Genomic DNA, 72,089 nt, shown 5'->3' on the forward strand with positions numbered 1-72,089 from the left:
CAATTCACCCTAAATTATATAAGAATAAGAAAGCATTTCTCAGTTTATTAATAATAATATATAGTTTCTTTAATTTACACAAATATATAGTTTATTAATTTATTAATAATCTGGTAACCATCTCACCCATCATCTCATACCCACTTCCGCCATATTAATATAGGATGGTTGCACAATCTCGGCAGGAATGGCAAGAAAGTGTACCATTGAATCAAGATTCTATTTTATCAATGTCATATTGGCAATATCAGATATGTGTAATGTTCAAGGATTACAAGTAAATATTGCCTCTTGTTTCACATTTTATTGATATGTTTTCTTCCCTTCTATCTGGGGACACTGTGCATGTAAAAATTAAATCTCCAAACTGTGTATAGAGAGTAGAAGGGCAAAAGATCACTTCTCTTCAGAGCTTGGATTATTATTCTCTGATTTTGTTGGTGGAAGTGGGTATGAGATGATGGGTGAGATGGTTACCAGATTATTAATAAATTAAATATGGTTCATTAATTACACAAACATAGACTAAATAGTGACCATATTAATATTTCTCAGTTTATTATTAATTGTGCATGTAGTTAACAGAGACTAGCAATTTTATTAATGCATCATGTGTTTCTTTATTATGTGCTTCAATTTGTGCATGCATTAATTATAGTAGTAGTAATACTAACTAGGATCGATGAATAATTTTTTAACCAATTCATAAATTAGATCGGTCGACGATGTTATAATTTGCTTGGCAATTGGTTAATTTGGATTGGATATTTCTTTTTTTTTTTTTTTTTTATGTTTGATGTTTGATGTTTGATAATTGATATTTCATCTTCCAACTTCCAATATATATGTTAATGCTTGGATGTAATTGTTTGGCATGTTGATATGTTTGCTTTAATTTCAGATTTCTTGTTTGGTTGAGTTAATGGATATGCCAGCAGATTCTAGTTCGAGCTCTCATTTCGATGCCTAGGGTACCCCTACCCCTACTCCTACTTCTACTCCTACCCCCACCCCTGGCCCAACACCTACTCCTATGGTACTTTGCCTCGCCCCTAAGCCCAACAAGAAACCTGCTTTATAGTTTGGGCTCATTTCACTAAACTAGAGGGTGGTGACCCCAATAACCCCTAAGCCAAGTGTAACCATTGTTGAAAAATTTATGGATGCCACTATAGGAAACATGGCACCTCACAATTAAAGGTGCACTTAAAAGACCAATGTAAAAAAAGTCTAATATTAAGATCATTACAAGAGAAAAGCCAATCTAGACTAGAAATTGGACTTCAAAAAATGGCGGATGGAACTAGTGGGGGTGCAACTTTGAGGGGATATACTAAGTATGATCATGTAAGTGTAGAAGATACTTAGCTCGATGGTCATCATGAACGAGCTACCTTTTCAAGTTGTTGATGGGAAAAAGAGAAGTTGAAGGGTGAATTGGTCGGTCAATTTGTTTAGCTTACCACTGATACTTGAACATAGTCAAAATTTTAATTATATGTCTTTAATTGTGCATTTTGTTGATTGTAATTAGACATTGCATAAGAAAATTATAAAATTTTGTCAAATCACCGATCATAAGGGTGAGACAATTGGGAAGGCCTTAGAGGCCGCAATAAAGGAGTGGGGGTTGACCCGAGTACTTACAGTCACATTTGATAATGCCTCGTCTAATGATATCGCATTGGAACATTTGAAAACCTATCTTAGAGAGGCAAATAAAACAATCTTGGGTGGTGAGTATCTGCATGTAAGATGTGGGCACATATCTTGAATCTTATAGTTACTGATGGTTTGAAAGATCTTCATGACTCGATTTCTCAAGTTAGGACTGCTCTAAGATGGGTGAGATCTTCTCATTCTAGGTTGGAGAAATTCAAGATTGCTTCAAGGTCTGCGGGCCTAACATCCAAGAAGGGCCTTTGTACTGATATGCCTATACGATGGAACTCAACATTTTTTATGTTGGAGGCGGCCCAAGAATATAGGATGGCATTTGCACTATTGGGTGATGAAGACATCTAATATGTTAAATATTTTGATGATCACGGAAGATTGGGGAAACCCGTAGATGATGATTGGAAGATTGTATTTATTTTTGTAGAGTTTTTGAGACTTTTTTATAAGGTCACCACGACGATATCTGGAACTTTGTACCCTACATCCCATCAATTATATCAGCAAATATGTAAAGTAAAAGAAGAATTAGACGACATGGTCGCTGGTAGTCACTATAGGCTGCGGGAGATGACATTGGATATGAGGTCAAAGTACAACAAGTATTGGGGAGATTTTACTAGGGCTAATATTTTGTTATATGTAGCTGTCGTCCTTGACCTGAGGTTTAAGGTGGATGGCATGGTATTTGAATTGGGCCTTGCGTACGGGCAAGCATGGGCAGAGCTTATTGCAGCAAGGGTTTGGGAAACCCTTTGTAGGTTATTTAATGAGTTTACCGTCCTGCGGGGTGGTAATATTGCGGCACCTACACCTACCCCCACACCGGTTCAAGAAGTCGATACTGGGAAAAGACGTAGAATGAACTGGGGTGAGAGGTTTGAGCAGACCCCCTTAATGTGGAGTTATGTAGAGGCTTAGTCAGAGATAGACAGATACTTAGCAGCAGAGGTAATACCATTTTCACGAGATTTCGATATATTAAGTTGGTAGAAGGTGAATGCCGTGAAGTATCTTATCCTTTGAGAGAGAGCCCACAGTCTTTTGGCCATTCCTGTTAGCACCGTAGCCTCGGAGTCGGCCTTCAGCACCGGAGGGCGTATATTGGATTCATTTCGGAATTCATTAGCTCCTACCACTGTGAAGGCTTTGATTTGCACGCAGAATTGGATCAATGGAACTCCAATTCATGTTCTGGATATTCTTGAGTATGAGGAGGCCGACGTCGAGGAGGAGGGTGGTGATCAGCTTAGATCTGATATTTATTTTAATTTCATTTTCTAATTTCTTATTGATTTATTTATTTTCATTTAATTGGTATTCATTAATTTAATTTCAAATTGTATTGTTATAGTGATACATGAGACGACGTCTACGGCTATTTCTGATGTAGTATGACTTTGTATTGGACCCACCATTGCCATGGTTTGCACAATTTGTCATTTATTTATTTATTTATTTATAATTTTATATCATATTTTGGTATCTAATTATTTTGTTTGTTTTTATTTTAGCTTTTATATTCTCAATATACAATTATACATATGCTCAATCCTAATGACCGATCTATGCTCATCTGCCTCATCTTCATCTCAAATTCTAATTCTCCAATCCCAATCTCATCTTGGTTAGTATTTTTAATATTTTGTATTTTAATTTTTTTAATTTTTGTTTCATTTTATAACTTTATAATTCTAATTTGTTTTATTTTTAACTTATTAATATTTCAGCCTTTAAGGTTTTATAACTTATTAATGTTTATGATCTTGATTTTCAATCTCACAGCAGTCGACACAACTCACCACTCAGTAAATTCACCCCTACACAGCGCCACACTGCCCTCCCAAATTGATCAAATTGAAAAGTTACGAGTTATAATTGTTAATTTACAATTAAGTGTAATGTTGCTACAATTTGTAATATTTTAATATTTTTAGAGGAGTTTGTAATAGTTTAAATTTATTAATTCTCTTAGAGTCTTAATTTGTATAATTGTAAATTATAATTTGTAATAGCTTAGTAGTTAATAGTTGAAATTTAATATATAGTTCTATCTATATATATGTATATACTATATATTTTTTCAATTTTTAAATATATTTAATTTTTTTAGTTAAATTCTAGGCCCAAAAACAAATTCTGGGCCCAAAGGGGCCCAAAAATAGATTTTGGGCTATTTAGGGCCTAGAAAAATGTACTGAGCCTTCAGCCCAATAGGGGGGCAGATGGATTGGGGTGCACCCCGCCCCCCGTCGAACGGACGGAGTACCCCGCCCCGCATGGGCGGGGGTGCGGGTAAAATAAACAAACCCCCACCCATGCGGGGGCAGGGGGCGGGGGCACCATAGGGGCGGGTAGCACCCCTAAGTTATGTGAAATTGACTTTTTTATTTTTTTTTATTTATATTTTTTTATCATTTCAAAATATTTTTAAAAAATATAAAAACATAACAATACACTAATAGCCACTTCCTTAATTATTAAATACAAACAATTAAAATACATGAAGTGTAAAAATGAAGAGACAAATTGAGTAGGCAAAGTAGCATTTTTCCTAAATCCATAGCTGTGTTCGATCAACAAATAAAAAATAAATGAGTCATACTACATGCAGTCGTGAATTACGCAAGTGTCGTGCACGGTGCAGTTATTTTCAAAACAGTTCTTCAATAGGCAGTCGGCTTATGTAACCACAGTGCAGTCGGCTGATGTGGCCGACTTCACATCACTTTTATTAAAAAAAAAGTAAAATAAAGAAATGAGAAAATAGAAAGATTGAACCTTCTCGCAGGAATGGGACTTCTGCGATATTTTTGCTCTTGCTTTTTCTTCGATTCATCACAAACAAGGGAGACGACGTCGTAGATAGATAGCTTTCAGAAGAAATTGAAGCATTTGAGATCAATAATCGATATTACCTTCAACTATATTGAACCAAAATCCATATATGATATCTATGGGTCTGTATTGATTCTATATTCTCTCAGTCCGACCACTAATTTTCACCGGGTGAAAAAGATGATGAAAAGTCTCATTTTGGATTGGGTATTGCAAACAACGATGCAGATACTAGAAACAAACGGGGCAACCAGTAATATAAGCATGGGTAGCTTAAACCAGAAGGCATTCATTCCAATATATGTATGCATAATATAAATATGAGCTTGAAGCAAAGTTATCACCTTCTAGGTAAGAGATTATGAACACTATATGCAGCAATTCCAAACAGTCGGCCCAGAGAAATGCCAGTTAAGCGAACAATAAATGGGGAAATTTTTTTTAAGGAAATAGATAATTTTGCATATAAAACCTGAATATAGAGATGAATATAAACACCAAGACCATAGAGAAAAATCAAACTCCATTTCTCCCATTTTCATTCATTAATCCATTCCTTTGTCTGAGTCAGATAGTAATATTTCTATCTTTCATAAGTCAGGAATTTAAAATACAAAAGATAAATAAAGATAAATATGAAAATGTGAAGAGGGATGTGGATTATCATGTAAAAAATTATTTTCTAAAATCCTGGAAATGTTGAATCTTTTTCTTTCTTTGCATGATGATAAAAAAAAAAATTGATCATATGCTGCTAAAAGGCTAGCTGGACCCTAAAAAACAGCAGTTAGTCCCTCTGCAGTAACAATTCCTGCATCCCTTACCTCTGTATCTCGAATCACCTTTGCTGTGTTATTTTCTCGAAAATTTTAATTAATGATTTTCATCTACTGCAGACGTAAAAGTTTTAATTTCTAAAGGAAGGGTAGTGGGCTCACGAAGGGGAGAAAGAGGTGGGGAAAACCGGGAGAACATAACTTTGGGCTGCTCGAAATGGGGCGCCGAGTTTTGTCCAATTTGAATGAAACGGTTCGTTTTATTTTTGTCTACGTGGGCACCGACTACGCAGCGGCTCCCCTACCCGACTGCAATAAGAGTTTCTCTTTTCAAAAAGAGTGAGTCTATAATAAAAAAATAATTTTTTTTAAATCGATATTTTTTCACTTTTTCAAAATGATTGCACGACGCTTACGCATTCACGAATGCAACTATCGCTTCTCAAAATAAAAATAGGTGGAGTTGGAGTGATGATGCTATATAAAATATATTAAATTTTTCGAAATGAATTATTTTTATATTTTTCTTCTTATTCTTTCAGAATTTGTGAATGTAATATTGTAGTACAGCAAAATACGAAATTAATGGATTAAGATTTAGCCGATCTTTGGATGTTGACATAATTTCATATGATTTGAGTTGATTAGTAAATAGTAATATTTTATAAGTTTCATTAAAATATAATATTTAAATATAAATAAGTTGAGATATGTATTTAACTTTATGAAGTAAGTTGGGATAGGTTTAACTTTTTATAAGAAGTTAAAAAAATAGCGAGTTCTATCAATAATTGGTTTGAAATAAATTAAAGTGAGTTTGTGTTATAAACATAGCTTTAAAAATCCAATCCTTTTGATTAAAATACGTTATCAAAATTTATTCATATATAATCTCAACTCAATTTGATATATACAAACTTGACACACATATTCTGAACTGATGATTTTATTATAAATCATTAATTGGACATGAGTTTAATTTTATCATGTTATTATTAATAGATTTAATCCATTTAATTAAATGAATTAAATTAAGTTGTTTCATAGGGGAATGAAATTCAACTAAACACCACAAACCTCATCGGTTTCTTCTTTTTCCATTTTATTGATAGGATAGGAATAAGATGGGATCGATGTGATTTCCAAGTAATTTTTAGGTCTCACCATATATTTATTTTTATTTATTGTGATTTTCTATTATTTTGAGTAGGTATTACCGTGTTTCAAAAATGTATTTAAAAAAAAAACATAATTTGGTGGGAAATACTATTATTCAAGTGAAAAACAATGAATAATTTATTAAAAATTATATTAGTATATAGCAATCAAAATATATTTAATTTAATCATTTATCTTGACTTCCATATAAGAAAATGCAAAAACTAGAACAATTTTCAAAAATATCTTTAAAGAAGAACCTTTTACAAAATTTCTCTACAAACATCTTTATAATCTCCTACAAATGGCTTTTTTCTTTTCTCTTTTTTTTTTCTTCTTTTTTTTTTTTAATAAAAATCTACTTTCTACCATTCGTTGGACAAGGCATCCCATCAAAATAAAATTTCAAAAGTATTCCTAATTGCAAATAATTTACAATTGGGACATAATTAACTCTCATGGAAAAATGTATTATTTGGTGGAAAGTGTAGAATTAGCTCAACCTATTGATCCCAATTCTCACCTCCAAATTAGAAAGAATAAAAAAAGGGTGGAGTAAATAATAACTTATTGAATAATGGGTACCAAATATGTCATATGCACGTGACTAAGTACAAAAAGTTTGTTACGTAAATACTAGATTGTTGATATGAGATAAATAAAAATTTTATAAATAGTAGTAAGATAATTTCTAAACAGTAATTACATAGTTTGAGTTAAGATATTTTATAGAATTTTGAAAAATGATAGAGAAAAAATTGAATAAAATATTATAAAGTTAAAATATTGTTAGAATATAATTTTTGCTTTAGAATTTGAAAAAGATAAATTAATTTTTATGTTTTGTTTGAAAATTTGATAAAATTGTAATGATTAGGTAATTATTAGATGAAAAAATTGAAAAGTTGAAAGTTTAATATTGAAGAATGTTTGTACTTTTATGTTGTTTAGATGTTGAAATGAGATGTGATAAGATGAGATTAAATGAAATGGGTCGAGACCATCCGTGAAACCAATAGGGGCCTAAGTGTTGAACAACCAATGATATTGAAAAGTTTACTTACTTGGAATGGAGCAATAAAGTTAGTGTCAGCCCTCGAGGTAAATGGAGTGTATAGAATAAAATTAGAGTCTAATTTTATTTGGATTTAAATGAGATCTTTTATTAAAATCATTCTGTAACACTCCGACCGAAATTACTAAGGCTAAACTGAGGATAATTTAATTGGGTTTAAATTAGGTTTAATAATAATCAATGATGGGTAAGCCCATGTTTTAGTATTTATTGAGGTTGGTTGGAATTTTAGCCATAGGCCCAAGTTTTATCTTTCGGCTGTTAAGGTTAGGGGATGATTTTGGATGGTTTTATTAGCTCATTTTTTTACAAAAGCCCAACTGAGAGGTACTGGATTATCATGAATAGGTTACGGCCGAGATATTTTATTGAATATGGATTTTATTAGTCGAAATTCAGTTATGATCCAGCAGTGAATTCGAAGACTTCTTGGATTTAATTGAGGTGTTTAGGATCATAGTTAGACAAAAAGAATTGTACCATTGGATTCGTTGAAATTTTGAAAAATTTATAGTGTAATAATAATATTTTGATATCTGGATGTCACATGGGCCAATAACAGCGTCACGTGTCACCTGATGATCCGTTACGAGATGATATTTGGTTCATGATTTATTTGAGGGACATAAGTATAATTTGGTGAAAAAAACTGTACCATTATACTTGTATGAATATTTAAGATTTTAGAGTGCAATAAAAAGTTTCAAATTTTTTGGGTGAATAGTAGACCCTTAGGAGAATGCCACACGACACCTAGTCCAAACAACCTTCACATTGCACTATTCCACCCACTCAAGTACAATGTTTGATCAGCCAACAAAGAGGGTTTCACCCCTAATGAAAATCCTAAGTTTTATGGTGTAGAAGCTGAAACCCTAAACCCCTGTAGAAGTCGAAACCCTAAATCTCCAAACCCTAATTGCTTTGGCCGGTTTTGAACATGTGATTTCCCACTTGGTTAAGTCACTTCCACAAGCAATCAATCACTCAAGTACAAGCTCTTGCACCCTTATCCACTTTCTTACATCATGGTACATTCATTTGACCAAAACAATTGCCTATAGACATGAAAACCTAACTAGGGGTATACCCACACCCCCTCGGGGCGAGGGCACCCATTTCCCACAACTCAGCCCTGCCGAATCCGGCCCCCTGCACACTCCCCCTATTCGGCTCAAAACTTATTTCTAGGCTATTTTGGGCTTAGATATTAAAAAGAATTGTCTAAAAACAAAACAAAATATAATATCACAATATATTATAAGCAAAAGCAATATTATAGCAATATCAAATGCAATAGCGATTACTGGATCTAGATTGATCACTACCTGCCTCCTCGTCGGTCTCCACAAAGTCTACCACATCTGAAATATGAGTTGGCTTCCCTTTGATCCAATTTTGAGTGCAAACCAATGCCTCCACAGTGGTAGGAGCCAATGAACTCTAGAATGAATCCAATATGTAGCCTCTGGTGCTAAATGTCGACTCTGAGGTTACTGTGGTAACAGGGGTAGCCAAACTATTGTGGGTTATATCTCAAAGGATTGGATACTTGACGACATTGACCTTCCACAAAGATAATATATCAAACCCCTACATAAATGGGTGCATCTCCGCTACCAAGTACCTATGAAACTTTGACTGTGTGTCCGTTGGGGACAAAGCGAGAGCAACTCGTCCCAACCTCTCACCCCACCCTAACCTACGCTTCTTCCTCATCCTGACTTTGGGAGGAGACAATACAATAGGTATAGGTGTCGGCATATTACTATCCCTGAATATAGAAAACTCATCAAATATCCTTTAAGAGTTCTCTAACCGTTTCCACAATATGATCCACCCATGCCTTCATGTTCACAAATCTCAGTCCATACACCATGTCATCAATTTTGTACTGAGGGTCAAGAACAATAGCCATATATTGGAAAATGTTTAGTTTACTCAAATCACGCCAATACTTGTTATACTTAGTCCGCATGCTCATTGTCATTTCCCATATCCTAGTTTGGTCACTCCCGCATATTTCATCCAATTGTTCTTTCACCTAACATACTTGCTGACAAAATTCATTAGATATTTGGATATAACGTACAAAGAACCAGAAATGGTGGTTGTGAACTTATAGAAAAGCCTAAACAATTCTACAAAAATCCCAAAAACAACCCAATTATCATCATAAGGCTTGCCAAACCCCCCCCCCCTCCATCATTAAAATGGTTGACATATTGTATGTCCTCCTCACCCAATAATTTACAAGCCTTTGTAAACTCCTATGCCATCCCCAAAATAAAAAAGGTTAATCTTGTAGGAACTTCGATACACAACCCCTTATTGCATTCAATATCCATAGCCCTTACAACAACGTTGAATTTATCAACCCTAGCTGGTGAGGATCTCACAAACCACACCACAGTTCTAACCCTTGCAATCAGATCATGCACATCTTTCAAACCGTCAATCACAATAATATTTAGAGTATGTGCAGCACATCTCACATGTAAACACTCACCACCCATGATTGTCTTATAGTTCTCTCTAAGCTTATTCTTAGGATACCCAAAAATGATATCGTTAGAAAATATATTGTCAACTTTTACTATCACAACGCGCTCCAAGCCCAACCCATCTATTGCAGCATTCAAGGTCTTCGCAATGGTCTCACCCTTGTGATTGACAATTTAGAAAAACTTGAGAATTTTTTTGTTTAATTGCCAATCACAATCTACAAAATATGTCGTCAAAGACATATAATTAAAATTTTGGATTGATGTCTATCTATCGGTCGTGAGACAAACTCTTTGACCCCTTAATTAGTTTCTAAACAGTTCTCTATGTACACCGTATAATTTCATAATATCATTTACCATCGTGTGATGAGAAGGAATGTCAAACCTAGGTTCCAAGTACTTAGAGTTTGCTTAGAACCCTTCACCCTCCACAAATCAAAAGGGTAGCTCATCTACTATGGCTATACGAGTTAGGTATCTCCTACACTTCTTCAGATCATACTTCGTATACCTCTTCAACGTTCTCCCCCACTACTCTCATCTGCCATTTTTAAGTCTAATCTCTAATCTAAATTGACTCTTTTCTTGTAAAGAACGTTTAATTGGACTCTTTTTGCATTTCTCTTCTAAGTCAACATTCAATTGGGATGTACCATGTCTTAGTAGTGACATTCATACACTTTATCACAATGGTTACACTTAGCTTATGGGTTATTAAGGTCACCGCCCTCTATTTTGGTGAAGTGAGACAACACAATTGAAATGGGTTTCATCCTTGGTGGGCCCATGGGTGTAGGTGTAAGGGTATTGGTAGGGGTTTCGGTAGGGGTAGGGGTAGGGGTAGGGGTAGGAGAGCTAGCACTAACGCTAGTAGTTGGATTTGGCTTATTATCCATTCCCATTGACTAAAAAACCTGACATGATGACATGATGCAAAAATCACACAACAATTAAAATAATGCAGTCATGAACATCAAAATAGTTTGGGGATTCAAAACTGAAATCCCTAACAGATTGGGGTTTCAATTTTGAAACCCCTAATTGTTTAGCATTTCATTCTAAAACCTTAAATTAAATTTGGGTTTCATAATTGAAACCTGAAAAACATCTAGGAGTACAATTGTGAAACCCCTAACATAATTTAACTTCAAAACCCTAAATTACTTTAGGGTGTCAATCCAAAACCCTTAGATACTCAAGCACAATCACACAAATGATCTCCATACTCCATAGTACATAAATGACAATCTCATCCTCTAAATCTAAAAATCGATCCTTATAATACTCTTGTTCCACATGGGGTTACGCCTCCCTTTTTGCCATCCGATCAGAGACATCTTGGACTATTAGGGTTTAGCCCCGGCCTAGTTGCATCCCAATGCTTGGAAGACATTGTTGGAGTGTTGTATCGTGTGGTGCCAAGTTTTGGAGCCCACGGGCGAGGAGTACCTGGCAGGTACCCCTAGAAAATTCCACTATTGTCATGGTATTTGTTGCTCTGGCGATAGTCTGTGTAGTTTTCGCTCGTTGCCCACTTGGAGGATCGAACTAGATTCCCTCACCTTCCAATGTGGAAGCAGGGGCAAACCCCAAGGATCGAGTGGAAGATCGAGGAGGTTCTTTAAGGGGTATCAAGATGACGGGCACTACCTTCATGCCTCAATCGCCTATGGTTTTCACTTCTTGCCGTTCTACCCGGTCACATGATTACAGGGCCTACTCCTACTAGTAGGATGTTTCATCTTTTAGGGCTGCTTGGCTCCTCTAGGTCTAGTTCATCTGAGTCATGCCCCTTGAGACCTACCCCGCAGCCCCGTAGTTGGATGGAAGAGTCAATTCGGGACACTACAGATCGTCTTAAGGTGTATTTATCTTCGGTAAGCCTTCCTAATCTATTAACGGGAACATATTCTTCTTACCCATTCAATTACTAACTTTCTTCACACCTCAAGGAGTCGACGATCTTGCCAAGTGGATCGTGGGTCATAAGCTTTATCTGGAGGATGAGGCTTACTCCCTTCGAGCTTACACACAGAGGCTGATTGAGTCATTTTTTACTTGCGTGCGGAAAGGGATGTCCTAACAGCTTCGTGTTCAGATTGGGCCATGCATTCCCACATGTTGTAAGAAGATGCCTTTGGTATTTGGGATGAGGTGGCCAATTTGCGCCACAAACTTCAATAGTTTGAGGAAGCACTTCGAAGTCAACCTCCTGGAGGTGGAGCGTAATGACAGTCAAAACAGGCTCTAGCGCCTAGAGCAAGAGCTGGAGGGTGGCAACAAGCGTGCCTCAGAGTATGCCCAGATGGCATCTGATGAGATAAATGACTGCCGAGAGCTCCCGTTGCAGCAAGACAACCTTCAAGGCGAGATGACCCTGCTTGAGGCCCGGTACGATGAGGCAAATAAGGACCTCATGAAGAATTCCTTAAGTTTGGCAAGACGATGGTGGTGCACATGCAAAATTATATTGACTATAAGAACAAAGCCACTCAGTTGGAGGCTAAGTTGACCACCTCTAGGGGTGTTCGTGACGAAGCATGGGGGCTAGGTTACTCTTATTTGTTAATCGTCACTTGCACTTTGGCTTCTTCTCGCCTTTCCTGTAGAAAGTATAGGTGTTCTTCCAACTTCTTGTTGTTGGAGTCCTGGTCGAAGTGTTGGAACCTATAGTTGGTCATCCCAACTTCCACAAGTACTACCGCCTCGCTCTCATATGTTAATGCGAAGGGTTTCCTCCGTTGGCATTCGCACAATTGTCTGGTATGCCCACAAGACCCTTGGGAATTCTTTCATCCAATTCCCTTTTCTAGTGGGTTATCTTCTTTTCCAAGATTCTTAGCAAGGTTTTGTTGGTCACTTCCACCTTCTCGTTGGCCTTGGTTGCCCTAGGAAAGAGTATCTGATTTTGATTTCCAGTCCTACATACCATTCGCAATAGTGACCGAAGTCGAATTGTCAACCGTGGTCTAAAATTATGATTCTGTGAATGTTGAATGACATACAATAGATTTCCACAAGAACCTAATGATGTTGCTCATCGTGATCATGGCCAAAGCTTTTGCTTCCACCCACTTGGTAAGGTAGTCCATAGAAACTACCACAAACCTTACAACTCCTTTGCCTGGGGGCAGCGGCATGAATAAGTCATCCCCCCATTGTGCGAACGAATAAGGTGACATGATTAACGCCAACATTTCTCACTGCCAGTGTGGAATGGGTGCAAATAGTTGATACTTCACGCATCTCTTGACTAATTCCTTCGCATCTTTACGGGCACGTGGCCAATAATAGCCAGCTCTTACAACTTTCCCTACTAGGGCTCTCTCGTTGAAGTGATTTCTACACACTTTTTCGTGTATTTCCGCCAGTATGTATTGCGACTCTTCCAGCAAGATGCATCTTAAAAAAGGGACGGAGAAACCCTACTTATATAACACCCCATTTATCAAGGTAAAGCATGTCGCTCTGTTCTTAACCTTCATCGCCTTTACTTTTTCAACGGGAAGCTATTCGACATCCAAGTATTTTGCTATGTCCAGCACCCAGTCTGGTGTTTCTGAACCCACCTCTGAGACACCAATCCTGATGGCGGGAGTTTCCATTGTCCTAACCGTCACTTCCCATGGTAGGGCGAGATCCTCCATGCCTAAGGCGACTCTTGCCAATTTGTTCGCTATCCAATTTTCCTCTTGCGGTACCTGCTTGATATTGAAGTACTGGAAGAGATCATGCTTCTCCCACACCAGCTGTAGGTATCTCTTTAGCTTTTCGCTCTTGACCTAATTGACAGCCACTTTCGAGTCTGCTTTTATATCAACTTCCTTAGCTCCCAACACCTCAACCATAGCGAGTCCTGCCAACTATGCCTCATACTTTGCCTCGTTATTGGTGGTTTTGAAAGCGAGCTTTACCGTGTAATGGTGTTCTTCTCTAGAGTCGGTCATGATGTACACTCCTACCCTCCCGATCAACAAAGACATACCAGGGCTTCCCGGTTAGTGCAACCAGGGTTTCTTTTGGGATGTTGATAAACTCGGTTATGAAGTCAACCAAGATATGTCCTTTTATGGTGTTTCAGGGAAGGTACTTGATGCCAAACTCCCTTAACTCGATTGACCAGTTCACGAGGCGCCCGACGACATCTAGCTTATGTAACATCTTCTTCAAGGGAGCTTCTGTTAGGATCTGAATCGGGTGAGCTTGGAAGTATGTCTTTAGTCATCGAGCTGTTGTTACCAGTGCAAACGTCAACATGTCCATCCTTGGGTAACAAGATTCGACTCCTCTAAATGCCCAGCTTGTGTAGCACACCAGTTTTGGGTGCCTTTCTCTTCTCTTACTAAGGCTACCAAGATCGCTACTCGGGAGACTAGAGGTATAGGTATAGTGTCTCTCCTAGTTTTTCCTGACTCAGAAGAGCCGGGATAGAGAGGTACTCCTTTAATATTTTAAATGCCCGGCCACATTCGTCATCCAAGGACTGAGCTGTCAACAATACCTTAAAGAAGGATAGGCATTTGTCCGTGGACCTGGTGACAAACCTATCGAGTGCTACCACCCACCTAGTCAACCTTTGTACTTCAGTTATGTTCCGAGGCAGCTTCATGTCCATTATTGCTCCAATCTGTTATGAACTACGTCTTCTCCTCATCGCCTGGGCTCATATGGATCTGATTTTATCCTGAGTAGGCATCTATGAAGCTCAGCATGTGATGCTCCATAGAGGAATCTACTATTAGGTCTATATGAGGTCTAGCAGATGGTCAACCTCCTTTGCTATAACCGTGTACTTCTTAGTGCTGAAGTCCCTTTTCTTTTTTCGGACTGCCTTGACTTTGGGATTCATACATAGGTAGTGTTTGATGGTCTGGTTATCTATTCCAGGCATTTGTTTGTGACTCAAGTGAACACATCCTTGTGTTCGATTAGGAACTGCTTCAGTTGTTGTTTGGTTTCGAGCCCCATCCTGGTCCCAATTCTTGTGGTAACCTCTGGATGATCTGGGTCTAAGGTCACCTAGCTCAAAAGGCTCATTCGTTTCAGCCTGCTTCAGATGCTTCTCATCCCTTGTTTCCACCTCATGTTCGATGAGCTCCGGTGGTGGTGGGGGTGCTTTCTTAGAAGCTGAAGCCTTAACCATCCGGACCTCGTTTCATTTTTGAGCTCTTGTACATAACATTCTCTCACCAACACTTGCTTGCCCTGAACTTCCCTTACTCTTGCTCCTGACGAAAACTTCATCTTCAAATGGTAAGTAGAAGCTACAACTTTCAAGCTATTCAGGTCAGACACCCGAGGATAGCGTGTCGGCTGAACTTCCGTTGTTGATCAAAACTCTCCTGTGGTATAGTTGACAACTAACAATGTTACTACTATTGCATCATCATGGGAGTATAAGATCCCTTCACAGTCTTCGTCAACGAAAGATATGGCGACCTTTATATGGTGCTTTGCTTGCTTCAGGGGCTTTTCCAACGAGAACACTTCTTTGTACCAAGCCTTTCATGCATGGGCCTTTTTACAAGAGGAAAAGGGGCCACCCGCGACGAGTCCTCCCGCTATGGTCCAGATCTTGCCCAATGGTGCGTTTTTCCTTCCAAGGCTTTGGCGAGGAGGCTCTTGGGCATCTTCTCACGTCGCCCTCCATTGCTCTGGGCTTGCACTCTTGTATGACCTTCAGGATTAGCTCGCACTCCGACGTGTGGTTCATCTTCTAGGCGTGGGCTTGAGTGTTCGGCAACCAGACGCTCTAACTCCCCATTCTTGCTCATCTCCTATATTTTCTTCTTTAAAGTGTAGTAGTCTTCCGTCCTGTGACCCTCCAGCTGGTGGTAGGCGCATAAACTACGACTTTGTCCACCTCAACCTTTACTACCTCGTGTGCTCTCCTCGCTTTTCATCTACAAGTTTAGGTTCGTATGAGCAAATTTGGAGCTCTACCTCTTGGAAGGAACTTCTCCATCTTGCCTCTCACCATGTTGACCCCTCTTGGCCTTTTCCGAGGCTTTCCCGTCGTTTGGTATCTTGGTGCTCTTTTTTGCCTCCTCCAATTCAATCTTCCTTTGGGCTGTCAAAGCCCTAAGCGTATCTTCGGCATTGATGAAATCGTCCACTCTATCCATGAACTCCCATAATGTAGTCAGGGTTCTCCTGGCCAACTTCGTCATGAACGAGTTCTTGGGCCATATGCCTCCCAAGAGCACGATCAGTGTGACCTTCTCGTCCTAATCGTTGGTAGTCATGTGCTTTTTATTGAGTTGGGATAGGTATGCCTTCGAACTTTCATCCTCCTGCTGCTTGACAGTTAGGAGGTATGCCGTTGTCGCCTACTTTTCCTACTTGCCATAAGTTGCATTAAGAATAAACTGGCAAGCTCTTAAAAAGTTTCAATTAAACCTAAGTGTATGGCCCCAAACCATCCTCTTGCCATCCCCCTCAAGGTCAAGGAGAAGGCTTGGCAGATGATCTCTCCGAGGAACCCATAGAGAGTTATGTGAGCCTTTAACTTTTCAAGGTGTTTGACAAGGTCTCCGGACCCATTGTACAACTCTATCTGCCATTATCTTGGCGTTGTATGGCAGATCGGTGCCACTGAGAAGGGTATTTATCGAGAAAGGTGCGCCTATCTTTCTGACCATCTCCTTGTATTCGTCCATGAGGTGATGTAGGTCTCGGTACATTTTCCATTTCTCCTCATCACCGAGGCTTGGCCTGAACGTATTTTGTGATTCTGCATTATTTCTTTTAGCTCGGCTCGGCGTAGTAGCCCCTACGTCCTTCTGCTTGAGAGCTTCGTTTTCCCACTAAAGATTCTCCATTTCCAAAGTCATGTAGTTCATTCTCTCCTCCATTCTTGTGAATCTTCCTCATGCCTTCCGCTTGAGCACTTGTTGTCGCGGTTTCCCGATTGTAGATTACCTGAGAACGTGTTGCCACATGCATATGAAAAGTATACCAAGATATAGGAGATGAACGATCAGATGACACCAAATGTTAGGGATGTTTTTCATAATGCTAGCCACGTCTCCTTGTAACCTGCAATCAAAGATTAGAGAGGGTTGGGAGTAATTGAAATGAAAAGAATGGGAAGGAAATGAATGAAAAGAAATGAAAGAATGCTTTAATGTATAAAATATATAAGGACTATGACTGAATGAAATAAATGATGATGCTAATGAATGGGCAGATTGCAATGCCGAGTAGGTTGTATGGGCAGAGTCTGAGTCACAAGAACTGCTAACCTTAATACACAGGAGTGTAACACTATGCATCGGCCAATGGAAAGTGATAACAATTAACTAGATGTTGCTAGAATTGTTAGCTCCTTTTCAAAGAAATGTACAAGGGGAAAAAAGATGCTTTGTTTTTGAAAGGAAAAGAAATGTTTCTTTATTTAGAAAGAAATTGTTATCTTGTAATATCTTTCAAAAAAACATTTTTTTATTTAAGGTATATGTAGATGAATAACGAATGTATGAATGAAAACATATATTAATAAATGCTTACAATTTGAAATAATGCTTATTGAGTATTCGACTCATTTTGTCTTAATGTGTGCCTCACTCAAGAATGAAATAAGAGCAAAGCTTCAAGATGGATGTTGGCTCGAGGGAAATGTGACAGAAGCCTGGTATATTTTCATATAATTTATGAACTTAAGTTTTTGACTTTGTGATTTAATTCATTGCAAACACTTTTAATTTTTAGAGCATGCTTCATTTTTAAGTACAGAAACTTTTACCCTAGGAAGGAAAACAAAAGATTTTAAAAATGTTAGTAATTTCCTTCTATTTTTTAAAACTATTTTAGTAATTTCCTTCTATTTTTTAAAACTATCTTTAAAATTCTACCACATGGACGAGCTTTTTTTAAAAAGTGTTTTGGCGTTACCAACATTGAGCTGGTGCCTAATCGAATGACTTGTTTAGCCAAATTTCAGAAAGATGGTAGACCTCCTTGCCAATTGAAAAGGGTTATATGATAGATAGATAGTAGACCTCCGCCAAATTTACTAATACTCACTTTTTTAATTATCAAGTAAAATAAAAAATTAAAAAAAAAAATCAAATACAAAATGATTAGTAGATAGATAGTAGTTGGGTAGTAATCCTGTCATTATTCTATATGATATACCTCAAACTGCACGCTAAGGAAAGGGGTCTTTGTCTGTTTAGTATAACAATGGAAGAGCTTGAGGTCTTTTTCTTCAAGACTTTTGCTCCTCGTGGACAACATCCATTGATTTTTCTGGTATACTTGGACCGCCTTTTGATTTTATCAAATAAAATCTTACATTACTTATCAGAAAAGAGTAAGACAAATTGTCATGGAGAGTGTTGGGCTGCACATCATTATAAAATTTGGAATCTTAGATTGATGAGAAGGCAATAGTGCCCAAGTTACGAGAGTATTTATAAGGAGCACATTATATAATAGACACCTATTGGAGTAATTGAGACATAAATACCTCTACAAAATCACATGGTAAAGTTCATAATTTTATACTACAACGCTACAGGTACCCTTCTGTGCAATATCATCACAAGTTTCGAGAGATGACGGTGGAATAACATCTAATTCTTCTTTAGCAGTATGTGGATCACTCTCACTACTATCATGCAAAAGCTGTGAATCATTTACCTCATTCGTTGCAACTGGAAGCCCTGGTTCTATAACCTCCTTGGTCGCATCACCAACCTCATTAGTTGCAAAAGAATGCTGTGATTGAATAACCTCATCTGTTGCATCACCTACCTCATTGGTCGCAACAGAATACTGTTCTTCAATAACCTGGTTAGTTATATCAGGAAGTTGTGAATCAACAATCTCTTTAATAGCATCTGAAAGCTGAGAGCCATTTACCCCATACTGTGAGTCATCGACCTCCTTGGGTGTTTTGGGAAGCTGTTTGTCATCAACCTTATCAGCTGCATGGTTTATCTCTGCTTTCTCTTCCTTACCAGCTCCATGGCTTAGCTCTGTATTTTCTTCCTCTCCCACTGCATGTCCCATCTCTGCATTTTCTTCCTTGCCAGCTGTATGACTTACCTCTAAATGTTGAACCTCAGTATCTGCATTGCAAAGCTGTGCATTCTCACCCTCATCTGCAGCATGAATTATCTGCAAAGGCATCTCTTCGCTATGTATAGGACATATCTGCAAATGATCCACCTCTCTACCGGCATGGTGAAATTGTAGTTGATCACCCACAATGCCAGCACCACCAAATTGAGATTGATCATCATCGCTAGCTTCATTGTACTGCACTTGATCGTCCTTCCGGAAACGTTTTCCACTAGCCTTCCTTCTCACCCTCTCCTTTCCTCTTACCCTTTTCCCAAGTTCAGTTTCCGGGCTTACTGAAACCATGACTGGACCTCCAACTTGGTCCCTAAGACACTCATGTGCAATACACCTAATCCTCGAAATTGATTCAATTTGTTGGGGATCCAAACCTTTTGTCGAGAATGTATCTGCTATGTGTGCAATATCCCTCAAACCAGCATTCTGCAAAAATGTTTCCAAACAATAATTTAAAAATACAAAATTTATTTACAATTGCTACCAAACATAAAGTAAACAAGGCAGCAGAGACTTACTGTTCTTTGGAACTCGGATGAAAGAGAAATAGGCCTCCCTACAAATTTACGAGTAATTCTCAGATACCACTGCATGTACATGCTCTCGTCTGCGACATCATCACCTTCCACAATATGGAGTCTTCGGTCCAACCATTCGTTAAGCTCTGATTCCATTTTCCCTGACAAGTCAACCCCACCATCAACGCCACGACTCTTTCTCTCCCATCGCTGCACATCCTCCGGGATTGATTGAAGCATGCCATATTGCCTTAGACATCGATTTGGGAGATGTCTTTCTGCCTTGTCAAAGCATATCAACATTGTCTTGGACCTCCCAAGAATTAGAGTACTTTTAATATCTTCTGGAATTACCATACTATCCATATTTCTGTAAGGAAGCCACTCCACCTACACACCAACCATTCCAATTGCATGGCATTTCTTTGATTTGCAATAAGAGCATAAAACTGAAAAACATGTGTGAAAAGTAAAAGAAACTTACATCACAAGGTTTTAGGGAATCCAAGGCCTTACGGTAAAATACTACATCACGGTTTGCGGTTGGGCCAGTCTGTTTTCCTTTCCACCTAAGTACAAATGGAAAACAATCATGCATTGGATCGTGATTGAGCTTTGGTCGCCCAACATTCAGGTGGAAGTAGCTCCAACACTGTACATTAAGAAAAGGTAGAATATTGACAAAAAGTCGAAAGACACCAATGAAGAAGGTTCAAAAGAATAAAGAATATGCACATGAATAACCTGTAGTAGTGTCAAACAGCCACTGATGGTACTTTGAGATCTAAGAGAGGCATTCCCAAGGGCCCTGTACAGGAATCCCAATGCTGCTGCTCCCCACGCATAATTTCCACAGTGATCAAAATTCTCAAACAATTGAAGATACATGACGGGGACTTTATTCCCAGTGGTGGTGGAAAATATTGTGCTGCCTACAAGATATAGAAGGTAAGCACGTGTATGCTGTTCAATCACTTCAATTGGCGCATCTTCAGGACATCGAGAAAAGAACTCTTTCAACCAACTTAGTTTCACCATTCCACCACTCGTGTAAATGGACTCTGGAGCTCTCCCAAGGTACTTCTCACAAACTGAGCTGCATGTGGTATATGTTATGCCTATTACAGGTTCTCCATCAATTGCAAGGCCAAGCAAGAGCGCAACATCTTTAAGGGTTACAGTCATTTCTCCGACATTCAAGTGAAAGGTATTGGTTTCTCTCCTCCACCTCTCAACTAGTGCAGAGATAAGTGGGTTGTCTAGACTAACTGCTGGAATCAATCTCAAGAAGCCAAATCCAGCCTTCTCTACCAACTCGATCTGTTTTACTGTAAGTGTCCACTGATCAAGTTTTGAAGTGTGTTCGTGACACCGAAGTGCACCACGCTCCTGTTGATGCAATAATGAAGCATCATTACACACAAGTATTACTGCTGAAAATATTTCTCTGACGAAAACACAGGTAAGATAAAAGTTCATTGAGGCATATGTGATGGTAATATGTACCTGCCCTTCCCAAACTGCTGATGAAACATGTTTCTCCTGATCATAGAGTACTGAACTATCAATTGGTCCAGCACTGGCCGCATAGGGGTCCATCACTGCCAGTTCCATCAGTACCAGAGACAGAAACTGTTGATAAACGAGGCAAAAATGGAAACATTGGATTCGCGAATTAAATCAAGTGCAACATCCTGAAACTCATTTCAATGTATGTTATCTGAAAATGCAATGATAAAAATTACAATGCATATAACTGGGCACCTGTTTTAAAGGCAGACCTTATCACTCCAAAACAGAAAAGTAATTACCAGGGACAGAAAATGGAAAAAAAAAAAAAATCTTCCTTACTTTTCCCGTATATATTGCAAGACCCAAGGAAAGGGTCATAGTTTTCTAAATTTTAAATTGCAAAATTTTCCACCAAATGCTATCTTGAAACTGTTTATAGTTTATCAACTGGAAAATGAAGGAAAGAGTTTCTAATTGTAACACCCAGTACCCGGAGGGTTAGGGAGTTAATTCCTGCCTCTAAAAATCGCAACACATCATCCATACTGTACTCTAAAGACAATCTTAATCAATAAAAGAAACTCCACAAGTCTCAAATAATGCACTATTAACTCATAATACTAACATAGAGAATAATTAAATAATTCACTAATTAATCCAATGGTCACTTGTACCCTTTTGCACTTATTCAAAACGGGTAACCACTTGTGCACCTCAAGCACTTATTCCGCTACACTCAACTAGTCCCACACATACTTCCTATTCCTGGTCTTCAACTGGCACCTCAGAGGCATCTGAAAAATATTAGAGATAAGGGGTGAGTTTATCAACAACTCAGTAAGCAGCGATCCTATACTAGTATGTAAACATAAGCCATTTATAAAATGCATAAGATCGACATTTATCAAAATGGTTGAAATATTACTAGAAACATATCGTTTCAGTGATCATTATATGCATATGTAATACTACCTTCAGCGCAAGGATACTGAACAACATCATAGCTAGAACATAGGCCATGTTTACCCCAGTGGTAGGGTTGTGCATTTTGTGGATAACCAAGCAAAACATAAATCACTAAGTGAGCAAAGCGATTGCACTTAGAAATCATAGGCCACAATTTTTACACCCGTGGCAAGGTCAGACATTGGAGGTCACCATTTACACTCGTGGCAAGGTCAGACATCAGATAAAATCAAATGCAATGCAATAATAGAAATAGTATACTGATCAAATAATATCATATAATCGGACAAGTATTTTAGAATTTCATATTCACAGTTTATGCTGGAGAAAATCATCGTGCAAAAATCTACTCATGTCTAATATACCAGTCATGATAAAATGTTAGATTTTAAAGTTCAGAAATAGAGACTAGTGCGAAAAATCACTGAGGCCGTTTTTATAACAAAACATGTAGGGTTTCTACAAAGTTAACCTTAGTCAATTTATAGCAAAATCAGAAACACCACGTACCTGGCTTTTGCAAAGTACTATCTAAGACTAGAACCCGAGCCGGAGCAAAAACGCAACCTAATCCAAAAAGGTATTGCTAACATATTAATAACTTGTACAAAACCAACCAACTAACAACATTGTAAAACTCGAAACTAAAAGTCCAAGTGCGCCTGTAAACAACCCATAACAAAATAGTCCATCTTGATGCTTTGGATTATAAAAGCCCAAGTACACTTCTACACACCACACAGATAGATTAATCCAACCTCCTTGGGTTCCCTTAACCCTTCATCGCACCCACGTCAAATCAACATTCCAAACTTTGAAGTCAAACAAACTTACCTCCGACATGTCAATCATACAATCAACCCACACTTCCTCCCAATATGTCTACCAAACAGCCCCCCCCCCCCCCCCTCTCTCCAAATCAAAACAGTCACACATGGTGCCTTGGGTTTATAATGAACCGAGCTAAAAGCCCAAAACTTCGCCCCTATTCCATCCAACTTCTTTAACATTCGTTTTAACTCTGTTACAAATTCAGTATTACAAACATGCTCACCAATCCTTGCATATTTAGAACACCCATCTTCCCATATGCACAAATCGCACAATTCACATAAATTAAAGAGTGATTACAAGGCTAACATTCGAGGTTACCGTATACGAACTTGTTGCAGTAAATTTGTTAAATCTGAGACTGAGGTGGTGCTGCCTAGGAGCATTCGGCAAGAGTGGTATTGCCGCTCTTGCATCTCGAGCCAATTGACACTGCCGCGCCACCAAGAGCAACTGTTGCTCACCGAGAGGGTTCGGCATTGAGGAGTGGCGACCGGCGTGGGTGGCGGCTGAAGGATGGAATGAACGGAGATTGGAGAGGGAGAGGGAGAGGCTTTGGGTAGTGTTCGAAGGTGACACCCACGTGCGTGTGATCGAGGCAACTGTTGCTCACAGGCAGGGGGCTTGGGGATGTCTACGCAGGAAGGGGGGGGGGGGGAGGGGAAATTAGGGTACGGGCTGGGGAAAGGGGAAAAAAAATAATTCTAATCAAAACAATGCGCTTTGCACTACTTGTTTTTTTCTTTTTTGGGTTTTACACTAATTGTCTTCCTTAAAGCTTCACAATCATTACAAGCTATCTCAATACTCTTCTTCTATGCTTAAAAAATGGTTTATTATCATTTAGCTTACAAATGGTGACTACACTTAAAAACTTCCTTAAAGCTTCACAATCATTATAAGCTATCTCAATACTCTTCTTCTACACTTAAAAAATGGTTTATTATCATTTAGCTTACAAATGGTGACTACACTTAAAACTTTGATCCAGGGAGGGGTAGCTTAGCTATGATCCATTGTTTCACCATTTGAAAACTTCAAGCCGTGCATGTGATGAAATATCAGTTCATAGCATGACTACTTTGCCAACCTTTAATTGAATAACCATTGTTTTGTTAATGAGTATCGAGAAACCTTTGTTTCAAGCATAATGCTTTGTAGATTTATCGTATACTTATTTCAATTTAAGAAGACATTTCAAGCTTCATTCACTGTGCAACTTGAGGAGAGCTCATTTTACTGTTTTAGAATCTAAGCACCTTTTAATTTGTTTCGAGAGATAATTACTTAAATATAGTATCTTTTGGAAAGAGACAATGCTTGTGAAAATCTTTCTGTCAAATTTCCTATGACCAGAATATAGAAATATAAACAACCTTGGGAAAATCCTTTTTTTTTTTTAAATGGTAAATAAGAATTTTAGTGATGAGAGAAATAGTGTAACAACCCGCTACAAATTCAATGGTGGAATTTCTATAGGCTTTAGGAATCTCGTAAAAATTTCATAAGTTTTCATGAATCGACCAATCGCGTATGTTTTAGTCTATCAGCACAGTCAGTGTTACCACTCATTATGGTGTTAGGTGTACGATTTTATTCATTTGAGATAGTTAGGTGTTAGAATGCAATATGGTCTGCGCCTTTAAACTCAGTTGATTATTTAGGATTTTATAGTGCAATAATCTGATTTTCAATATTTGAACAAAACGCTTCTTCGAAAATGCGTTTTGTTTATTTTGAAGCACTTCGGGGTTGAGTCTCGATAAACGAATTGCACATTTAATTTAATGTGTATGTTTAGGATTTTTCAATGTAAAGTTTATTTTTCACTTTTCCGGAGTGAATAGTAACCTCAATAGTAGCACTAAGTGCAATGTTTTCAAAATCATAATGTGGAATGTCCAAATTAGGTTAGAGAAATTTTGTTTGGACACTTGACAAGATCTTAGTCACACTTGGCGAATAGTATTGGACTCTTGGCACCAAGAGGAACCATGAGATAAATTGTGAAGGAAATCAAGGTATGAGATTATGCCACCTAAACAACACCCTATTCCATCCAACCATCCAAATTGTACCAACCCAAAAAGGGTTTCAACCCTAGTGAAACCCTAAATGGTTGGAATCCAATTAAAATCCCAAAAGCTTGGTTGAAACCAAAATCCTAAACGATTTCCCCAAACCCTAATGTTGGCCTCCAAATCCTATTTGATCTGATGTCTAGCATTGTGTTTAAATCACTTCCATATGCTATTGATTATGCATTCATGCCTTTACTTCCATGCATGCATCATTAAGCTGTGTGGAAGTTCTCTATTAACTTGGTGAGATTTGTAATTAGTCCCAACTACCATTTCCCCTGAATGGTAGGAGATGTGTCAGGTTGAGGAGAGAGAACAAAGCTTGGCAGATTAAAGGAGCTTGATTAGGTGATGCCAAAGCGACGCGGAGCTTGTGGTCCCCTTAGTTAGATTTTTGGACAGTATTATAGTATCGTTGGTTGAGTTACGTGAGTTGTTCGACGAGCTAGCCCAATAATTATATTTTTGGTGATGTAATTATGGAGCTCAGTCTCCCATGCTTTTGAGATTAGTCTTCTGAGACCCGTACTATAATCATAGATGTTTATCCTTTCAATATGTATGGATCATGTTTTAAGTATTTGGAATATTATTAGTTTGGTACATAGTTTTGCTAAAAAAAAAAAAATTATCCGTTGCGAATATTGCATACTGCTAGATGCATGTTAGGAACATTACATCTTTATCTGTCATGAACGGAGACAAGTAACCTTGTGTTGCATATGCCGACGTTTCAGATGTCCGTCCGATCCCAAGCGAAATCTGGAGGCATCACAAATAAGCATAACCCAAGTACATGGGACATATACAAGAACAACACCTATATATGATTGTCTAGTGATACAAGAAAGTCATGAATATTCAAGCCATTTTATTATAATCCACCAATTGAACGAAATATTATAGAAAAAAATTCTAAGCTCGCCTATTGACTACTCATGATCTTCAAAACATCTGTCATTCTTCTCTCAAAGGCACCACTATAGAAAAATCGGAACCATTTTCCAAATTTTTGCAATTTAGAATTCCCATGTAGGCCTCTCCAATTTGCTAAAAATTCAATCACCCTTCATAGCATCACCAAAGCTAACCCCCATTCTAGCAAAGAAACGATTAACAGTGGCTTAGTGTTTCCTTATATTGTCTAGAGTGAGGATCTTCCCCAATGGGTTAGTGTGTTCCTTATTTAGGTGTGATGATAATTTTTGTATTAAATGGAGATCTATGGTGTTAAGTTTAAGTCTTTAATATGATGATATGGTGATTAGAAATTGAAGTAAAGTTACATCCTATTTTTATAGGTAATTGATTATGCACCTGAATCATTAGATCAATGATATGAGGTACGTAGCACGATCATACCTTTATGTATACCGTATGTATATCGTACGGTAAACGAGAACATTCTTTTAGAGTATTATGTATGTATGGCCCTTTGTTATGATAAGTCATGATGACAGTGATTTTGAGTGTCATGATAAATCGTAAATGCCATGATTTTTATGCATACGATTTATGTTATTTTGCATTTGTACATGCATCACGATATGTTTTGACGCGCCATAATTTTTATGTGGTTTTCATGCATCATGATAAGGTATGATAAGTCCAATTATGACAATAAAGTATGCAAGTGTGATCATGAACGAATGTATGCATACGCTATATGACAACAACCATATAGCTGTCGAGCAACCATATGGCAAGAAGGAAACTAGCGGTTTGCCGTTGGTGCCTCGTGTGGGGGAAGGCTTAGAATCAGGAGTGCAGTTGGATACTGTGGCTGGGGATAATGTTGTTCCCCTGGTTTCTCTTCCTCCGTTAAACGATATAGCGGTTCACCATCAGATTGGGTTCTGAATAAAGTTAACAGGCTTCAGCAAATCTTGGGGCTTTCATATGGAGAACAAGGAGAATATGAAGACCAATTTAAAACTCTACTCACTACAATTGAGGTAGCAAATCCTGGGCTTTCATATGGAGAACAAGGAGAATATGAAGACCAATTTAAAGCTCTACTCACTGCAATTGAGGTGAGTCGCGCTTGAAACCAAATCACATTTTAAGAAAAGTAGGGAGTTAAAACGTCTTTCATGGGCAATCAACTAAGATGCTAAGGGAGGTAGCTCAAGTCAAGGGAAGACTAAAGGGAGGGCATTGTGAAGACAATCTCGTAGTGGGATGTTTGGGTAGAGGATTAGTTTTATGGAAAAAAATGGACTGGGGTTGGGGAGGTGTGTAACATTCCAATTTGGGCTTGGTGTATTTTGGGTAGGTTTCATGGGCTTTTTGGGTCATTAGGGCATCTCTTTTATGGGCTAGGTGTTTTCTTGTACGTCCAGTGTACTTGGTAACTCCTATTGATATATATATATATAATATTATTACTTATAAAAAAAAAGATATGTAAGGCCTATGTTATGATAAGTATGATGGTGATAAGTATGATGGTACCATAAGGTAAGGGTATATTGCATTGCTAGGATAGACACTGGTAGTGCACCTAAGGGTGTCATCCTCGTATGGATTCCTAACCCATGGCTACGGTTGGAATCAAAATTATCAAGACCCCTAACCCTAACTCACGAGAGACAATAGTGGATACCGGCAAATAAGTAAAGTGTACGGCAAGTTAAGACATTATGCACAATGGGTATCGGCCAATAAGAAAAGTGAAAGACAAGTTAAGGCATTATGCACAATTCATGTACACGTTTAGTTCTATATGTAAGAGTATGCATGCTTTTCAAAGAAAACTGATGTTTATATTATGTTTGCAATATGATATGTTGCTTATTGAGGTCTCTCATTGTAACATATGGGTTCAAATTTAGGGCTTGAAACTAGAATTTTATATTTTTATTTATTTATTTATTATTTATTTCTATTGTCTTTATTATTTTTATTATCATTTTAGGAAATATGCTAACAAATAGATTAAATTAGTGATTCCTTCCCTATCAGAACCTTCGTATGGTTTATCCATTAGGTTCCCATATTAGATTTGGTTCCTAGTTCAAGACTAACTCCAACTCAAACTTTTCAAAATCCTCTCAGAATCTGACTCCTCGTAGGAAAATGTTCCTAAAGTTTAGGCAATTTCAAATTATAGACAATCTCCTAAAGATTCACGTTGCTTCCCTCCCGTCGCCTATAAGAAACCCACAAGGCCTCTGAATTATACACAAAAAAATCCCTGGAGAAAAGACTTTCACGTAGAGAAAGAAACCCACTCCCGCAAGCACCATGCAGCCTCCCTCCCGGCAACCAACATCCATCTCGAAGGACCACCACCACAGAAAACGCCGGCCAACCTATTCTCGTCTCATCCACTCCCTCAGGTAAGCCCATGTCGTCGCACGCCACCTTCCTCCCTCTCGGTTATTTGAGTTTTCAATTCCACCTCTCTAAAACTCTCTTCCTTTTTCCCTCTCTCGGTGTCGTACCACCATAGGGACCTTCCAGTTGCACCGACGTCACGATCAGCCACCCTAAACCGCCGTCGCACTCAGTCCCTCTCTCGGTGAGTCCCTCGTTTTCGCACAACCATCCCTCTATTGTCCAGCATGTTTTAATTTCCGTGGAATCAATTTGTGTCCCGCCCTTCGGCCCTAAGGCCATATGGCTAAGTCTATTCGTAAAACAAACAGAGTGTTGGGCTTACTTTAAATAGTCTTGTATTTTTAATTGGGCTTAATTTTATTATACTGTTTTAGTAATTTTATTGGACTGGTTATATTTTCAGAAAAACATTGCTCTTCCATGGGCTTTATCTATTTGAATAATTATGAGCCCATAGACGCAAATTTTATAAAAAGTATTTGAGGGATTTTAAAGTATGTTTTTTAGAGTTTGCTATGAAGCCTATTATTTTAGTTAAGTTCCATTATACATATTTAATTACTTGGAGTATTACGACACGCTTTTCTAGGACATTAGTAACGTATAGTACCTCATATAGGTAACGCGCTATAAGTTGAAAATCAGGAAGCAACGCTAAGAGGTAAATAGTATGATCGTATAAATGCATGTGTACTATGAATATTGTTGTTATGTATGAAAGTATGATGTGCTTATGATGGTTAACTATGCTACGCTAAGAGGCAAGTCAAGGTTAGATTCCCTTTACGATCTTTGATGAAATATGAGATTATGCTTGAATGAATGAATTGGTTGTTCGATTAATTGAATGTTACTAAAATCATATGAAAGCCATGAGATGCTCATGTTGTAATCAAGTCAAGTATGCCATGTAAAGGAGTAGCCATGTCCATGTAATACTTAGATTATGTATGCCATGTTCATGTAGCACTTAGATCATGTATGCCATGTTCATGTAGTACTTAGATCATGTATACCATGGAATGTCATAAAACGTTCAGAGCATGTTATGTCATGTCCTGTTATGCTATGCCATGTATAAGAAAATGCCATGTTATGCTATGTCATGCTATACCATGTACAAGAATATGCCATGCTATGCTACGCCATGTACAAGAATATGTCATGCTATGCTATGCTATGCAATGTGCAAGAATATGCCATATTATGTCATGTTATGCTATGTCATGTACAAGAATATGCCATGTTAGAAATGTTCATGAAGCCTAATAAATTCTTGTGCATTAAGAAAGATAAGAAATGTTACGTTTTCATGGACTCAAGCGTGATTAACTACAAGTTAAGTGAAACACGGACCCAAGCGTGTTTCCCTCCATGTTATGCAAGTTAAGTGAAACACGGACCCAAGTGTGTTTCACTCCATGTTATGCAAGATAAGTGAAACACGGACTCAAGCATGTTTCATTCCATGTTATGCAAGATAAATTTTCACGCTATGTAACGCCAGTCAAGTGAAATACGAACTCAAGCGTGTTTCACTCCATGTTAAGACAAGATAAACAAGATATTATGCATTCACGTTACATGTTTGCCATGATTATATATACTTCCGCTTATGTTAATGATGAATACAAATGCTATATGAATCTGTGACGATATATGTATGTAAAGTTTTCAGAAAGTTATCTTACGTGTATGATTGTGAATCTGTGATGCTGTATGTATGTTGTGAAGAGTTTTCAGAAATTAAGTCCATGCTAGGCCAAATTATATTTTACAGTATGATGTGCTACTTACTGAGTATTCGACTCATTTTTGTTTGTCTTCCTGTTTTCTTCTATGTTTAATTCTCATAGATGGAGATTATGATGATGCAGAGCTGGATGGCCAGGAGTAGATTTAGTACAAAGAATTAGGAAGGAATAAGTGATATTCACACAAGAATTAGATCTCTTTTATGTCATTCATAGGATTAGTTTATGTTCTTTTACTTTATGTTCAGTTTTCGAGACAATTATGTTCAATTCAGTTTTAACATTTTAATGCTTTTCAATAAATGAGGTATTTCAGGATATGAATCTCTTTACCGGGCATTATGTCATGGATGTTAGTAACATCTCTATCCTAGGGGAATGGGGTGTTACACTCATCTAGGCAGGTCATGGCGATGTTTGGTTTTATGCTTTCAGTTATTAAGTTATTTTGTTAAGGACTCTAAACTGATTGTTAAATTTATGAAATCTTTTATACCGAGCATCTAAAAAATGTTATTTTAAAAGGATAGTCCATTATTTTCCATTTTTGGGCTTGGGCCAATGCTAGCAATGGCAATAATGTTCTGGAGCCCACTATTGACCCAAGGCCAGCATGGGAAAGTCATAAAGGGATGTTATACGTAATTCTAAAAGAACGTTACCATAACAAAACAAAAAAAAAAAAAAATGAGGGCTGGTTTGGTTTGCCAAATGAAACACAAGCAATCTCACTTTGATTCGTACAAAGGAACAATTTCAACATCCATAGGGGCATTTTACAACATCTCAACCCATCTTATCCATATCTCAACTTATTCGAGTACAGTAAATTGATTAACCATAAAGACTCTGGGCACTAACAAAATCAACAGCCCTCTTGCCAAGCTTTCTTCTCTCCTGGTAAGCCTTTCTTCCTCTCTCATCCCGTGCCAAGCTTCTGGGATTTAAATAAGTTGATTTTCATTTTATTTAATAATTTGTACTAGTTAATTAAAAATATATTCATAAATAATACTCAATCATTACAATCACTTTCCAATAATTGTTGGGACCCACCACTATCAAATCCCCAAAAAAAGTTACAATCATCTCATCTCATTGTTATATCCAAACATACACCTTCAGAAACCAACTCATCTCATCTTAACTTAAACATCTCACTACTATTCATAGATTTCTCATTTCATATCATCTGTGTAGGGGACTCCACTCTTTTCAAAAGGAGTACGCAGTGCTTGAACAATCCACGAGTGTATCTAGCATTACTCTTTTGTGTTTATGTATTTATTGTATTGCAAATTTGTGAACTTTGATAGCTGATTTGAATTGTTTCACGTTGAAAACTTTCGTTTTCTTGTAGTAACAGTCAAATTAAGGAATGTAGAAAGCGTGCCTAATGCAACACTAAGAAGTTTCCTAATCTTTCATGGCTGCATTGACTTGACAAAGCCACAGAAAATCACACCCTTTTTTCCTGCCAACACGGGAATAAAATGAGGATATTTGAGAATTAGAGCTGCAATAATTAAGAAATTCCCCATTAAGAGGCTACTGAGATTTTAGGATGAATTCAGGAAAGATCTTCCTTTTATGGCAGAAGTTGAAGAGAATTTAACAGCTGTCACAGCTGTGTTGGCCTGGGAGAAAAACCCTAAAGAGTCATATCCAAGGAGGCTGCCAACACCCAAAACCAAATACGGAAGTCGCTAACATCACCCAGGGAAGAGGAACAACCTGGAAAGATCTAGGAAAATAGTTGTCCAGCCAATAAGGAAACCAGAATCTTGAAGGTTTGACCAATCCTCTTGGGTGTAAACAATTTCTAGGGACTATCAGACTGGGGGAACTTCCCTTTAAATTACCTGAGGTGAATTTGCGGAAAACTCCTTACTAAGGACCTGTGCCATTAAAAAAAATATAGCCTTGGCGGAAGCACTCAAACCATAATAGGGAACTTTCTGCATGCATTCAAGCGTAGGAAACTTCCTAAGAAGCTTGGAAAGTATGCTGTCAGCCTGAGAAATCCTGGTTTGGGCGCCAACTTGGTGCCCAAGTTATCCACTTTCCCGGTTCCTTCAAGTTAGGAAATTACAAGATTACAAACTTCGCAAATAGGCTTTGTAAACCTCCTGACCAGCACCAAAATAAAGCCCAACAGTCACCCAGCTAGTGCCCAAGATCTTGCCTTAATTTCCTAGCAAACTGTAGGAAGCTGCCAGAGAAGAAAATCAGTAAAAATGCCAACACCTGTCGCCCCCTTGTAGCTCTAACCTTCACTGAGACTTTCTGTAATAAAATGGGAAACTTACCTTCAATGAAACATGGAAACCACCAGGCAAGGCATTAGCTGCCACCCCTTCTCCCTTAGGGTTCTGTTTCCATAAACCCCAGGAAAACAGTTTACATCAGCCTCTCAGCCTTTTACACCCCTGCCCTAAAAGACTTCCAGAAAAAAATCCCACCCAGCTCTTTACTCAAAGTTCCTTGTTAAAAAAGAAGCCTGCGGCATCCTCTCTTCACCATGTCACCAGCCTCTTTGGCCTTCGAAATCTTTGATGACTACTGAAATCTAACATATTTCCTTTGTTTCTAATGCCTACATACAGAAAACCAAGGCAAGGTTGTGCAAAAACAACCCAATTTCTTCAGAGAAACTCAAGTGGACAGACTGCTGTCACTTGAACTTCCCCTATAGAATACAGCTGTACAAACCTATGTAAGGACTTTCCTAGCATTAGATTTTTTTTAACAAGTATAAAAACTGTAAAACACGTGGCATCATTTACTGAACCTTCAGTCACTGACAACTACAGAGGTTCACCCAATAACAATGCAAGTATTTTTCTTGAAATAGTTTCTAATCATATCCTATAGTAGTCTACTGACAAATTGAATTATTTGGGAGCAAGATTTTAAAGTAGCCATATTTTATGAATGTAGTCCACATGGACTAGGTGCTGTGTTCTCTGTAAAAGCTTCATTAAAAACACAAGCGTTAAAGAAGAGAAATCAGACCTGTACATATATACAAAGCATGAATAGAAGGATTCAAATACTAGCAATAGGGGTAGAAATTGTAGTAAATATTACAAGTGCTTTCCGAGGTTGCAAAGGAGGAGCTTTTATTATACACTTGAGCACAAGAGGTAAGTCCTATGATCATACCCTTACATGGTGATTTAAAGTCTTTTATGCTTGAAAAATATAAGCAGCATGATCACACCCTTACGTGTGTGATTATGTTCTGTTTATGCTTGAAAATGCAAGTGGCACAACCATACTCTTATGTGGCGAAGTAATTATATTGTTTGCTGGGAAAGTGTTGTTTGCCTATGCTATGTATCGCCATCTCCACTGGCCAGCCCCTTTTAATGAATCTTGGTAGGATTAAGATAATGTTGCTTGTGGATTCCATTATGTATATTATGCTTACCACGTTGATTGTCTTAAACGGATACCATGTTATGATAATCATGCTTACAAACGTTATTATGGCTAGTGCTATGCCATACATATGAACATGACATGCCATACATCATGAAGTCAATATGCTCACATCCCTCATATTAAGATAAGATAAGAAGAAAGCCATGAGAACAATGAGTTAAGCTTTAATGAATGGCCGATGATGTTATGAGTGGAAGTGCAAACCACATTGAAAGACACTTAGGTAAAGGTGTGGTCCACCAAAGATATGTTATGAATTAATATTATGATGCGGTCAACGACAGTTGTACCAATACACAAGAAAGATTGATGGATGTAAGTGAAAGACAAGATTAAAACGTCATACATAGAACATGCTAGATACATAGATTCATTCAATCATTCATGCATGACCATGAGATATGTTTAACCAATGTTAGAATCGCCATGGTTATTCCCAGATGTTCTATGAAAACCGCATATACCATGTTACTGTTGAATGCTCTATAAGTGTAAATATGTATAAACATTTCCAAGGTAAAAGTTTAAGTTTAAGTTATGTAAACAGCGTGATGTGCTATTTACTAAGTCATCAAGTCGCTTTTTGTGTGTTTTATCCATTTAATGTCCTAGGTGATGATGTGGACACTGAGCAAGAGAGCCAGAAGTAGACTATGTCTTACAAGAGCTTGAGACCTTATTAAATAAGTGTTTGACACGTTTAACATGTTTCTGTTACATGTCATCATGTCTTTCATTCCGGTACAATGAAACACTATGATATTAAGTATTTTATAAACCAATAAAATGTGAAAAATGTTTAGTATGCTATGTTTACTGTTGAAAAGATATTCATTGCATGTTAAACATATATCTGGAGTGTTTTTAAAGTTGTTACCAACCAATTTCAGCATCTTACATAATCTCTAGAAGTGATTTTCAACAAAAGCTTCAATTTTGAGCTTTTTAAAAAGTAGGTTTTTAGCCTTTTTACATGTTTAATACATTTTCGCATTGGATTACAGTGGAAAATAGAGCTTTTGTTTAAGGGGCTTTTGTCTAGAGCATTATTAAAAAGTTCTATTATTGAAAAGTTGTTTCTTATTTGATTACCACACGTCTGAAGTGCTTTAAAACAATTACTCTCATTTGGTAACAAAATAAAAAGTACTTTAAAAGCAGGTAATGACCAAAACAGACAGTTAACAGTTTTAGCTTTTAAGCAACTTTTTTAGTTCAAAATGGCTAATAAGATATTTAATTTTTAAATGGTACATTGACCATTACATACCACCCCAATGTCATCTTTCCTTTCCTCTCTCACTGGGATATTAGATTACCTCTCAAATTTTAAACTCAGCCGAGAACAATTGGTAAAACACAATTCTTATTAATTTGGGTTCCAAATATAGGATGTACTGACCTCAAGTCAAATCAGGGATGAATCAAGCTTAACTGTCTGAAGATTTTGGTCAATATTCACCAATTGAGGGGGAAAGAGAGAGAGTGAGCTGAAGGAAAAACTAAAGGAGACAAAAAATGAGAAAGGAAGAAAGCTTACCGAACAGGAGGCAACTCTTCCTGGGTGGCCTGGGTGGTTGGAGCACGAACCGTGTGGATCGGCAACCCAATACTAGCCCGGACAGGACCGATTCATATTATCTGCTTACATAGCAACAATGAAACAAAGGGATTTATCATCGTTTGTTTGCCTCTAGGCTGATAACCGCCCGATATTGGAGGATTCTAAATCCCCACCCGCCCTACGGGCTGATGGGTATCCTCCAATTTCGTCCGCGGCCTCCGAAACAGAGCAAAAATAGAAATCAGCCACAAAAATCGGCAAGAAACTTTTCCAAGAATTCAGCGAGTCAACAACAAAATGGAAACACAACGAAAGAAATAACCACCAAAAGCCGAGAGAGAGAGAGAGAGAGAGAGAGAGAGAGATTTACTAACGCAGAGAAGCCGCAGCAGACATCAGCCAATGAAGAACCAGCCGAAGAGGAAGCAGACGAAACAGAACAAGGAGCCGAGGAGAAGTGACAGAAGAAGCAGATTGAGAGACCGAGAGGCAGAGAGAGACTGTTCTTCGATGGAGAGACTTGAAACAGCGAGGGAGAGCCGAAGGGGAAGAAATGCAGAAATATTTCTAACCCTAACACTTTAATATCATTTAGGAAAATGATAACATTTTAATATTATGTAACTCATTAAAAAATTATTCTATAAACTGAAATCACTATATAATAATTTTATAATTTTATTTTAATTTTTTTTAAAAAAATCGTTTGTTTGTTTGTTATTTTATTTTATTTATTTTTAATTATAATTTTATTTTTGTTTTTTAAAAAAATTCGTTTATTTATAACTTTTTTTTTATATAATTTAAAACTTTCTGGAAGAGTACCACATGTCAGGGTTTCGCGTCAAGAGAGAACACATGAGAGTGAGATCGATACGGGGCAAAGTAAGGCACCGTTTGAATTGCTACGTTTGGGTTAGGGGTGCTACCCGCCCCACCCCTTCCATGTCCCTACCCCCGCATGGGCGGGGGTGGGGACTTTTTTCATGTACCCTGCCCTCGTCTATGCGAGGGTGGGGTACCCCGTCTGCTCGTCGGGATATGGGGGTAGGCTTCTATTCGTCCGCCCTCTCGCTCCTTATTGGGCCTTAGGTCTAACTCAGTTATATGTGTCCTAAATAGTCCAGAATCTATTTTGAGCTACTTTGGGCTCAGAATTTCACTTTGGGCCCAATTTAACTAAAAAAATAAATATATTTAAAAATAAAAAAAAAAGAAATATATATATATATAAATAGAACTATTAACTATATATCAAGTTTCAACTATTAACTAATTAAGTAATAATCATCACTAAGGCACTAAGCTATTACAATTTACAATTATACAAATTAAGAAAATTAATAAACTATTACAATATTACAAACTCCTCTAAAAATATTAAATATTACAAATTAATGAATTATACTATTAACTATTATAGCAACATTACACTTAATTGTAAATTAACAAAATCATAACTTTTCAATTTGATCAATTTGGGATGGTGTTGTGGCAGTGTGTTCACTAAGTGGTGAGTTATGTCAACTGCTGTGAGACTGAAAATCAAAATCATAAAAGTTAATAAGTTATAAAACCTGAAATATTAAGAAGTTAAAAATAAAAAAAATTATAATTATAAATTTATAAAGTGAAACAAAAATTAAAAAAATTACAATACAAAATATTAAAAGTATTAATCAAGATGAGATTGGGATTGAGCCATTGGAATTTGAGATGAAGATGAGGCAGATGAACATAGATCGGTTATTATTATTCGACATATGTATATTGAGAATATAAAAGCTAAAAAATATACAAGCAAAATAATTAGATACCAAAATATGATATAAAATTATAAATGCAAAAAACAAATAAGGGACAAATTGTGCAAACCATAAGAATGGTGGGTTCAATACAAAGTCATATTGCATCGGAGGTAGCCATAGAGGCCGTCTCATGTATCACTATAACAATTAATTTTGAAATAAAATTAATGAATACCAATTAAATGAAAATAAATTAATTAATAAGAAATTAGAAAATGAAATTAAAATAAATACCATATCCAAGCTGATCACCACCCTCCTTGATGTTGGCGTCCTCATACTCAAGAACATCCGGAACATAAATTAGAGTTCCCTTAATCCAATTTTGCGTGCAAATCAAAGTCTCCACAGTGGTAGGAGCTAATGAACTCCAAAATGAATCCAATACACGTCCTCCGGTGCTAAAGGCCGACTCTAAGGCTACGGTACTAACAGCGATGGCCAAAACACTGCGAGCTATCTATCCAAGGATGGATAGTTCACGGCATTCACCTTCCACCAACTTAATATATCGAAATCTCGTGAAAATGGTAGAAGCTCCGCTGCTAAGTATCTATTTATCTCTGACTGAGGCTCTACAGAACTTCAAATGAAGGGGTCTGCTCAAACCTCTCACTCCAGTCCAATCTACGTCTTTTCCTAACCTCGACTTCTGGAACCTGTGGGGGGTAAGTGTAGGTGTCGCAATATTACTACCCCGCAGGACGGTAAACTCATCAAATAATCTATTAAGGGTTTTTCGAACCCTTGCTGCAATAAAGTCTACCCATGCTTGCCCGTACGCAAGGCCCAATCCAAATACCATGCCATCCACCTTAAACCTCGGGTTAACGACAACAGTTATATATAACAAAATATTAGCCCTAGTAAAATCTATCCAATACTTGTCTTACTTTTACCTCATAACCAATGCCATCTCCTGCAGCCTAATGTGACCACCTACGACTATGTCATCTAATTCTTCTTTGACCCTACATATTTACTGACAAAATTGATGGAATGTAGGGAACAAAGTTTGAGATATCATCGTGATGACCACGCAAAAAGCTTCAAAAACTCTACAAAAATGATACAATTTCTCAATCATTATCTACGGGTTTCCCCAATTATTATCTATGAGCCTAGTTTTAAAGATCCTTTGCAACTTCCATATAGGCCAAGAAGATCAAGGAGACAATGCAAGGATTGATGCAATCCATTTGGGACGAGTTTAGCAAGAGCCCAACATTCATGATAGGTTTGAAAGATAAAGATCCAGTTTTCATTCATTTGATAAGCTATAGAAGAGGGTAACAACATGACTTAAAGGCTTTTGGTACTTGAAGGCTTTCAACTTGTTTGATTCATTTAAAGGACTTATTTTATTAGTTTAGCATAATTGAGTTTATTATGGGAAGAACCTAAGGCCCTATGCAAGGGCATGTTAGGAAAATTATTATTTTATTGAACAAGGGTTAGGGATTTACTGTAGCAAGTACTGTAGCGCGCAACAGTAGCTGCGTTACTGTTCATCAGGGGCATTTTTGGGAAAAGTGGCTTTATTTTGGCTAGGGTTTAATTAGGTTTTTCTTTAAATACTCTTTGTTGCCTCATGTTAAGAAGTTTATGAAATTTGATGAATTTATTCATTGTGAGTTGAGTTTTACATCTCTTGTACTTAATTAAACTTTTGAACTTATCAAAGATAAATCACAACATTTGTGGCGTTCCTCCTTTGTAATCTGGGTTCTTGAGACGGGTTCTTCAACGGGTCTAGATTTTAATATAATCTAGGTTCTTGAAACTAGTTCTCATCGGGTCTAGGTTTTCCATCCATTGACTTGATTTTGGCTTTTTTGGGGAGTTTTTAAATTGATTGTGGGTTCAAGGGATTCCATTCCCGCGGGTTCATAATTGAACCCACAATCAATTTAAAAACTCTCCAAGAAAGCCAAAATCAAGTCAATGGATGGAAAACCTAGATCCGATGAGAACTAGTTTCAAGAACCTAGATTATATTAAAATCTAGACCCGTTGAAAAACCCGTTTCAAGAACCCTGATTATAAACCAGGAACGCCACAAATGTTGTGATTTACTTTTGATAAGTTCAAAAGTTTAATTAAGAACAAGAGATGTAAAACTCAACTCACAATGAATAAATTCATCAAATTTCATAAATTTCTTAACATGAGACAAAAGAGTATTTAAAGTAAAACCTAATTAAACCATAACCAAAATAAAGCCACTTTTTCCAAAAATGCTCCTGATGAACAGTGATGCAACTACTGTTGCGCGCTACAATACTTGCTATAGTAAAATCCTAACTTTTGTTCAATAAAATAATAATTTTTCCAACATGCCCTTGCATAGGCCCCCTTAGGTTCTTCCTATAATAAACTCGATTATTCTAAACTAATAAAATAAGTCATTTAAATGAATCAAATAAGTTGAAAGCCTTCAAGTGCCCAAAGCCTTTTAAGTCATGTTGTTGCCCTCTTTTATAGCTTATCAAATGAATGAAAATTGGATCTTCATCCTTCAAGCCCATCATGAATGTTGGGCTCTTGCTAAACTCATCCCACGTGGATTGCATCAATCCTTGCATTGTCTCCTTGATCTTCTTGACCTATCTGGAAGTTACAAATGATCTTTAAAACTAGGCCCATCTTGGTTCCCATCACCCTTGATCATCAAAAGATTTAACATATTGGATGTCTTCATCATCCAATAATGCAAATGTTAGTTTATATTCTTGGGCAGCCTCCAACATAAAAAATGTTGAGTTTCATCGTGTAAGCATATCAGTACAAAGACACTTCTTGGATTTTAGGCCTGCAGATCTCGCAATAACCTTGAATTTCTCCAACCTCGAATGAGAAGATCTCACCCATCTCACAGCAGTCCTGACCCGAGCAATCGAGTCATAAAGATCCCTCAAACCATCATTGACAATAAGATTCAGAATATGTGCCACACATTTCACATGCAGACACTCACTACCCAAGATTGTCTTATTTGCTTATCTAAGATAGGTCTTTAGATGTCTCAATGCAATATCGTTATACGAGGCATTATCAACTGTGACTATAACAACTCGGGTCAACCCCACTCCTTTATTGCGGCCTCCAAGATCTTTCCAATTGTCTTACCCTTGTGATTAGTGATTTGACAAAATTTTATAATTTTATTATGCAATGTCCAATGACAATCAACAAAATGCACATTTAAAAACATATAATTAAAATTTTAGACTGATGTCCAAGTATCAGTGGTAAGGCAAACAAATTGACCCACTAATTGACCCATCAACTTCTTTTTTTCAGACCAAAAATATTTTTTTATATCCTTTGCTACCATGTGGATATTAAACCTTGGTTCCAAGTAAAGAGAATACGCTTGGAACCCTTTCCCATCAACAACTTGAAAATGTAGCTCGTCCATGATAACCATACGAACTGATGTCTTCTACACTCATCGGAATCATACTTAGTATACCCCTATAAAGTTGTACCCCCATTAGTCTCATCCACCATTCTTTGAAGTCCAATTTCTAATCTAGATTGGCTCTTCTCTTGTAATGATCTTAATATTAGACTATTTTTACATTGCTCTTCTAAGTGTACTTTTAATTGTGAGGTGCCATGTTTTCTATAGTGACATCCATAAATTTTCCACAATGGTTACATTTGGCTTGGTGGTTATTGGGGTCACCACCCTCTAGTTTGGTGAAATGAGCCCAAACTATAGAAGTAGATTTCTTGCTGGATATGGGGGCGGAGCAAGGTGTCGTAGGGGTAGGTGTAGGTGTATGGGTACCCTGGGCATGGAAAGGAGAGTTCGTACTAGAATCTGCTAGCATATCTATGAACTCAAGAAAACAATAAATCTGAAATTATAGCAAACATATTAATATGCCAAACAATTAACATCCAAGCATTAACATATATATTGGAAGTTGGAAGATCAAACATCAATGATCAAACATGAAACATAAAAAAATGAAATACCCAATTTAAAAACATCAAACACATAAAAAATTAATTTAGGGAAACTCCTAAATTAATTTAGGGGTTTCAAAGATCTTTGAAACCTCTAAATTATTTTAGGGTGAATCGAAACCCTAAATTAATTTGGTGAAATAAGCGGCCTAACATGTACAATGTTTATTTTGTATAGTCAGAGGGTGAAATGTCTATTATAATTCAATTCTTTGAGGTACAAAGTTAGCTAAGTGAATAATTAAACTCTAGAGGAGAAGGATGCTCATCAAGAGTTACTATCTGGGCTAGCTACCTCTAATTTTCTTTTTCTCACTTAGAGAAAATTAAAGTTCTTTCCATTCTAGATTCAATAAATCTATCCCTAAGCCGGTTGAAGTTATCAACACCACACACCATGACGTGGCGAACCCAGTCTAGTCATCATGTCACATTTTTGCACTTCCCACCTAGATGATGGGGTTCGCCCCTTCATAGATTCATTCCTCCTGTCTCCCTCACTTCCCTCTGTCCGTAACCCACCAAAATCGCCCAAAATCTCAGGAAAGGACCCGCACCCACCAAGCCTTCGTTCCTTCAAAGAGTTCCATCCCCACCTCCCTCACTTCCCTCTATTCGTAACCCACCAAAATCGCATTCCCTAAGCGATTTCTCGACCCGCACCCACCAAAATCGTAGTGTTCGTTTCTCAACATTTCGTAGGTTCTGAACTGAAGTAGTTCCTTTCTCAACATCGTTTCACCGGATCTGAACATTTTTCCTTTCTCAACATTTTGCAGGTTCTCAAAAATTGCAGGTTCCTTTGAGTAAAATGCATCTCCATCTGCGCCGAATCCCCACGAACACATCTCCAGAAAGAAATCTCTCCAACTCCAAATCTCCCCCTTTTTCACCTACCCTTCCATCTGCAAATCCATCAAAGAAACCCTAAATGTAGTCGATTCTTCTCCATCGTGGGAACAACACAATGCAAATGGCAGACGACAGACGGCACGCTGCACGTGGACAATGGCAGACGGCACGCGAATGACGGTAGAAGAGCGGCAGGAACCAAGTGGGAGGAGCAGGGGCGAGGCGGAGGGAGAGAAATTCGAAATGGCTGATTTGGAGGAAAATGTCGGATGTGGGTTTTGAGTAAAACACATGCATTTTACTGTAGCATTTCTTTTAAAAAAAAAAAAATCCACGTCCGTAGTGTGTGGTGTTAGTTACTATAGTGGCTTAAGTGTAGAAGAACTCTTTTAGATTAAAGTAATTCTGAAAGCTATATACATGTGTGTGAAAGAATTTATTGTTCCTCTTTTAATTCTCTAGAAGGGAGGGCCGGGCATTGTCTGACAAATAGAAGAATCATTTACCACATGCACCAAATCCAATAAATTACTATGAACATTCTAGCAAATTAAGTAGCTGGGCATTAAAGAACTAGTACCAAAAACTTTAATGAATCTTAAAAAAAAAAAAAGTTATTGTGCTAGAATAATGCAAAAGTGATCATTAAGTTCATCTTTTATTATCTGTTTTTGAGATAGATAGGTGATAGAAACGATGAATCCAAAACCGACTTTTATCTCTCATTGTAAGATCAAAATCTCACGTATTGAATCAATTTTGCTGGGAAAAGTCGGACACGGAGAAATGTCAAATGAGTGTATTAATTTGATCAATCACAAAAACTTTGTAGTTTTGGGGTTTGGCATCTACATATCAAAATTGACAAAATTAATGATCACGCCAGCTAACCTAACCACCTTATGCCACAGTCTCGAATGACATACATCATGTCATTAAAGTGTCCCAAAATTAGAGTCTAGATTGCGAGGACAGATATACCTTCAAAATTAATTTAGGGTTCAATCTTTGAAATTTCAAAATTAATTTAAGATTCAATCTTTGAAATTCCTAAATTAATTTAGGATTTCAATCCGAAATTCTAAATTAATTTAAGGGTTTCATTCTAACCCCTAAATTATTTTAGGGTATTTTGAAAAAAATGAAAAAATAAACCACAGACTGATCATAGATTCACACATGACTACACAGTACACATCATTCATCAATCATTCAAACCACATGCACGATCAAGTCTCCACAGCACACAATTCACAAAATTTCATCCTCCATCTCTAATTAAACCCCATCCTTCCTCCAATCTTCATTCCATAAAATATAAATCACAAAAAATTAAAGTAGATTTAGGGTTTCTTACCTTTGGCGACGAGGGATGAAGACGGAGTCACGGAAGGCTACGATGATGGAGACAATGATGGCTACAGCGACGGTGACGAAGATGCAGATTGTAGAAGCGAGTAGCGAGCGAGACACAAACTCAAAGAGAGAGAGATTCTAATTTCTGGGTAGGGTAAGCTCACTGCGCCGGGGGGGGGGATCTAAACAAATAACGAAACGACGCCGTTTTTCCATTGACGAAACGATGTCGTTTCGTTATTGGTTATTAACTAAAAAAAACCCAGGCCTGGGTTATTATATATATATATATGTACTTACATATAATTATTTATATATGTATATTTATTTAAGCGGGGGATTTGCCGGGTGGGGGTCATCCTTATCCCACCCCCACCCCTGCCTTGGGGGTAAGATGCTGGCGGGGCCACTCACCCCCCGCATCTGACGAACAGGGGACTCTGCCTCACCACATGGGGCAGAGCGGAAGTGGGGAGGGGCAGCAATGGCGGGGCCCCGCTACTCACCCCTAGTTTGGGTAGTGAGATGATTTTAGACGATCTATAAATAGTAGTAAAAAAATAATAAAAAATATATTAAAAGTAATGATAAAATATTGAATAGTGGAGTGATCTCATCTACTACCCAAACACAGTGTAAAACAACATCAACTCATCTCATCTAGTTATTACAATTTTTCCAAACTCTCAAACAAAATACAATAAACAATTTAAATTTTTCAAATCTCAAAATAAAAATAATATTAAAAGAATAATATTTTAACAATATTTTATTCAACTTTCAACTTTTATCTTATCTCATTTCATCTCAACTTACTATCCAAACTAGGCCTAAGTATTTTAACCCTCAATCTAAAACAACGTCATTTTGGTATGCCATTTTGTTCCTAAAAGTAATTTTTTAAATAGAAGCCGGATACCGGTTTGGATGAACAATCTTAACATTTCACTTTTATTTAAAAGTTATCATTGAAATTTATTTAAAAACCAATTTTGAAATTTGTTCCTATTAATCTTTCTAGTTTCTATAAATTTATTTCAAAAATGATTAATGTGGTGAGTGAGTATTATGTTAGGGTCAATCAACACTAGGGATGGATAGCAAGGGCCCGCACCTAGCTATCCCACCCCCACATGGTGGGGCGGGCAACCTCACCCACCCATGCGAGGGCGAGGGCGGAGTTGCACCTTATTAGGACATATATTTAAATATATATATATATATTTATACATATTTATATAAATATTTATATAAATAAATTTGATATATTTATATCCAATTTGTTAAAGTTGTATTCCCTTTATTGCATTGTCTTGACCTTTTAGACCACTATTTATATAGGAGGTCAAGGCAATACAATAGTCTTGCTTAAACAATGTGTGACTCACTATTTTGGGGTCAAATAAAATGAACCTAGTGGAGGGATATGGTATGGTTGCCAAGTGGCATGTAGCTCGTCAAAAATCGAAAATCCCTTGGCCTTCTTCCCTTCTTGAACACTCAAGCTCCCTCTTGCATGTGGGCTAAGTGGCACTTCTACCTTATGGCCGAAAATGGCCTTTCCTTTCCCTCTTACAAGCTTCTTATAGCAACTAGGTTGCATGCTTGACAAACCGAAAATCCCTTTCCAAAGCTCTAATGATTGAAACTTGGGAAACTTAAGGGTCTCTCTATCCCAATTGGGCCTCCTTATTAAATCAAAACTCTAATTTGATTTTTTAAAAATCCTAAATCCCTTAAATGACCGAAAATCACTAGTCCATTGGGCCTTCATGTGGGCTTGGGCACATATCTCTTTAGCAAAAAGGTAGGGCCCTTGTCACTTACTAGGTCCGCCATCTTAACAAACCATAAGGATAAATTCTAATTGGACTAAAGTAAAAAAATAAAAGTAACAGTTGAGGACTTGGTTAAGTTCGGGTTATCACACATTTCATTCTCATGCATTCACTTACTTTTGTTAATGTTTGTCATTGCATATCATTATGATCCTACGTCACAACCCTACCCCGGGAAGGGTGAGATCGCGACGTACATACTTGTCATTTTCTTTCTTTCATTTTTTTTTCTAATAAGATGCAATCGGCATGAACATGACACACATGTACTTTAAATTTCTAATATAATAAGAGAAACACCTGATAGACATTCTATTCAACATTCATCCATAAGAGACTCTCAGGTTGGGAATCCCTTTGGACCTGGATTTCGCCCGTGGCTACAGGTTGGGAATCCCTTTCAGTCAGAGGGCAGCACTGGGTGCACTACCAGTACTACTTACCCGGCATTACAATCTGCCCATTCCTTTGGTACCGTTTTCATTCATATGGTCGTTACGTATTTTTATACAATAAAACATTCATTCATTCAGTCATTTCTTTCTTTCATTCATGTCAGTCCTTTCAGTCATTTTTTTTCAATCATTTTCATTTAACAATTCATTCATGGAAGAATATCATTTAAAAGCACAAACATAACTTCATCTTTCATGACATCCATAAAACATCAGTTCATAGGGACATTTTAAAATATTTTCTTCATGTCATTTAAAGCATTGCTTAAAGCATAAGGCATGAGACATTCCTTTCCTTTCCTTTCCTTTGCAATCAAAACATTTTCATCATCCTTCTTAATTCGATGCATATACATTTTAATGAACAAAATACATTTTTATGCTATACTACATATAGGAAGAATCAATAAGTTTCTTGAGAGAGCATGTATGAAAACCTCATGATTTAGAACCTACGTGCATGCATTACCTTATACACATACACACAATTATAATCGATAGGGCGCTTAACAGGGGCTATCAAGAAAGTACTTGTACATACTATATTCATTTACTCTTTTCTTTGGAAAAACATATACAATAAGAGAGAGAGACATTCTTTCATAAAGAAAACTTGGTATAAGAAGTATGGTCATAGCTACTTACCTCTATGCTCATCGATACTTCTAATTTCAATATAGGTCCTATTCCAATAAATAGCATAAGCGTGTTAATACTCATACAATATTCTTTAGCCCTCCCTTAAAAGAGAAAGCCACGATACTACAATCTAATGTCATTTCTATGCTTAGTATTAACCCGATGACTACTCCTTACATCAACTTACAAAAGAAATAACTTAAATATTAAGACATGTTAGCTGTCCATGGAAATGCTATTTTAAAAGTTTACATGAAAAGTAGTTAAGAATTCATAGGATTCAAGCAAGGTCTCTTTGGTTCATGCTCACTTTGGGTTATGGACATTAGGAGATAAAATCTGAAAATTCTCAACAATGAGTTTTAAAATAGATTTAGGTATCTCAAGTAGGCTAAACAAGCTTAGGAAACGTGCCCTTTAAATCAACTTGTAGTCCCTCATTATAAAAAGGTTAGCTTGTCAATAACAACATAGCATTTTCGAAATATAGGAAAATACATAGCAAAACAACTATAATACCATTTGGTTTGGGCAAAAAAAGGGCATACATATTTATTTGCAATATAGGAATTTAACTACATCAAAACACAAGCTAAAACAACTTAGTTGGCTTCCAAAATCACATTAAAAACAAATAAGTCAAATTAGGATTTTTACCTTAAGCTCTTAACTCCTTTCAAGAGGCAAGATAGATGACCAAATAGTGGTATAACCGTGTGGTTGAAGAGCCAAAATGATAGAACTGTTTAAACTCCAAAACCGAAACATTATGGGTAAGAAAATGGTGAAACTCGAAACCCATATGTAAATCATACTAGGGAATAAATTAAAAGTCTATTACCTTCAATATTTCACCATTTGGGAGATGAAATCAAGTTTTAGTTCTAAACTATGAGGCAAGACCAAAAATGGTAGAAATGAGGGAGTATACTTGTATGGCTTGGAGAGGATGAGAGAAATATATTTCATTGCTATGGAGTCACAAGCTTGAAGGAGATTAGAGGAACTTGGTTTCTTGAAGATGAAAAGAGAGGAGAAGAAGAGAGGATCGGCTTTAGTTTGTTTGGAAAGGAAGTGAAATTTTCTTTTTCTTTTCTTGGGTGTAGACCGACGGGTTAAGAGGAACTAAAGGGAATTGATTTTTATTTTTTCCCTTTTGTGTTGCTTTGACCGATGGGCGCAAGGAAGAAAGTGAATTCAATAGCTTCCTTAGGAAGCTTACGGGTGCAAAGAGCTTAATGGCTTGCCTTAGAAGCCTACTGGTGAAAAGGGATAAATGGTTTAATTGCTTTAGTCAAAACTTATCCCATAAGCTAGGGAGATGGAGGGTGGAGATCTATCCACCTCAAGGATACTTTTCACCTACCAATCCAATTGTAGAGAATAATTAGGTCATTTCTTAAATGAATAAAATTAAAGGACTTGAGGGAAAATATTTCAAAGTAAAAAAAAAAATACCCTTCATTTATTTTAATAGATCATATTTTAAAGATAAAGCATACTCATCTTAAAATAAAATAATTAAAAGTAATAAAAATCTTTATCTCAAAATATTTAACTTAAAGAATTAATAAAATAACGTAAGGACTTCCGTAGTAGGACTCGAGTATTACATCTTAGTCCTAGGTTTAACTTGCTGAGATTTTTATAATATCACAGTATTAGTCCCACTATGGTGTCGATTATCAGAACCGTAGATTTTGTAGACCATTTTGGCGAGGATGAGTTTGAGCAAGATGTCTACCCGCACATAGACAAGTGAAGTTGGTGTCGTTGTCGACTAGTTAACAGATATTTACTCTAGTCATGTATCCCTTTGCTTTAATCTCTCTGAGAGTGACAATATTGATCGTACCTATCTTAAGATCTTTATGGACATGTAATGATACAATGGTGTTTGTGGATGTATTTGTGACTTGTGAAGATGTTTATGTAATTTTATTATGATGTTTAAGATTTCTCTCTAGTTTTCTCTGTTACTAAATTCTTAGACCAATTACTTATCCATTACAAATTGTTCATATCATTAGCAACTTGTTAAGTGCATGCTTATTATTGTCATTAATGTATGAGGTGTATAATCCAATGTTACATGTCTTGACATCTCGACAACCCGTCATATCACAAGCGGAAGATCATCAAATCACAACCCCACTTCCTCCCCATCGGCAACAAGGACACTATGAAGAGGTTGACTCGACTATACACTAAGGAAATAACTTGTCTAGTCGGGGTATCAAGGTCAATAATATCATGTAGGGATGCAAGATTCTCCTCCTGATTCTGGTAGTCCGTAGGCAACAATGGGTACTGGATTGAGGTTTCGCAATGCCTATCGCTTGTAGAAAGATGGATAGTCGGAGCGAGGCATGCAAACTCTAGAGGACATGTTGAGGGGCTTGTATATGGGAGTTTATATGAAGTTGGAAAAATACCTACCACTGAAAGAGTCTACCTACAACAATAATTGTCAAGCGATCATTCAAATGGCACCTTATAAAGCCTTGTACAAGTGAAAATGTAGGTCGCCTCTATATTAGGACGAGGTTAAGAGAGCAAGTTGATCGGGCTTGATTTGGTTTAGGAAATGAAGGATAAAGTAAAGGTAATAAGAGATAATGTGCACCCCTAGTAACGTACCTGGCAAGGGTCATTGGTGAAAGGGATACTAGTCGGTCGGCAACATCCCAATCCTTAACATGGGAGAAGCGTGAGGTCAGACAATGAGCACACGCTAGGCGTAATAAATGGCAACAGAATATGTAAAGGTATTAGTCAAAGACTAACACTAAGTGTACCAAATATGCGTACAAAAAAAAAATCCTCCACTAATAGTAATATTCATATGCCATTATCATTTCTTCCCAAATATTATTATACACTGTCATCAATTCATTACTTACATCAATACATAACGAACCACACATAGTTTGTCACCTAACTAAAATAAACATCAATTAATAAAAATAAGCACAAATCAGAGACAGACCTTCATAACTACTCCTTGGGTTGGACTAGTCCTTCTTCCTTGGGAAAATCCGCCTGAAATAAATCTCATCAAGGTCTACGGCTCCGTTGAACGAAACCACAGGTGGGACCATCACTACTAGATTTCTAAGAAATCCCGATAGGTTAAAACCCATGACAGTATTAATAATGAGAGACAATGCAAATGAATATGCATGTACTATTTCATGTAAATAAAGCCGAAAACAAATATATTTATGCATGGCGAGGAATCACCCTCCGGGCAAAAATACATGTATTCTTAGTCATGATGAAGATTCACCTCTGAGCAAATCTCAAGTACATAAGTATGGCAAGAAATCAAACTCTAACCAAATCACATATATGGATATTATTATCATGGCGAGGTATCACACTCTTATCAAAACATATAAAATCCACAAGATCTCATCACATAAGTACCAACCAAAAATAAACTCCACTCGTTCCATACGGAGAATCTCTCTACTCGGTCAATGTGTGCATTCACCAAACAAACTGACGGGGAATTACTCAACCCATCTGACTCGGGGAATTGCTCTACTAGGTCAATACATAACAAGGACACGACACATGATCAACTCGGGGACTCTCTCAACCCATGTTATAAATTGAGGCCAATACGAAGACATTCCACCCCGATCATGATGGGGAATCCCTCTATCCCATGAAACTCGTGATAATGTGCCATAGGAATTGTGCGAGGACTTCTCAACATGTCCATGATTATTAGACACACGGTATGTGGGGACCACACCAGCAAAAGAAGACAAACCACATTCCGAGGACAAAGGGAAGGCAAAGAAAATGAGAGTCTTTCCTTGTCGGGTGGAAGGCAAATATGATCTTCCCTTATTGGTTTGGTGAAAATGAGAAGAAGTGGTTTGCAGAGTGCAGCTAGTCCAATGGAAGGGTGAGTGGAACCGTCTAGAAAGCTTGGAAGTTACATCTTAGCATAGGGTGGAATAAGGACTTTCACCCTGTGTCGAGCGAGCAAGTACCCAGGCGAGGAACAAAGAGCTGAAGAAGCTTGAAGTTCTAGAAAAAGCCAATCGTACAAAGGCGGGGAATGATTAAAGACAAGACTCATGCACATGTACGAGTTTTTCGAGATAAAAAGGAAACATTTAGAGGGCCGCATTGTCATACGCAGAAGTCTACACTCCATCTGAAAGGTACTCCATCTGAAAGGTCACATCTGGAGTAGGTCTGCTGGGAAAAAGCTATAGTATTGTAAATCATACCGTCTAAACCCTACGATATAGTCTAATGCCACGTGAGAGATTACAATTCAAAGAGTGACTGTGGATTGGACCTAAGGCAAGTTGCAAGTGTGTGTCTTATCCTGATAGTTTGTCTCTGTCATCCTGCAATGGGATGATCGAGACCAAAGAGCTTCTATTCAAGCATGTCCAGAGTCAAAAAGATGTTAGAATGACACTTGATAGTTCCATTCTATAAATGACTTAAGGCCCCATTTGGATACAAGAAGCATATCATCTCATCTTATCTTCATTACAAAATTCTCAAATTTCCAATTCAATTTTTTTAAAATTCTAAAATAATAATAATATTGAAAAATAATATTCTAACAATATTTTATTCAATTTACAATTTTCAACTTTCAACTCAACTCACTATCCAAACGATACCTTAAAGGTAAAAGCCAAATTCTCACTTTTGAGATACTAGTACAAAATGGCTTGTTTGGAAAGTGAGATGAGATAAGAAATTTTAAGAAATTTGTGAATAGTAGTAAGATAGTTTGAGTTAAGATGGTTTGAGTTGGTTTTGTAAAATTGTGTGGGTCCCATTGTAAGATATGTTTGGATATAGAAATGAGATGGATGGTTTTAACTTTATATGGAGGTCTGAAAAAGTGGTGGGTCCCAAATTATTGGAAAATATTTTTAATGATTGATTAATATTGATGAATATATTTTCTATTATCAATTATTAAATAGAGAATTCCCAAATAAATTTAAATAGAAAATTCCCAGTTTATTTTTTCCCAAATTTATTTAATTCAAAAAAATCCTAAAATTACCACTTATCAATAAAAAAACAAATACACCATTTTAATTATCGATTATAGCTTGGAAAATTCGCAAGTGCTATTTTTTTCAAATTTATTTAATGCAAAGATTCTCAAAATTATCAATTATGAATTTATGAACAAAAAGTACATCATTCTAGTTATCAATTTGAAAAACTTCCAACTTTACTTTTCCCAAATTTGTTCAATTCAAAATTTTCCAAAATTAACAATTATCAATATAAAATACAACATTCTAATTATCAATTATACCTTGGAAAATTTGTAAGCTTATTGTTCTAAATTTTATTTTGTAACGCCCCAACCTTGGAGGTCTAGGGAGTTAACTCATTTCACCTGATAACCAATTTCAACAATGCTAATAAATTTTCCAAATCCAAAATATATACTTCCAAAGGCTCTAAATCTAATGTAAATACCTCAAGTTCATTTAACCACACATATCCACATATCAGGTCCTCAATACCATAAACAAGATAAAATAGATCAACATCTCCACATGTCTCAATTAATGTAATAATTGATTACTTTATTACTGATCACCAGCTGAATCATCAAAGCCATCAGAAATATTGTGAAGATAAATGTGTGAGTTATCAACAACTCAGTAAGCAGAGAACATATACTAGTATGTAAACATACGCATTTACCAAGTTCAGAATACGGAACAAAACATTTACTTTCATTTTTTGTAGAATCATAACATTTAACAAAATATCAGAGCGAATCTTTCAGAAAATTTTCTTATTCAAAAATCATTTGGCATATCAAAATCTGAAACATCATTTTCATATCATATTAAAGTATCATATCGGGATAGATACCATGCCACTATTATATTCATGACAGGGTCGTATATGACTATTATACTCGTGGCAGGGCCGTATATCATATTTAACCCTTGTGGTAGGGTTATAAACTACCATTATACCCGTGGTGAGACCATATGCCACTATTATACCCATGATGGGGCCTGAACAAAAACATAACATAAACGTCATCGGGACTAGATTATAATCAGATACAGAATCAGAACATTTATGCCAAGGTTTTCAGATGAAACATTGTATTAGAACAGAGTACCAAATAGCTTTCAATCATTTCACATATTCAAAATAATATAATCAAAACATTTTCATTTAATTAAGAAAACTTTTAGATCTCATATTCACTCTTTTTGCACAATTCAGAAACAAAATACAATAAAATAAGCACATGTCTACATCAGTTATGACAGAAAATACCTCATTCATATACAAATTCTATGAATATACATAACACATATCTGAGGTTATTTTCATGTTTCTTTTCAAAGCAAACATGCATATTTTCAAAATCAATCTCGTTTCATTTCTTTTATGTAAAGTTTAGTATGAGAACCCCGCTTACATCAACTTTTGCAGCGTGCTATCTTAGTCTTGTGTTCAACCTCTAAATATTTCACCACCTAAAATAGAAAGATATTCATTGAGTTTTTAATAATCACAACCCATCATAACTAACTCTATCAACTGTTTCCGTATAAGAATAAGTCAACCAAAAGCATGTCATGTAACTTAACTCTGGCAACCATGCTTTCGTCAAGTGTATGTTCATACTTCTTAGTTAAACTACTTATTCCCAAAGTCAAATACCCAAGGACAAGCATATTAACCCAAATCAACCAACCCAATAGCTACTTATCAGTTCCTAAAAGTAACTTATCAATCCATCTTAACCAACGTCAAACTCAAAGTATCAGCATGTACAAACCCCTTAACATAGCCCACATATTGCTCAAAACAACCCACCAATAACTCCGGAAAGCCCCATAACTCCATATCCCGCATAACCTGCCCCAACTTCTAACTCATCTAATCTTATGCTAAGAGACTTATCGCAAATCAAGAGGCCTTCCACAACAAGGACTCAACCAAAAATAACCTAATTCACCATTTCAAATAGGCCAAAGAAACAACATAACCTCCAAAATATACCATATATATATACAATGTGTAGTTAATAGAAAATTTACGTTGCTGGTGCTTGAATACTTACTAAGTTCTTGTTTAATTAATACAACTAGGACGATGGTAAGGAGGTGCTATTATAGTTCTAACAAAGGTATGCGTTGCACGAGTGAGAAAATCTAGGGGTTAGTGAGGGAATATTGTGTGACAAAGGGGAAAATAAATAAATCAAGGAGGGAAACGAACTACAGTTTGAGATAGCAAAGGGGCTTACTAATGTTTGAGTTCGTGTATAGAGGAAAGGGAAGAATATAGGGGCATTGGTAGCAACTGATTATGTGATGCCCCCATATTTTACTTGGGATCGGATGGATATTTGAAACTTCGGGACATGCAATACAAGATTACCTGCCTCCCGTTCATGACATATAAGAGTCTAAGAGATGCAATGTTCCTAACATGCATCTAGCTTAAGGATAATTTTTTTTAGCACCACTATGCACCAAACTAATAATATTCCAAATGCTTAAAACATGATCCATACATGCTGAAAGGATAAACATCCATGATTACAGTACAAGTCTCAGAAAACTGTAATCTCAAAACATGGGAGACTGAGCTCCATAATTTCAACATCAAAATATAACTATAGGGCTAGTTCATCGAATAACTCGCGTAATTCGGCCAACAATGCCATAATACTATCCAAAAATTTAATGAAGGAAGCCACAAGCTCCGCCTCGCGTTGGCGTCCCCTAATCAACTTCCTCTAATCGGCCAAGCTCTATTCCCTTTCCTCGACCTGACACATCTCCTACCATTCGGGAGAATGGTAGTTGGAACTACTACGATAAGATTTGAATACAAATCTCAGCAAGTTAATAGAGAACTCCACACAGGTTAATGATGCATGCATGTTAGTAAAAGCATGAATGCATAATCAAAATCATTAGCAAGCTTAAAATAACTTGACGTGTAACATGGTATAAATTGACATGACTTGAACTGATATGCGAATTGAACTTGAAACTTGACGTGACATGAACTTGATCTGAATAACATGAACTTGAACTGAAATATGGACTGAACGTGAGCTTGAACATAACTGAACATGAACATGAACATGAAACATGACTGTATGTGAACTTGAAACATGAACTGAACATGTACTTGAGCTTGAATAACATGAACTTGAACTTAACGTAGCATGAACTTGAACTTGAATAACATGAGTTTGAACGTGAAATACGTAAACTTGGAATCTTGTTCAATAAACTGAACTTGAGCATGAAGTTAAACATGAACGTGAACATGAATTCTGACAATCAAAATGATTTTGCTAGTTGTTTCCTTAGAAATAGTAAACAATAAAATGATTCCGCCCAACATATTCCGTCATAGATATCCAGATAATTAGAATGATTACACCATGAGTATTTTAAAAGAGATACCCTAACAATCAAAATGATTATGCCAGGAGTACTTAGTAATACTCTAACAATCAGAATGATTACGTTAGGAGCAATTGAGTAGAGGTATTCTAACTATCAAACTGATTACGCCAGAAGTACCTTACGTGAATTATAAATGGAGATGCTTAGATAATCATAATGATTACATCACGAAGATCCCAAGCATGACTGTCTGAGAAAATACTATTTTAGAGACACACCCTATACTCGAGACATGACGTTACTTAAAGCGAAATAACAGATGACATGACATACGTAACGTGATATATATGTGAGATGCATGACTTGACGTAACATGAAACAGATAAACAATTCGTAGCTGGCATAATATATAATAGACAACATTTCGTAACATGACATTTCATATAACAGACAATATTACATAACATGGCGTACATGTAACAAATGACATACGTGACATGACACACTTGCAATAGATAAGAATGCATGACAAAATATATTGTGTAACAAATAAGTATTTGATGACAATATACATCATGTATAATAGATAAATATGTAATGACGTGGCATTGCATGACATATATGATAACGTATGAACATAACTATAGTTCCCTTACCCATCACACATACACAATAAATTGATAGTAAGTTAAGAGCTAACTTATCTCGATCTTCGCGTTCCCAAGTAAAACTCAAGCACGGTCACGAGGAACTGAAAGTAGTGATTAGAAATATGAAAAAATACTAAGTTAGAGCAACATTACCATTTTATCCTCTACATGTGGTAAAATGATAATTTTACCCATAACTTAAGGATTTTGCATCCTAATTCCAAAAATACCAAAATTTACATACCTCATGTAAAGTTTGTCCTAAACTCAAATATCAAATCAGAAAAATTTAAAATTAAACATAAGTTTGAAAACTCTATAGAGGCTGAAACTTACATAGGCTATTTCCTTTATTTTTGTTGCAATTCTTTCAAATTCAAAACTCATGATTAAATCAAAAATTTGCAACAAAAACCTACCTATCCTAAGTCTAAAAACATACTTTAACATCCATTAAAATAAATGCTAATCATCACCACCAAACTCTTTAGTAAAAAGATCCAAACTTTTTAATAAAAAACAAACACTTGAATCACAGGTTTTAACCTTATTCAAAACATCTTCAAGAATTCGAAAAAATTCAAATCTTACTTGTAAAATATTCATAACATCATCCTAAGATCAACTATTCTATAAATTATTAAACAAAAGTCACCAAAAATCACAAAACAACACTTGAAGTTTTATGTTCTACACTTAGTTTAAAAACAGAAACTTTTCATTAACTAGCTTTGATCAATTTCTTGATCCATGACTTCAAATGATGAGATCTTCAAACTAAAACATCACATGGTTTAAAAATGTGTCCTAAAGAATATCCAATCATCAAAATTAAAATCACATGGCTAAAAATCAATAAAACATGGATCTAATCCAGAAACATCAAATCTTAGGCCTAACCAAAATCCTCTTGCATAGAAAAAATCATATCTTTGAAAATGATACTAAATATCTTCAAAAAAACATCCTAACATGCATATAAGAGCCTTAAGATCATCAAATAAAAATATCAAAACATTTGGAGTAAGATTAAACCACGAAATATTCAAATTTTCTCAAAACAGAAACTGTTTTCCACTTCCAGTTTCTATGTTTCTATATCTAAGAAAATATTTTATCAAAAGCTTTAGTCATGCAACAAATCATCAATGAAAATTCATAAACACATGTTAGAAACAATCCATAAACTTTTTGGACCAAGATATGTCCATTAGTTTGGTCAAAAACTCCATAATATAACACACTCTTCAGTTTAACGCCTATGCTGACCTTTTCATGGTTATAATTACTTTTGACTAACTAAATCCCCACTAAATGAAACAAATAAGATATCCATGGAAACTAAACTCAAAGATGAACAACTTTTTTGAAGGATTCATTGCAAGAAAATACTTACAAAGGGTCATAAATAGCCATGCAAAATGACTCAGAAAACTTACCGAAAGAGCTACTAAGTGTTTCTCTCTAAGAACGTGGATGAGAAGTGATGAAAGGAAAGGAAGGGTGCCTTGCACGCCTCTAGACTTTTGGAGGGTGGGATATGAGCTTGAATGATCCTTGACGGTTGGTGCTTAGGTAAAACAAAGGCAAGAATAGTGGAAGGGGAATGGGCTGCTGTTGCTGCCTTCTAGAAGGGGTGTGATGAGGTGGCTTTTTTCCCCTCCCATCATGCACGACTTTGGGGTGTCATAAGCAGTGGATGGTCAGCCATTGGTGGGTGGAAACTTCATCAAGAATTTTTACCAAGGTGGCCAAAATTCGTGGGCCTTAGTGGGCCTCAACCAAGTGGGCTTATTAGAGGTTTAGAGAGGGTTTGATTAGGGTTTGTGATGCTATCAAGTCCAAAACTAATTTTTCTTGATCCAATCAAAATTCCAAGGTTTAAAGGGTTGGATAATGATGTCAGAACATGAATTTGAGGAATTAATAGTATGTGAAAGTGGTTTCATCAAGTGATTAAACACAATGTGAAATTAGATCAAATAAGGTTTGGAGACTAACTTTAGGGTTTGGGAAAACCGTTTAGGGTTTCAGTTTCAACCAAACTTTTGGAGTTTCAATTGGATTCCAACTATTTAGGGTTTCACTAGGGTTGAAACCTTCTTTGGTTCGGCTCAATTTGGTTGATTAGATGAAAAATAAGGTTCTGCTTAGGTGGTATGATCTCACATTTTGATTCCTTCATAATCCAACTCATGGTTCCTCTTTGTGCCAAGTGTCCAATATTAGTCACCAAGTGTGGCTAAGATCCTACCAAGTGTCCAATTAAAACTTCTATAACCAAATTTGGACATTCCACACTGTGATTTTGAAAATACTGCGCTAGATGCTATTATAGAGGTCACTATTCACTTCGAAAAAGTGAAACATAAACTTTGCACTATAAAATCTTAAATATTCACACAAACTTAACTGTGCAATTCGTTTATTGATATTCAATCCCAAAGTGCCTCGAAATAAACAAAACGTATTTTCAAACAAGCGTTTCGTTCAAAAACTGAGAATGAGATTATTGCGCCATAAAATCTTAAATAATCTACTGAGTCTAATGGCGCATACCATAACTCAATTTAACACTTCTAACTACATCAAATAAATAAAATTGCACTTTGGCATCATAGTGAGTGATAACTTTGGCTATGTTGACAGACTAAAACCTACGCGATTGGTCGAATAGTGAAAACTTACGGTGTTTCCATGAGATTCCTAAAGCCTATAGAAATTCCACCAATAAATTTCTAATGGGCTGTTATAGATTACACACAGACAGAAAGGTGTCGCGCGACTCTGCAATTGGTAAAGAAGAAATAATTAAATAAAATAATTAAAGTAAATAAAAGTAAAATCAAATACCACTATTTCGGGTAATACGATGTACATAGAGGGAGATATCTGAATCTTAATGAGGGAGTGAACGAAGAGTGGCTTATCGGCGTGGAGAATGTCCAACGATAGTGCTAACCGTGGTGGGCGGCACTACTTGATGGGAAAAAAAAAAATCTGTGAAAAAGATTGTAAGGGTCAGAGTGTATGTGTGAGTGAAATCTGAGAGTGAGTGAGTCTCAATGTGTGCATGAGTGAGAGTGAGATCAGAGAGCGAGGATGAAAGGGATAGAGGGTGAGAGAGATATATCTTAAACTTAAAGAGAAAAAGTGAATGAAAAGTGGGCTTACCAGCATGGAGGGCGTCCAACAACGATTATGACTGTGGTGTTGGCATTGCTCGAGAGGAGGAAAATCAGCGTTGATGAGGTCCACTTGCGATGATGCCTTGATGGTGATGGTGCGCGATAGGGAGTAAGGGTGACACTGCTCTATGAGGAAGAGATTTGTGAGGATGGAATACAAACTACAAGAGAAGAGAATAGGTAGTAGCGAGATAGATTTGAGTAATGGGAGGAAAAAAGAGGAAAGGAGAAAAAATTAAAATAAAAATAAAAATTGTGTAGACGTGGGGAAGATGGAAATTGGGGTGGAGCGATTTTTGAGATGAAGAAATTGAAGGGGAAGAAACCAAAACTGTAGTGCAAAAGAAACTGAAATGGGGGAGAAAATTTACCTAAATGGCATCGTTTCCTCTTGAAGGGCTGGGCTTCCATCTAGTCTGGGCTTAGGCTTTGGACCCAGGTATTACATCCTCCTCACTTATAAAAAATTCTATCCTCAGAATTTGTCACAAGTTATCAAGATCTCTGTCGAACAATTGTGGGTACCTGACTACATTTCATCTTCTAATTCCCAAGAGACTTCACTGATAGCATGATTATTCCATACCTCTTTAACTAATGGAATAGTTTGATTCCGTAGCACTTGTTCTTTTCTCTCTGTAATCCGCACTGGCTCAATGACGTGGGTTGGGTGGGGTCGGGTATATAATTCCTTAATATAGATACATGAAATACGTCATGTACCCCTGAGAGTGTTGGTGGTAGGGCTACCTTGTAAGCCACTGGGCCAATTCGATCAAGAAGCTCAAAGGGCCGACATATCTAGGACTCAACTAGCCATTCTTTCCAAATCTCATGACCCCTCTCATCGGTGCAATCCTTTAGAATACCTTATCCTCGACTTCAAACTCTAATTGGCAACGACGATTATTTGCATAACTCTTCTATCAACTCTGAGCTCTTCTCATTCTGGCTCGAATGGTCTCTATCTTCTCTGTTGTTTTTTGTATGACTTCTGGACTCAAATTTAGTCTTTCCCCCACTTCATCCCAATACAAGGGAGATCTATACCTCCTACCATATAGTGCTTCATAAGTTGCCATCCCAATGCTAGCCTAGTAGCTGTGATTATCAAAATCGACCAAAGGCATGTGTCGTATCCAGGTTCCCTTGAAATCCAGCATACAAGCCCTCAACATGTCTTCCAAAATTTGAATGATCCTTTTTGGCTGACCATCCATCTGCGGGGCAAAAGCGATGCTGAAATTTAACCTAGTGCCCATGGTCTCCTGTAAACTGCTTCAAAACTTTGAAGTGAAACGAGGGTCCCTATCCGACACAATGGACACTGGTACCCCATGCAATCTCACTATCTCCTGTGCATACAGCTCGACTAGTTTCTCTAGCTTATAAGAAATTTTAATAGGCACAAGTGAGCGGTCTTCGTCAAGCGCTCCACTATCACCCATATTGCATCTCGCCCAGTCAATGTTTTTGGTAGGCTTGTAACAAAATCCATAGAAATATGCTCCCACTTCCATTCTGGAATCTGGAGTGGTTGCAATAAGCCTGCTAGCCACTGATGTTCCACTTTCACCTATTGGCAAGTTGGGCACTATTCTACAAATTTAACAATTTCCCTTTTCATACCATTCCACCAAAAATACTCCCTTAAGTCCCGATAGATTTTGGTACTCCCTGGGTGAACCATATAAAGAGAATGATGTGCTTCCTTGAGAATTATTCTTTTTATTTCTTCATTATCGGGCAAACACAATCTACTTCTGAACTTCAATATTCCATCCTTGGACACACTGAACTCAGATTTATTTCATTTTTCTACCTTTTCCACTAGTATCACTAACCCTGAATCCTCTTTCTAGGCGGCTTTAATTCTGTCTATCAAGGCTAGTTGAACCATCAAACTAGCTACGAAGGCATGCTGATCACTAGTCACAACGTCAATACCTGTTCTTTCTAAGTCCATTATTAACTGATGTTGAGTGGTGAGAGTTGCAACTCTTGGTCCCATTGACTTTCTACTTAGTGCATTAGTTACAACATTAGCTTTGCCTGGGTGATAGTTTATGGTGCAGTTATAATCCTTGATCAGTTCGAGTCATCTCCTCTATCTCATATTTAACTCTTTATGAGTAAAAAAAAATTTCAAGCTTTTGTGATTCGTGTAGATTTCACACTTTTTTCATATAAATAATGCCTCCAAATCTTAAGTGCAAAGATAACAGTTGCTAAATCCAAATCATGTGTAGGAAAATTTTGATCATATGCCTTCAATTACTGTGAAATGCATGCTATAATGTTCCTGTGTTGCATCAATACACACCCCAAACCCAACCTTGAAGCGTCACTGTAAACCACAAATCCTCCTCTCATTGAGAACTGTCAGAACTAGAGTTGTCACCAATCTCTTCTTCAATTCCTAGAAATTCTCCTCACACTTTGTAGTCCACTTAAACTTATTTTCGTCCTAGTAAGGACGGTAAGAGGAACTACTAGTTTTGAGAAACTATCAATAAACCGACGGTAATATCCAGTTGAACCCAAGAAACTCCTAACTTCATGCACATTGGTTGGTTGTACCCAGTTAACCATTGCTTCAACTTTCCCTTGGTCTATTGAGATACCATCCTTTGAGACTACATATCCCAAAAATGAAATGGACTCAAGCCAAAATTCACACTTCTTCAACATAGCAAATAACTTCTTATTCCTGAGTGTCCCAAGTACCTGTCTCAGGTGCTCTTCATGTTCAATTTTGTTCTTGGAGTATATCAATATGTTGTCAATGAATACCACAACAAATTTATCCAAGAATTCATGAAATACCCAATTCATCAAATCTATAAATATGGCTGGGGCATTGGTTAGGCCAAAAGACATGACCAAGAATTCATAATGTCCGTACTTGCTTCTAAATGCTGTCTTAGGCACATCCTCAACTTGAATCTTCAATTGATGATACCCCGATCTAAGATCAATTTTAGAAAATACTTGAGCACCTCGCAACTGATCAAATAAGTCCTCTATGCAGGGCAACAAATATTTTTATGTGGTTAAGTTCTCTGTAGTCAATACACATTCTCATTATCCCATCCTTCTTTTTCACATGGCATCACCCCTTATAGGGATGGGCAGCGGGGGCTCGCCCCTGCTACCCCACCCCAGTCCGCCTCGCCCCCACATGGGTTGGCGAGCTACCCCGCACCACCCATGCGGGGGTGGGGGCCCCCTCCCCTCATAAAAGAGACTAGCAAGGGCGGGGAGTGGACTGACCCCAGCGGGCCCTGCCTCACCCTACTTAAATATTTAATATTTATATATATAAATATATATTTATATTTTACAAATTGTATATATATAAATATATATTACAATTTGTTAAACTTGTTCACAAGAGTGTAAAACTTGCTTACAAGATGTACATATATTGCATTGGCCACCTAGGCCAACCATTATATAGGAGGCCAAGACAATCCAATGTAATATTATAAACAAGTTGACACACTTGTGAACAATTCTAACAAATTTAAAAATTGATAACTAGTTTTTATGTTATCAATTTTTAAATTATTGTTATTATTTTAATTTTAATTTAATATTTAAATTATATAATAATTTGAGTTTGGGTCCAAAAAAATATTTTTGGACCCTAAAATTATTTTTAGGTCAAATGGGACTGAAGTGGTCGGGGGGCGGGGCAGATGGGATGTCCGCCCTAGCTCCTGGTAGAGAGGTGGGGCCCCTGCCCCCGCCTCCCTGGGGGGGGATGCGAGGGTGAAAACATCACCCATTGCATATGCGGGGGCGGGGTGCGGGGTGACCTAGCCCCCGCATATGTGGGTATCACCCCTAGCCCCTCACTTTCTTTCTTCTCTCTCTCTCTCTCTCTCCCCTCCCAACCATCACCCCTCTCTTCCTCTCAGCGTCTCAGTTGCGGCCCAGCCCAAGCCACCGCCGCATGTCGATAGCATCATCCCTCCACTGGCACCACCTCACTGGTGACCCCCTACACCTCCGACCACCCCGTAGCCGCAGACCCCGCAGCTCATCCTCGAGGCCCTGTAGCCCTCTCTCTCTTCTCCCTTGGTTTCTCTCCACCGCGCCACCACAAGCAGCCCACGAGCTCGCCGTCAAACATCGCTGACCACCCCTCCCTCATGGCTCCAACCTCACGTTGTAGCTCATCCGAGACTTGATCTCTCTTTTCTCCCTTGGATTCTCCTTCGCCGCCACTGGTCCACTCTGGCCTCAGGCTAACAAAGCCACGGGCCACTCCTCCACGCCATGGTGCTCCCACTTGTCCACCCCAGCCCCTGTGTCTCTTCCTCTCCTCCCCTGTTCTCTCAACCCACAACCTTCAGCCCTTCCAGCGCCGTCACCATTGTTAGCCCCTTTAGCCACCGCCTAGCATAGCCCGAGCTCCCCCACCGTGCCCAGCCAACCGAGGCCTTGCCTTCCTCTCTTTTCTCTTTCGACCTCTAGCACCCATGCACACCCCTCCACCATCGTACATGGCCAAGCCAGCCACAGAACACCCCTCTCCACCTCCTTTTCTGATCTCTTCAGCCATGGCCAACCTCGACCGTAGCCCAAACAACCCCTGTTTTAAGGTCACTACAGTGACCACCGTGCATCAACCGGCCTTTCCTCGCACATGTGTAGCCCACCGCTGCTAGACCATGCTGGGCAGCAAGTGACGCGACGTCTCAGCCTTGATGCATGGTATAATTCCTTCTCTTTTCCCTCGACAATTTATTTATTGTGAAGCTTGATTATGTTGTGGACTGTGCTGTTGCTGTGAAGTGTGCGGTGTTGTGAACAGTGTGACGTAGTTGTGAAGTGATGGAATTATATGTGAAGTGTGAGCTGTTGTTGTGAAGTGTTGGGAACTGTGAATGGTGTTGTGAAGTAGTTTGTGATGTGACTGTGTAGTTTGAAGTGACGGGCGTCATTGTGTAGTTGTGATGTGGCTATGTAGTTGAAGTGTTTGTAGTGTTATGGCTGTAAGTAGTGTGAAGTGACAGAGTGTTGTGCCGTGTGATGTAATTGGTGATGTGACAGTAAGCTATGAAGTGACGGGACTAGGTGTGGAGTTGTGATGTGATGGTGTTGTGCGCAGTGATGTGATCACTATGCAGTTTGCGTAATGGCCAGATGCCATGTGAGGTGATGGGATCATTGTATAGTTCAGGGTTGCGAACTGTGTAATCTGATTGGATGCAGTGTAATCATGACGTGGTCGTATGTCATGTGGGTCGAGTGAAGTGTTGGGACAAGCTAAGTAGTTGGACGGGTTGTATGAAGTGTCATATTGTATGGGTTTGAGTTGGAGGTTAGTATCGGAATATGGAGCTTGCTTACACAAGAAGACATTAGTGGATTATATGTTGATCTTAGGTGATAAAAGGGGTAGGGTACATGAGTAATTTGGTTGTACACATGTGCCAGACAGATTTATCATATGTAATGGGTAATCTATCTTAAATATGAGTACACAATGTTTAAGCCTCAAGGTTGGGTTAAAGTTGTATTAAAGTTGGTTAAGATTAAGGTGAAGTGTTGGTTAGTTTGTACACGAATTAATGAAGGAATGTATGTATTGGCTAAGGTTGAGATGTGTAACTTGGTTGGTCCAAGTTATGCGTCGAAGTGGATGGTTCGGTAGGTAGAGAGAATGATGGAGGCGACTGTGTATCTTAGCCTTTAAAGTGAATCAAGGAGGTTCACTTTGAAGGATAAGAACGTGAAGTAGGAGGCTCTGTGTTTGAAAGGTGACCTTAAGTGGGTCACAAGTTACAACCTTGACATTGAGGAAGCGTGATAAAGGAAAGCATAGAAGATGGACTTTGATGATAGAGTGTGTCTAAGTGAAAGAAGTCCTAGTGAAGAGAAGTTTATGCGTTTTCTAAATTTAAGTTACATATGCATTTGAAGAGAGAATGATGTAAGGTTATGTATGCATGTAGGTTGCCATCTGACACGCACAATGAATGGACTGCATGAAGTGTAAATAGCATGAAGTCCAAGTAAGCATTATGCTTATACTTTTATAGAGTTTTCTAAATGATATAAAATGAAAATGAAATGTTTTCTTTATGAAGCTTTATGAAATGAAATGAAAGGATGTTTTATGAAAATATGCTATGTATGCATGTTTTAAAGTATATGTAAGTAAAGGCCCTCTTTGGCAGCCCCTATTTATGCAACCCAATAATAGTTGTATGCATGTGAATGGATTATATATGTAGTATCTCTTGTCTTTATTTTCTATGAAACAAAATGTTGAGGTTTATACTTGATGCTTTTAAATGATATTTAAAGTAACATTATAAAAAGGATTTTAAATGAAGCTATGAAACAATTTTAAATGATGCCATGAACTAATGTTTACGGTGATGCTCATGTTCATGCTTTTAAATGATGTTTTAAATGTTGAGTTTCTAGCTTATGCTTCTAAATGATGTTTAAATACATAACGGTCATGACTAAATGAATGGGTACCAAAGAAATTGGCAGATTGCAATGTTGGGTAAGTAGTACTGGTGGTGCACCCAGTGCTACTCCCGACTGAAAGAGATTCCCAACCTATGGCCACGGCAGAATCCAGGTCCAAAAGACCGCTAACCCCAACACATGGGGTCTAATAGTGTGTATTGGCCAGAGGAAAAGTGAAAAAATTGAATGAATGCATGTATGCTTTAGTTTCTTTATGAATAAAAGTACAAGGTGTGTGAAATGTTTTATGAAAGGAAAACATTTCTAAAGAAAAACTCCACATTGTAATGTTTTAAATGAAATGAATGCTTATGTAAAGTATGTAGATGAATGTGAATGCATGAATGAAAATTTATGTTAGTATATTTTTACAGTATGAAATAATACTTACTAAGCATTCGACTAACTTTGTTTTTTATGTATGTCCCTCCCCTTTCAGGGACAAAACGAGGAAGAAGCGTAAGGATAGACATGGCCTAAGGGAAGTGTGATAGAAGCCTAGGGTTTTACGTAATGTATGGAGTAAGTTTTGTAAAAGGACTTTTATTTTAATTTAAAGATTTCCGCTGCAAACTCTCTTTGAACTTATAGAGTAGGTTTTTATCTTACACTTAGAACCTTTCATATCCCGGGAAGGAAATGGAAAAACGTTTTAAAATAGTTAGTAATTCCTGTCTCATTTTTTAAAACTATTTTCTAAAAAGTCTGACCGCAAGGACGAGCGTTACAATTTTCCTTCTAGTAAGACACAAGTTTGAAATCCTTGCACATCTTCAAGAACTTTTGGCCATAGAGTTGTTGTACACACACTAGTATGGTCTTTTCACATAATACATGCAAATGACTATTAGGGTTACTAGGACCAACTAGTACCGAATCATTATGGGTTCTACCGATTAAGGGGAGTACTAACACCATTCGACCAAGGGTTTTTCTTCAAGGCATGAGTCCATAAGGCTTAAGGTAAAGGAAGGGTCATAAGGCCCTAGAATCAATTAGGGTTAAACCCTGGAAACACAGAACACTTGTTTCGTTTGAAGTATTGTTGATTTCAACAAGTCTAATGATTGAAACATACACTTTTAGCTTGCTTGATCATTGAAAAATAATATTTTTGAAGCTTTATAAGTTAGCCTCTAACTTACTCTGGATAATGTATTTATATCATGTGTAAATTTTACATTTTTGTTGTTCAAATTGGATTATAGAATTGCTACTTATCACATGTTACGATTCATATCGTATATGTGCATGCTATGCTTGAATGTTGCTTTTTAAATTATTAGTTCAAATGACATGGTTGGAGTTTTGAGAAACAGTGTATGCTTTGTCGAGCTTTCATATGGTATACCCAAGTATATGTTTCTGCATGTTCTAAGTCTTTCAAGCTGTAAAAATGGAGCACTCTTGTATGTGGCATAAGTATATAACATTGTTGCATGAAAGTTACATTATCACATGTCACATGATTTTTGGGTTGTGCATTAAAGAAATGGTTTTGTCACGATCCCAAATGCTAGGATGGGGGAATATCTTGATGGAACTCCTCTATCTACTTTAAAGTGCTTAAATTAGAGTGGTAACTCATGGGTTGACGAAACATAGTCAACCCATTGGAAATGTGGTGAAAGTGAATTGTGAACTGCCATATCATATGAACTTTGATGTACTCACATCCGGTCAAGAGGGCTGGCAATGTGATGTGGTAACTAACAGGGAGCCGTGAGGTGTCCACCCATTATAGATTAATGGTTATAATTGATTAATGTGAATTGAAAAATTATATTCTTACATGGTTATTTTGTCATCTTTTACATGATTACATGGTCAACAATTTGAAAAAAGAATAGGTACAAGAATGAAATAAGTTTTTTGGTCAAGTTCATGTCCATGCATTTATACTCATGATTTGTCTATACATGCTTATACTATCTTCTTGTATGTTATTGGTTTAACTTACTAAAATTTTTTGAAATCTCACTGTGGTAGTTTTCACTACCATTCCTTTGGAATGATAGAAGTTGTGACAGGACCCAAAGACACTACTTAGGATGGATGAGTTGCCTAACCTAATTGAGGACGAGTTCACCATAAAGGCTTGATACCATATAGTTATTTCTTGTTTAAAAGCTATCTCACATTTTCTTAAGGAGATACAGGATATCCTAAATGAAGATTACATACCGGAATGGGCACTCAAGTTTGAGGAAGCCCTTACTCTAGAGAACCAATTGGACTACGTGAGTAACTACATAATCAAGGTATGAAAATTTATAGGGGAAGCCCAAGAGGTCACTCGAAGTTTTGAGGTACAGCTATCCAGACCTCACGTCTCATAAGAGGATAATAAAGATTGATGAATTTTGTGAACTTGGTATCAAGAGTTGTGGTCTAAACTCCTTATTTATAATGGGAGATTTTGAACAAGTACTTTTGGGATCAATAGTTACTTTGTTTGGTACCATAATTTAATTGCTTATTCTTTACTTAGATTTAAGCTTTTTCCACTGCGATTATTGCATATTGTTATAAACATATTAGGTAAATTGCTTGTTAACTGTTATGAACGATGGGTGTATAACCTTAAGTTGCAAGTCCCAACACTTCAATATTTATCCAATCCCAAGCAGGGTTTGGGGGCATCACAAATGCAACCAATGAAACTCTTCCACCATATTTCTAAACATCTCTATTAACAATCTTGTACATACTTGGACAACCATTGCCGTCTTGTCTTATGAGTTACTGGATACCAAAATTTACTAGTTCATTCTCTATTAACCATACACCACAACTTTCCTAAAAGATAGTGCTCACATTGTGGTGTCTCGTTCCTCAGTAAAAGACATGATGAGGATCTGTGGTGCCAAGGGTGCCAGCCGGTCGGTAACACCCAGGGTTTAGATTGAAATCAGGCATGCAATGATCATAAGAAAGTGCACATGTAAGTGACTGGTCGTTTAAACCGGAACAGAATAAGTAAAGGTTAAGTGCTTTATATGAGAGTTTAAACCATAAATAGGTTCATTCAATAATCACTCAAATATCCATATGTCACTTTATTTCCAAAAATAATATACAGAACCATTTTTTTGTCCCCTACATCCAAATACGGTGGATCGAACATGATTGGTTGTCGGACTAAGTAATACAAATCCAAAGAAACAATACAGTTTCTAATAACATAGACATGCCATCGTATCTATTGCTCGGGTAGGGCTGGTTCTTCTTCCTTGAGTACTTCTGGGTCTATCTCTGCATCAAAACCTACAATTCCAACAAACAAAATCATAGGTAGGTTAAACAGGTATAACAAGGTTGATAATGAGAGACAATGTACGTGATGATATAATGCACAATTTTGTGAAAATAAGTTGTGAACACGTGTATTGTGCATGGCGAGAAATCATCCTCTAAGCAAAACATAAACATTTTAAGTTATGGTAAGAAATCACACTCCAAGTAAAATACAGGTATATAAGCACAATGAATAATTACTCTCTAAGAAATTACCCTTTGTGCAAAATTCAAGTGATAGCTAAGGGAGGAGTCACCCTCTTCTCAAACATGTAAAATTCATCGTAATGCATCATATCAAATCACATAAAATCTCACACAGAGATATTTCAAATCGTCCATCTCCCATAGAGATATTCAAATCATCCAATCTCACACAAAGATATTTCAAATCATCCAATCTCACGCAGAGATATTTCAAATCATCCAACTCTCACATAAAGATATACATATTACATCGAGGAAAACATAAACCCAGCCAACCAACTCAAGAACACCACACATGGTATGCCCAGGGTATTCTACTTCTTGTTTATCAAGTGAGGCTAATACGAAAATGTTCCACCCCAATCATCATGAGAAATTATTCTTCCCTTATGATATTAGTAGCAACGTATCATAGGAATGGCCCGAAGAAACGTCTACCTATCCATGATGATTGAAAAATGGTAATACTTGCACATACCCACAATACTTACCTCACATTTTTTAGTATTGTCTTAGAAGCTAATCTACCTGAAAAATACTATGGAGGTACTTGCGCTGCTCTTATTCTCTCTGTCTCTCTCTAGAAGTCACTTGCTTTCTTTGAAGGTTTTGGTTCCAAAGAAAATCCAATACTTTACGATCTCAAAAGTGAGATTTTGGCTTTTACCTTAAGCCATTTATAGGGTGGTATAGTTAGGTGTCCTTCTGACGCCCTTCTGAATTCTGATGTGCTTGAATAGGAGCCCTTTAGCCTCAGCTGTCTGTTTGTAGGATAATAGAGACAAACTGACGGGACAAGGCACGCATGTTTCTACAGCTTGCCTTGCTTCCAATCCGTAGTCCTTTCCCAAGTATGGGCCTTCCACATGGAGCTAGACCATACCTCTAGTTTAGAAGGTATAATTTGTAGAGCCTTAGCCTTTTCCTTGCAGACTCACTCCTGATGTGACCTTTCAGATGGAGTATGGGTTTTTGCATAAGGCAATGCTACCCTTTGAGCATTTCCATGTTTTCCTCAAATGCTCGTACATCTGCATGGGTCTTGTCCTTGACCGTTGCTTGCCTTAGGCTCATACCTTTCCCTTCGTGATAGATGCTACCCTATTCAGCTCCTGTTTCTCTCCTTCTTCACCAACCTTGCTCGCCTTCATGTTTGCTTGCCAGACATAGGATGAGAAGTCCTTTGTTACACTCTATGCTAAGATGTGTCTGCTAGGCTTCCCAAGCTTTCTATATTGTGTTGCTCGCTCTTTTGTTAGACTAGCTGCACTTTACAGACCACTTATCCTCATTCTTCACTAAACCAATGAGGGAAGATCATCTTTGCCTTCCACTCGCTAAGGAAAAGCTCTCTTCTTTGTCTTCCCTTTATCCTTGGAAGGTGGTTGGCCCTTTTGCGCTGGTGTGATCTTCACACATGTCTTGATTCCCTTCATCATAACTATGAGTAACATGCGTCAAGGTGACTTTGTCTAAAAAATACTTAAGGCTTCGCATAACCGTCCTTCACCTTAAGCTTCTCTAGCCTTCACTAGAAAAGAGGCAAATCTTAAGATCCGAGATTGTTAAATTTCTGTCTGAGGTCGTTGATAGCCCAACGTCAACCTAGGGGACACCACTCAATTCTAAATACTTCAGAGTGCCCAAAAGAGTTCAACTGTGATAATTCGCCATCCTAACTTGTGGTTGTGATCAAGCCATGCGACATTTTTGTAAAATAATGTAATTTCATAAGACATGCTTATAATGATAGACACATGAGTAAGAAGTAAACAATTCAATACGTGAATAACAATAATGAAATTTTGTAATATCATGTGTAATATGTATTTATTTTTCATATGATCACAGAGTATGGTCGTAGGGTACCTTACCTTAAGTAGCTAAATTAATCAGAGCGTTGATTTGTTTGAAGTCTGGGAGAAACCATGAAGCCAAAATCTCCCCTCCTAGCTATGGGATAAATTCTTCTCAACTCGTATCCCTTCTCGTTGGGAAGCATTACATGCCAAGTACTTGGATTGTCTAATGACATATATCTCCTCATGTTGAGGCCTAACCTTAACCCCTTTATTTAAGGGTTCAAAATGTCTTTATTTTAAACTCAACCTTTTCACTAAGTATCAACATACTTTAAGGGGACTAAAATTCCTTACTTCTCATGCAAATATTCAAGATTGAGATCAACTCAGTTCAGTTTAATTTTAAGCTGAGTTTAACATCCAAATACCCAATTTTCAAATCACTAAACATCACTCAACTTAAAACCTCTTTACATGTGAGACCCACAATCTTTTTCAACTCAACGCCTCTTTACACGTGGGACCCACAACTTTTTTCAACTTTTCATAAATACATCTAAACTCATTTTAACATCCAAACATGTCTAACTCATCTTAAATGGGCCTCGCAAAACTTATTCTATTATCTCAACTCATTACTATTCATAAAGAACTCAACTCATCTCAACTCAGTTCAATGTCCAAACGGGGTCTTAGTATTTCATAGGAGCAAACCTGAGAGCCTCATGGGTCTTTGTTCCAAGGCTTAATTAAATCTTTCTCTAAGTCATAGAAAACACCATCCAAAATGTATAAAGCAAAACTGAAAGACAAACACTAAATGCTCAACCATTTCTTTTCTTTGTCAACACAAGATCTTCTTTTGGTAATCATCAAAATACATTTTATCACATTCTAAACCATCATTCCTAGCTCATACTCTAATAGACTTACAAAAATCAGAAGTCCAATCAAGTCTCGGCTACCTTTAGTTCACAAAAATCCCATTTCTCTAAGGACACGCACGAGTACCATAGGTTTAGACATGACTAAATTAACATACAAAAACTCTAAGGGCACACATTTTCTTGCAATGGATCATATCAACAATACTAAGAATCAGAAAATCAAAGCATCAACCACATACGTTTTTCTTCAATAAAAAAGCCCTCAAGCTTTTCCCTTTCTTAGCACCAAGCACTACAACAATTTTGAGTTTTTGGGACGAAATTATTTAGGGACGAACAAAATTTCATCCCTAAAAGTCATTTTGTCTCAAAAAATTGATGACTTTACAAAGTCGTTTGAACAGTAAAATAACCGTTCAAACAGTATTTTCTGTGACGAATTAAATTGTTTCAAAAAGTTTTTTTTCGTTCGAATGGAAAAAAATAAGTTCGAACAGTAAAATCTTGGCGGCGAAGTAATTTATTATGGTGGGAAAAGTTCATAACCGTTCGAACAATAATTATTTTTTTTAGAACGGAAAATATTTGGTGGCAAAACCTGGTGGGAAGGTTTCTAAAACGTTTGAACGGAATATATTTAGTTTGAACATATTTAAGCACCACATTTATACATTCGAATGTATAATATTAATCTCGGTACAAAACTCAAAATATAAAAAATATATATATCATATGTACAAATTCATTAATTAATTTTATGTAATTAATTTAAAAATATTTTAATGATTTCTTTTATGTTAAATAAAATTTTTAGTTAAATAAATATTATCAACCATACACCACATAATATAAATCAATAATTACTCTAGAAAAGACAAAATATTTAATTTATAACTAAAGCAAATTATCAAAATACCATATATACTGTCTATAACTATAACAAAAAAAATATAAATAAAAAATAGAAACTACTGTATTGCAATGTCTCTACACACATCCTCGAGTGTAGCTAATTGTCTCTCTACCTGTGCCAGTTGAGTACTGAGCATGACCTGAGTCGCATTATTAGCATTAATATCTGTACATAACTTATTAACTTCTG

The 72,089-nt window shown here is 37.1% G+C and overlaps 1 protein-coding gene and 1 pseudogene across 4 annotated transcripts; both read right to left on the bottom strand.

The window, feature by feature from the left end:
• Window positions 1–18,382: 18,382 nt before the first annotated feature.
• On the bottom strand, window positions 18,383–35,734 carry LOC121251872 (protein MAIN-LIKE 2-like). 4 transcript variants are annotated; one of them, XM_041151263.1, is made up of 8 exons: window positions 35,501–35,734; window positions 35,107–35,207; window positions 21,820–21,939; window positions 21,140–21,265; window positions 20,378–21,022; window positions 20,118–20,285; window positions 19,634–20,023; window positions 18,383–19,541 (listed from the first exon to the last, which is right to left on the bottom strand). In XM_041151263.1, the coding sequence occupies exons 4-8, from the start codon at window positions 21,245–21,247 to the stop codon at window positions 18,534–18,536; spliced, it is 2,319 nt and encodes a 772-aa protein (XP_041007197.1). In that variant the 5' UTR covers window positions 21,248–21,265; window positions 21,820–21,939; window positions 35,107–35,207; window positions 35,501–35,734; the 3' UTR covers window positions 18,383–18,533. The 4 variants fall into 4 exon arrangements, with proteins under 4 accessions (XP_041007197.1, XP_041007196.1, XP_041007198.1 ...); XM_041151262.1 differs by having other exon boundaries at window positions 21,859–21,939; window positions 35,505–35,709; XM_041151264.1 differs by having other exon boundaries at window positions 35,505–35,709.
• Window positions 32,888–32,979, bottom strand: LOC121253741 (annotated as a pseudogene).
• Window positions 35,735–72,089: the final 36,355 nt, after the last annotated feature.

The sequence above is a fragment of the Juglans microcarpa x Juglans regia genome, chromosome 2S (assembly GCF_004785595.1).
Source record: "Juglans microcarpa x Juglans regia isolate MS1-56 chromosome 2S, Jm3101_v1.0, whole genome shotgun sequence".
Lineage (NCBI taxonomy): Eukaryota > Viridiplantae > Streptophyta > Magnoliopsida > Fagales > Juglandaceae > Juglans > Juglans microcarpa x Juglans regia.

Coding starts and splice junctions, on each gene's coding strand:
- LOC121251872 (XM_041151263.1), bottom strand. CDS start 21,247: ATGGAACTGGCAGTGATGGACCCCTATGCGGCCAGTGCTGGACCAATT. Junction 21,023..21,139: donor CAGCAGTTTGGGAAGGGCAG/GTACATATTACC, acceptor TTGCATCAACAG/GAGCGTGGTGCACTTCGGTG. Junction 19,542..19,633: donor CATCCGAGTTCCAAAGAACA/GTAAGTCTCTGC, acceptor ACATTTTTGCAG/AATGCTGGTTTGAGGGATAT.